Source organism: Vanellus vanellus (assembly GCF_965231255.1).
Source record: "Vanellus vanellus genome assembly, chromosome: 23".
Taxonomy (NCBI): Eukaryota; Metazoa; Chordata; class Aves; order Charadriiformes; family Charadriidae; genus Vanellus; species Vanellus vanellus.
The window spans coordinates 1,339,251-1,411,339 of NC_138928.1; the positions used below are offsets into that span (position 1 = coordinate 1,339,251).

General features: G+C 46.2%; 1 protein-coding gene across 2 annotated transcripts; it reads right to left on the reverse strand.

The window, feature by feature from the left end:
- Positions 1 to 4,543: 4,543 nt before the first annotated feature.
- Positions 4,544 to 44,711, reverse strand: IGFN1 (immunoglobulin like and fibronectin type III domain containing 1). Of its 2 annotated transcripts, none has more exons than XM_082494470.1 (25): positions 44,486 to 44,711; positions 39,140 to 39,280; positions 34,403 to 34,470; positions 33,791 to 33,913; positions 31,059 to 31,198; positions 30,722 to 30,821; positions 29,815 to 29,862; positions 29,201 to 29,246; positions 28,243 to 28,417; positions 27,539 to 27,652; positions 26,375 to 26,546; positions 25,454 to 25,726; positions 18,042 to 24,002; positions 16,635 to 16,759; positions 15,703 to 15,844; positions 14,885 to 15,181; positions 13,953 to 14,252; positions 12,872 to 13,045; positions 11,830 to 11,958; positions 11,046 to 11,348; positions 9,645 to 9,733; positions 8,524 to 8,719; positions 7,601 to 7,900; positions 6,782 to 7,108; positions 4,544 to 5,738 (listed from the first exon to the last, which is right to left on the reverse strand). In XM_082494470.1, exons 3-25 carry the CDS (start codon positions 34,419 to 34,421, stop codon positions 5,725 to 5,727), a joined length of 9,567 nt encoding a protein of 3,188 aa, XP_082350596.1. In that variant the 5' UTR covers positions 34,422 to 34,470; positions 39,140 to 39,280; positions 44,486 to 44,711; the 3' UTR covers positions 4,544 to 5,724. The 2 variants fall into 2 exon arrangements, with proteins under 2 accessions (XP_082350596.1, XP_082350597.1); XM_082494471.1 differs by lacking the exon at positions 44,486 to 44,711 and adding an exon at positions 39,369 to 39,438.
- Positions 44,712 to 72,089: the final 27,378 nt, after the last annotated feature.

Sequence of the window (72,089 nt, forward strand, 5' to 3'; positions counted from 1 at the left end):
CTGCAGAGGAACACGAAGAGGCCTTCTGGCCCTTCGAGCTTTGGTCACTGACTGTGATGGATGGAGAAAAGCCTTCACCAGCAGGGACTAAGAAGGGATAATCAAGAAGGAAGGTCCAGAGAGCCCTGATGTAAGCTCTCAGAAAACAGCATGGACAAGCACTGTGGATTTAGGAGCAGACCCAATCGCCTTCTTCAAGTCACCAAAGACCACAGAAGTTGGAGAGATTTTTAATGAGAGATTTTTTTTTTTATGCTGCAAATCAGCCAAATACACCACCACACCTACTGCCGAGGACGGCTCCTGTGTGAGGACCTGCTTTCTGCCCTAACAGGATCCATCATCGCCTGCTCAGGGACTAAGAGGGGATTTTGCTCTTACGCTGTTGAAACCTGCTCTCCAGCTTGTTCACGCCAGGCTGGCACTGCCGCTCACCCTCAGCAGTGACACATATGTCAAAATTAGAGAGGGGAAAAAATCCAAGCGCTGGCAGAGGCAGTGTATGCCTTCGCACATTTACCCACACGCCCTGTGTCCTCCACCTGGGGCGGGAGTTAGCAGAGAAGCTCGTCTGTCCTTCCCAGCTCAGAAGCATTGTTCTCCTCGGTGCTCACCACCCGATTTTAGAGATAAACTCCACTAATCTGGTACTGCTACTCCCTCGTGGTTGGGAATTTGGGGGAGCGGCTCCGAGGGACCGCGAGGCAAGTGCCAACAGAGGCTGAGCGCGCTGCAGCAGTGCCACACACCAGCAGCCCTACTGCACCCGTGGTGGCACGAAGCCACAGGCTGGGGGTACCCATACGACATCCTTTGATTGTTACAAGTGGTTCCTGGAAGGAAGAGCCATCAGACTTACCCCGGCTGCCCAGTTACCATCTTCCACAGTCAAACAGTGACTGCGAAGAGTGATAGTGAACCTGAAAGAGAGGTGTAGAACAAGTTGTAGGCAATGGTTTCTCCAAACGCCACCAAGCTGGAGTGTGAGTTCGGCCACCCACAGGGTGCCGGGAGCCCACAGGGCGCATGGCATGGGATAGAATCATAGAATCATAGAATTGTTGAGGTTGGAAGGAATCTTTAAGATCATCAAGTCCAACCATTAACCTACCCCGACAAAACCACTTCTAAACCACGTCCCCAAGTAGCACATCTACCCTTTTTTTAAACACCTCCAGGGATGCGAATCCACCCCCTCCCTGGGCAGCCTATTCCAATGTTTGATAACCTTTTCAGTGAAAAAAACGTTCCTAATATCCAATCTAAAACTCGCCTGGCATAACTTGAACCCATTTGCTCTCGTCCTGTCACTTGTGACCAGGGAGAAGAGGTCAGCCCCCACCTCTCTACACTCTCCTTTCAGGGAGCTGTAGAGAGCGATAAAGTCTCCCCCCAGGCTCCTCTTCTCCAGGCTGAACACCCCCAGTTCCCCCAGCCGCTCCTCATAAGACTTGTCCTCCAGACCCCTCACCAGCTTCGTTGCCCTTCTCTGGACACGCTCCAACACCTCAATGTCCTTCTTGTAGTGAGGGGCCCAAAACCAAACACAGCACTTGAGGTGGGATCTCACCAGTGCCGAGTACAGGGGATGATTGCTGCCGCAGTCCTGCTGGCCACACTGCTCCTGATACAGGCCAGGATGCCATTGGCCTTCTTCTGAGCCAGTGGCAAATGAGCCGCACCAGGGATGCAAGAGGGATTTATCAGCACTGCATGAGCAGCACGATTCCTCCCTCTCGGCTGTGCCAGCAACTGGGTAATCGCTGCCAGTGCCAGCATCCAGAGAGCCGGTTTGGGACCACCTAGACAAGAAGATTTTAACTGCTAGAAATGAGGGACATCTCTGAAGATCCCAAGGCTGTTGTAGCCTGCTCTCCTGTCGGTGACTCTGGGGAGGCCGCTCACCGTCAGACCAGGACAGTTTGCCCGGCAGCTCTCTCCCGCGCTGCTGCAGCTCTCTCCAGGCCATGCTCTCTCCCTTTGCCCTCCCCCTGCGGCAACCGCCGCTCTCCCGCTTGGGAGGGCGATTCCTGGGAGCGGGAGCACCGCTTTGCTGTAATCAAAGTGCACGGGATAAACGAGCAGCGAGCGCTGCTGACTCCGAAACGCTCACTCACCTGCTTCTGCTGACGGGCCATTTCGAGCGCACTCATCTTACCTGCACACGCAGCCCGTTCCCCGCTGAGTTACTGACACCATTAGTCGGGCTCTCAGTCTCGCAGCCCTGCTTGACATGTCTGGCTCGGCCCTGCTCCCCAGGTGTTAAGTACCAGTGCTTTAAGCACGGGGGGCTGGAATATAAAATATTCAAGAGAATAACAGCAGAAGACAAGCTGGAATTGATGCTGACATCTGTGCACAGGGATAAGTGTGCAACTCTCAGCAAGACTTGCAAGAGCCCCCTGCTCCTGGTGTGCCAGGTCCTTCCAGAGATCACTCAGGCTTCGATCTCAAATGTTCAGGCCCTTCTCTTAGGGAGGTGATTCTTCTCCTCTACTCTGCTCTGGTGAGACCCAACCCGCAGTGCTGCCTCCACCTCTGGAGCCCCCAACATAGGAAAGACATGGACCTGGTGGAGCGGGGCCAGAGGAGGCCCCGGAGATGCTGGGAGGGCTGGAGCCCCTCTGCTGGGAGGACAGGCTGGGAGAGTTGGGGGGGTTCAGCCTGGAGAAGAGAAGGCTCCAGGGAGACTTCAGAGCCCCTTCCAGTCCCTAAAGGGACTCCAGGAGAGCTGGGGAGGGACTTTTTACAAGGGTATGTAGTGATAGGACAAGGGGTAGTGGCTTCAAACTGGAAAACGGTAGATTTAGATTAGATATTAGGAAGAAATTTTTCACTTTGAGGGTGCTGAGACAGTGGCCCAGGTTGCCCAGAGAAGCTGTGGCTGTCCCATCCCTGGAGGTGTTCAAGGCCAGGTTGGACGGGGCTCTGAGCAACCTGGGCTGGTGGGAGGTGTTCCTGCCCAGGGCAGGGGAGTGGAACTTGATGACCTTCAAGGTCCCTTCCAACCCAAACCATTCTACGACTCTATGATTCCAACATTGTTGGCCCTTATGTTTATCAGTCAAGAAGAAAACAGCAAAAGTAACCCAACCACTGCACACTCACTACACAGAAACTACCGCACATTCCAACAGTATCTCACCAGCAAAAGCCAATCTGAAGCTAGTGCGAACCTGGTGTCTGTCACTCACCCTTGCAAGAAAGCATCTCTCCCCTCTATTCAGAGTACAAACAGCAGCATATGAACACAGTACAAACAGTCCAGGTACGAACCGAATTCAAGCCCACTGGGATCCACAAACATGCAGATTACAGGGAAGATAGTCAGGTCATCACCAGTAGGGTAGCAGAAACTGAGATGGTCCTCCTCCAAGGGAAAGGAGCAGCATGTCCCACTCCTAGGAATTAATTTTCCCTCTTTGCATGGAGCAACAGGCCACCTCAAAAGAAACATCTAAATCCCGATGGACCCTCCTCCAGGTGCAGCACTGCAGTTCCTGGCTGAACATGAAGGAGTCATTTAGCAGTGTGAACAGGCATTTGCTTTCTTGACCGTGGTCCCACGCTTCTGGCTCAGCACATACACCCATTTCACCCACCAAACCATGGCAGATGGCTCAGTGGACACTTTGCTGTCTACGCTTGGTCTCCATGCTCTTTCAAAGGACAGACAAGTAGCAGGTTAAGAGATTCGACTGACCTGGCTACCAAAACTGCTCAAGGTGTCAGCATATCAGGGACCAGTGGCCTCAGCACAGCAAAGAGCACAGGCCCAGCACTGGCACTGCCCTACCCATTTTGTAGGACAGTACATGCTGCAAGGCTGGAGCCAGGCAGGTCCATGCTGGAAGTCCTGGAAGCCCCACACTCCTGGGAGATGGTTTCTGTAACCAGATTTGGGGGTGGTTTGGCAGCCCATAGCCTGGGAGCACTAACCAGAGGTGCCCACACATGGTGGGAAAGCGAAGAGAGCTGTGCCCCTGATGGAAGGAGACATTTAGGAGGGAGCAGCCCTGTATTTCTCCTGCATATAACAGGTGGAATGTACATAGGCTTCATCTGGTGGATCAAGGAGGGACTGAGACGGGGGTCACGATACAGTGGTGAAGGTTATCATGGTATAAGTAAAACGATCCTTGCTAAGATTAGCATGCAACATAACTGTTCCCGGTAGCAGCTGGTATCAATAGCTTCAAGGAAGGAGGTGTGAGGTCACTTGCCGTGGGTACAATCTGATCAGTAAGTGACTGGCTTATGCTGCCATGCACATCATTATATTTTGTTGATCCTAAATTGCATGATTAGAGACTGCACTACTCCACTCCATCAGCATGCTCAGATATTAGAGAGAAATAAACTTATAAAAGCCTTATATCTGTTGTTCTTCTGTTCTTCCAAGATTAAACAGGAACCTACATATGCCATACAGGGTGTGGAGGGAACTTACATAGCCATTACATCTGAAAACTGCCACAGACTTGGACTGGCACTCAGGAACCGGCTGGGCTTCTTCCTCCAAAATAAACACTTACTCACGGTAGACTTTACTGAATTACAGTTTAATTTCATAATCTACTGTTGCTATGTCTGTACAACATTGTACAAAATATAATCAAAAAGAACATTTTAGCCCCACGTAAATGTTTGACTGGCTGTCTGAGGATCCAGTGGCTTTGAGTCTTTGATCTACACTCTCCTGTCTTCTAGATGCTGTCCCTTTGGTGCTAAGGCTACAATGTCCGTACAGTCACCGTAACAGTCTTGCTTTCCAGTCTCCCTCTCCACTCAGTGATGGACTCCCCCAGCCATGGCAGAGGATCTCTGGTGGTACCTCATATTTCTGGTCAAACATGAAAGACTTTTAACCTCTTTTTGCATTAGGCAAAAACATTCTAGCAATGGCAGAAGGTAGGGGCAGTTCTGTTTCAAAGGTGATACTAATGTGGTAGTTTAGGACTGAAACATCCTTTTTTACAGCACTTGCTGTAAAAAAACAGTAGGTTTTTTAAGCACAGCATTGATCTGCTCACTCTAACATGACTGGTTCTAGATTTCCATTCATTCCCATCAATGCATTTTCACCGTGAGTAGCACTACCCCACATTAGCCTAGTCTGAGAGTTTATCTCTTGCCCAGATAAAACTAGCAGGCAGATGCTCTTTTCAACTTAGAGGTTAAGGGAAATGATATACTTAGCTGCTGCTGGTAGTGGAATACATGCAGAACTGCTTCTACCAGAATTAGGAAACCTGCTGAGAATTACATGGAATCTAAAATGATCGTTTCAGATTAGAAAACCACACGCTAAAAGGCCAGCTTCATAGATCTCTGGTGTTAAGAAATATTCTTGTCACAGCCTGACAGCAGGTGAGCGGTGTGGCAGAATGAACTCACGCCTTTGTTCTCCAGGGAAAGTTTCATTTTGGCCAATTATTTTTCCTCTCATCTTCTGTGTTCCTGAAGCTTCTCATCAGTGTTTTAAAGGTCTAGTGGAAAGCCATGATCATTACAAAAAGATACAATTCTCTTAAAGCTTTTTTTTTTCCCCTTTTTGACTACAATGCAGCATCATGTTCAAAATGCAACTACTGGATCTGAAAAAATAAAACACTCAGGCTATAGTGCACATCTGAAAATAAATACATAGCCTTCGTATGAGCCAGTTCTGTGACAACCTCCTCATTTGCATAGCAGTGCAGGGGTGTTCTCAGGAAGGTCATGCTACAGGGTGGAGTCTGAAAATAAGAGAAAGAGAGAAGTAGCTCAATATTGTAATGAAGGAGATAGTCTATAAGGTCCAATGGAAGGGGGATCTGAAATGTTACAGGGCCAAAAAAAGACCAATGTCTGCAAAAGGATGGCAGGGATTTAGATTCCCCATTTCTCCACTCATAATTCCAACGAGGTATTCTGAATTGTATTAAAAGGAAAATATTTGACTCAAAGTAAAGGATATGGGTTTTCCACAGGGAAAAGATGAGAGGTAATGGGTACAAGTCACTCCAGGGGACATTCCAATTGGACACAAGATGAAAATTTTTCACAATGAGAACAATCAGCCATTGGAATCATCTCCCCAGGGAAGCGGTGGATTCCCCAACATTGGGCAGTTAAGATTCGGCTGGACAGGGTGCTGGGTCATCTTGTCTAGACTATGTTTTTGCAAAGAGGTTGGACCAGGTGATCCTTGAGGCTCCTTCCAACTTGGGATTCTACAATTCTGTGATATTTCATAATGAATGGAGTAAAATTGCCAATGATTTTTACCCATAAGTATACCCACCATGCGTCTATCCTCAGTCAACTACACTGATTCTCTATTCACATCAGGATCCCCAATGACCCCATTTAACTCGTACCCCTTTCCTCTCTTCCCTCCCTTCTCACTGCCTTTGGCCACCTAACACCAGCTTCACTGCTTCACCTAACCTTGCACATCTTGCAGAATCTTCTGTTCTGCAGCTCCTGCACTGCAGAAAAACCTAACCTAGCTATTACCTTATTAAATGAAGATGGGGTATTTCTTTCTAAAAGATTTGCTTTTAAAAGGTCAACACAAACCTCTGGCTCACGTATAAATCAAGTGTTTTGCTCACATCCGCCTTTCCATTCCTATTTCTGTTTCATGCTTTATCACTAGGAGGTTAATTAAAAATTCAATAAAGCCATCCAAATACACACTGCCTTATAGGAGATTGCTCTTGTCACTACCATCTTGACAGCAATGACATATCTTGACATCACACAAGGAAGGAAGAGAAGTATTAAAGATTGTTACCTTTAATAGTGAGGAAGGCTCTGCTGTACGCACGGCCCAATTCGTTGGTGGCTTCTACCACATATTCTCCTTCATCATGTTTTGTGACACCCAGCACCACCAGGGAGCAGACACCAAAGTCGTTTGTGCAAAAATAGGATGGATCATTGGAGAGGTCTCTACTGTCCTTGTACCATGTGATCTTTGGTGGTGGATGGCCTCCAACTGCACAGCTCATACGGCACTCACTCCCAGTGGTCACCACATGAGGCTTCAATGGGACGAGGAATCTCGGGGGCTGGTTTTGATTAACTCCCTTGTATTTCTGTGGTTTGACTTGGCATTCAGCTGTAAAAAAAAACCAGCGAGATACACACACTCAGATACTGCTCCACAGCAATAGAAGTCAGGGTTTAAAGGACTGGGTTTCCACCATGACACATGGTTGTGCAGAATGTCTGTCATTCTGCACTGCAAATTGCCAAAGACCCCATGCACCTATGGATTGTAATCTGTGTTTCTTCTCAAATTAGCCAGAATTTAACTTTGAAGTCAGAACTTTGGTTTCTGCAAAGCTTAAGCCTTAGATTTTGCTGGGAATTAATTTTGTGATTAATTACATGACATAACGACCGGAAATAATGAATCTATCTGCACAATGTCCATGCAGGGATTCCTTCCCTGCCACACTGGAATTTCTTAGGGTATCTTTATGCATTCTTGTTCTGAGGAACTGAATGTTCCCAGGAGGACAGAACCATTTCAGGATGGTGTGTTAGAAACAATAAAAGAAACAAAGCATGCCAACATACAGATAAATATTTGTAAAACCTGTTTTACCCTTTTGTTTTTGAATTCTCCAAGGCTGCACAGTTTCAGATGGACCACTGGCTCCCAAGTTATTTTTTGCCACAACCCTAAAGTAGTAGTCCCGGCCTGGGATCAGTTTGGTGAATGTGAACTTGTTGGTGTAGATCAGGTCACCCACCACGCACCACAAGCCCTTCTGTGATTCGCGTTTCAGGACTGTGTAGTAGAGATTATTTTCCCATTTCTCAGATGCTGATGGCTCCCAGGTGACCGTCACTGTATTTGGAACATTCTCTTGCAATTGAATAGGTCCAGGCGATTGCGGGATATCTGTCAGATGAAGACAAGTAATATCAAAGACATAGGGAAAGTGGCACAGTACAGAACCCTAAAAACTTTGAGTCCGTTCTGTGTCTGGGGGGTGAGTAAACATCCTGGTCATTAGAAGGGGCAAAATTTGATTCCTTCTCTGGGCACACAAACTCATTTGGTATTAATTGAACTTCTGCTGCGTTACATCTGCATTGCTGTGCCTCCTTCCCTTCTTACAGGGAGGAGATGAGGGCTGATACAGCTAAACATTGTCACCTCTCAGGGACACAGCAAATAGGGTTGCTGCAGCTATGACTAAATGTCCTACAGCCTGCTGCTGACTAACCTTAGACTGTTACGAAGAGCACAAACTGCTCTCCTGTGGTTTGCACTGTCCATCTTTGTAAGCAGAGTCACTCTGGAAGCCGGGTGTAAGTTTAATCAGTAGATTGCTCTGTCCGGCAGACACGGCCAAGTAATATCACAAAGTGGCCAGACTGAATCTCATGGAACTGTACTCCGGTTCTCCCTGTGCCTGCATGGCTTAACTGCATCACAGCTCACCGTGCTGAACTCAATTCGTTGCCTACTGCCTTTTCACAGTAAATCTGTACATATATATATGGTAGTGAATTAGATACCTGTAACTTGAACTTGGAAGCTGAATGTTTCTCTTTTCCCTAACCCATTCTGGAGCTCAACAGTGTAGGTGCCGGTGTCAGTGAACTCGGCTGCTCCAATTAGCAGCTGGGTGGTATCATCTTTGGTGTTTATCGTAGCTCGGTCTGGAAGAGGAAGCCCATCCTTATACCAGGTCACCACTGGATCTGGAGATGCCTGTAAGGAACACAAGTTATAGACCCTTTGTTTTGCCTCCAGATTGTGTCTTTACATCTTTATTTGCATTATCCTGTCCCAAATGTGTACCTACATGACACAGTAAACTAACATTTAGAAATATGGATCCAAGATGGATCTAACAGCCCTGAATAAAGGGCTGCTCTAAAGTTTCTTTGTAACTTTTCTCTTCCTCTATGTCTTAAGAATGTTACTGCAGTAAGGTGTACGGGTTAACTACATCAAACAAGGTGCACTAGATCAAGAACAACAGATGAGGTCAGTAGTTAATATTTTCTACTTTTAAAAAGATCTGCTGGTTGTGAAAGGAAAAAGCATCCTCAAAGTCTTTATTTCCATTGTGCCATATTTGGTCTCTATTCTCCAAGAGATTAGGAGAAAGGCCAGCAAAGACACGCACTCTGCCTTCATCAACCTCTTGTTCATAAGCTTACATCAAAGCACACAGGGTTCCAGTGCATGCCTGTTTCTGAAATCATACAGTTTAAGTCCTGCTGCTTAGTAAGACAAACACAGTCAAGAGGATGTTGCTAGAAATGCTACTCCAAAGCCTTCCGAAGGAGACAGAGGGCAATCAACTGACCTTTAAACTCTAAGTATGACAGATTAGTACCAGATAACAACCCTATTGATATGGTTGGATGGACAGCATTGTGCCTTGTTTGCAGAGGTTAACTAATGACCTTAACCTCATAAAACACTAATGCCAAGAGTGACAGCTGAATTCTTGTTCGTGTTTTCCTCATGTTGAAAGTACACACAGCACAGGCAGGCTACAGGACTTGCCCAGTGTCTTGTAAACAAAATTTCATGCCAAGAAAATAGTAGCTCAGTTTTCATGTCTGCTATTGACTACAACGTAAAAACAGATGGGGAATTCTTACAAACGCATTTGAATACTTACTTCAAAGGGAATATTCACTCGGATGGTGTTTCCTGCTTTTATAACCAGGAAGCTTTTCACTGTGTCATCTATTAGAAACCTGGGAGAAACTGGAAAACAGTGATTACAATAAAAAGCTGTCCATGTCACTGGCTGACAAACTCATACACCTGTGTTCAATACCCTTATCGCCTTTCCAACAGGTAGTCTGTAGGTGTTGATAAACTCTGAATGGTACTGCGGAAAAAGGGCTCCTTGCTTCAGAATCAGAGTTTACACCTTTCAAATGTCATTACTATTTATTTATCACTATGACTAAACAAGGGGAAATGATGTAAAAATACATTCACAACAATGTTTGTATACAGGTGATGTCTCAATCACAGAGAAATTGGCTCTTTGTCACACTTTACCCCATCACGTGGATGATCTTTTGTGTAAAACGACATTTTGGGAAAAGGAAATTGCAATGGACACTTATGAAATATACGTGCAATGCAGAGTACAGAACATCCTCAGGAAACTGGCCTGAGTTTATTAAAATACATTTTTTTTAGCATTTAAAATACTTTTTCCTTCTTTTCCCTTTTCATCAATATAATATACTATTGTATTTGGCATTTTTCTAAAAATGCCAAATACAATAGTGCTAAAACGTATTTAGCATTTCCAGTTTAAAACTGAAAAAACTGCTTCCCAGATGGACCTCTATTTATCTGTTTACTAACTGATTATAAAAGGAGTCTCCAGGCACAGGCCAAAAGTAGACATTTTCACTTAGGACCCAAGTTAAAGAAGATGAATCCCTCACAGAATTATCTCTTACTTCTGTATTTCTGCAACGTTCCCAAACAGGATGAAAAAAACCCCAGAGCTACAGATTGCAAATAAAGATGAAAAAGTGAAAATGGTGAAAACGTTCAAACTAGAAAATGAAAAAGGAAAATAAAGTTTACAAAACCCAACATAACAACTGTGATTTAAGAGGATGAAATAAAATGTTTAATTCCACAAGATTGCATAAAAATAGACTGAAAACTCTATTTTTCCCTTAAAAGAACATGGGTAGGCATAAGGTATGTGTGGTTCCTGCCTGGTGATCATGATTGCAGTATAGCTCCACACAGGGGGCAAAATGTAAATCCAAGGAGAAAATACAGTTTTGGAGTTTCTTGTATCACAATATGTCTTTACCATGAGCTGAACACTGTGCATTGCACATTTATTATCAGTTAAATCTTGAGAATTTCCTCATGAGGTGACCAAATAAGAGCACACTGTAGAGGAGCAATGTAGTACTTGTCGTTCTGCCCCAGTGTGAGACTTGAAAGAAGCTCCTCACAGTGACCTACAGACCTTACCTGCATCCTGGTACCTATAGAATGACCTCATTCCTTCCAAAAGCAGCCCACTTTCACCTACCTACAGGGGGAGCAGCTTCAATGAAAGCTTCCAGCTCTGTGGCTTCTCCTGGGCCACTGTCATTGAGGGCTCTCACACGTAGGAAGTACCTCTCCTTGGCTTGGAGGCCTTTAACTGTGTAAGTGGTCGCCTCGATGGGAAGAGCATTGCATTTGGTCCAATTGAGGTTGCTAGAAGACCGCATCTCCACCTCATAACCTTTCACATCACCCCCATTTTTTGCTTCAGGTCTCTTCCATGTCAAGGTGACACTGGTGCTGTTGCTGCTGCTCACTTTAAGGTCCTGCACTAGACCTGGAGATTCTGAAAAGAGAAATTTTATTTAAACTATTTTTCTAGGACTTCTGTCCCCTCTTTTCAGTCACTTCCTGAGATTCCCTAAGATTCTTGAATGGCACTGGATATCCACCCTGCTGTCTTGTCTCCCCCTTGTCACAGTTCTTCAAGGCTGGATCCAGGTGCCTGCTCCTGCCAGCCATGCAGCACAATCTGCAACACTCTTGAAACGGTTTGTAGCCCGTCCTGAATATTTCTCCACACTGCACGTAACTCCCACAACAGGGAATCTGCCACATCTTGACTTAGACATCACACAAAAATCCTTCCATTCCTTCCTCATGCTGATAGCGGATTCTCAGCCATGAAACATCCCCCAATTATTTGATCTTTGTCTTCACATATTTTTATAAAGCATTTAAAAACATGTCCTCTCCACTAAAACGGCCAGTCTACATCGCAAGCTTTATGTATCCCCAAGCCAGAAGGATGGGGGCAGTACACTTACTCGTGGAATCCCGTGCAAAGACAGGCTGTGATGGTTCACTGGCATCTCCTATGCCAGCAGCATTGACAGCTGCCACACGGAATTCATACTGCAGACCTTTCTTGAGATTGGTCATTTTCAGCTTCTTGTCTGCAGAAAGAAAAGGCGCGTGTTGGCTCAGGTGAGCTTTCCCCAAGCAGGAAAGGGTGAGACAACAATGTTGTACTTCACTCCATGTAGAACTGTGGACTGAATAATTCTCAGGAGCTGTCACCGATTCCCCTGCCCTCCCCTATCCTACTGCGTGTGTATTTCTGGGATGTGCTCATTGTATTTCCTTTCAAATCAAACAGTATTTGAGAGTTATTAAGTTAGAGAAAGGATAAGCACTGCTTTAGCTCATGAGATAATCCTAAACTCTTCTGTACCAGACAAGCAGTCCTAGCTTGCAACTGATAGATAATTGATAGCTAGAGTCAAAACACATTTTGGAGCTCACACACACCAATTGGGTTCCTTTATCTTCCTTGCATTTATAAATTCTTGTCTGCCAAGTTCCTAGCATGAGGACTAAGGACAGTAGCTCTGCATGTGAAATGAATACTTCAGTTCCAGAAATTGAAGACATCAGTTTATCTATAGAAGAGCTATGTCCCAGGATGCAGCAGTGAGCTTCCGTGCACTCTTATCCAGCCATACGCTTGCACACAATCTAGAAAAAAATCATAATCCTCCTCCCAGGCATTCAGCTGTACATAAACCCAAGACCTGGCTTTGCTACGGCCCAGCTGTGTAACCTTACTTGTGAAGAAACCCGTACACTAGAGCTGTGAAAGAAAAGAAGGTAAAACTTCAGACAGGGGTAATATGGTTGTGATGGGGACAGTCAGCAGCTCAAGAATCCAAGAGGAAAAACACTGATGAGAAAAGGTATAAGATCCGAAGCAGAAAGCAAGGAGTTAGGCAGCAAATCCACAAAGATCAGCGTGTTACCTGCTGAACCCCACTGAGCCTTTTGTCTTTTGCAAGACCTCCAGTTTGTTCCAGGATTTAAGCTACCTACCTGCTATAGGCACGTTGTTGACTGGCAGCCAGGTCGTGGTACCCTTCTTGCGTTTTTGAACGACGTATCCCACAATTCGGGAACTGCCAGTTTTCCGAGGTGCTTTCCAGGATATTGTGATGGTGTCTCTGCTGGCACTGACAATCTCAGGGGGATCTGGGGCACCAGGTGAGGCTAGAAAGAGATTAGGGTTTCATTATTAGCAGGTATCATTTTATTGCAAGAGAATAAAGTGTTCTCTGGCATTTCTTCTTCCAGTTTCCACAGGGTATGTGTTTTGAAAACCTGAGATCTGAAGCTGTGTATCCTATTCCCCACACAGATAGGATCCACCACGGACCTCTGTTCCTGAATTTTGTTTTCATGACTGACCTGCTGTCATCATGACTGACAATTCCACTGTCAGCCTATGGAGTGAGGCATGTTATTCTTACATGGTAGGAAAAGTCAGCATTATTCTTGCTTTTATTGACAGAAACTGGAAACAGAATGGATTTTCTTAACCCTCTGCTCTCAAAATACGGGGCTTCTCATAGTCATGAGAAGGAGAATGTAGTAAGAAGAAAATTAGTAATAGAATAGAGCATTGCTTTCTCTCTAGTACTACATTCACACTCATGGCAAAACTGTTCTACTATTTAAATTCATTGAGGGACAAAGAATAGAATTAGTTGTTTGGACATCAGGGGAATGAAGGGGCCATACTGAAGTGCTGCACATGCAGAGATACTCCTTTGCCTATGGAGTTAAGAAAAGGCCTCACGTGTTCCCTTTGTAGCCACCCCGGGAAAATTTTTCTCTGATCTTGATGCATACTGCATTTCCCCCATGAAACTCGCTTTCCAATTCAGAATGGAGCACAACTGAGAACGTAACGCCATCTCACTCAGCATCACCAAAGCCTACAATAATCTTCTAGTCTCTACGTGCAATCTCCAGATTTCTGTGAAGACTTCACAGCCATGATTCAAGTTTAGATCTGAAGTAACATCCAAAAGACAGTGAGTTTTCTTTGATGTCAGCTTTGTTAATGAATTTCCCAGACAGTTGTCAAATGCAATTATGAAAAGTTCTCCCTTACCTTTACTGACAGCCTTCACTTCATCCGATTCCAGCGCGTCACTAGTTCCCTCGGCGTTCACAGCTCTCACCCTGAAGTAGTAGCTCATGTCTTGTTCCACTTTGTTAGTGGTGAAGGTAGTACAGCTCCTGGGGGTTTCTCCCAAAGTCACCCACTCACTCTTGCCTACCTGCTGTCTCTCAACAATGTACCTTTGCACCGGTTTGCCCCCATCGTCCTTTGGGGGATTCCACTGAATGGTGATGTCGCTTGCAGAGCTTTCAACAATTTTGATTGGTCCTGCAGGTGGCTGTGGCTTGTCTGAAAAGACAAACACAGAGAGACTGTGAGTTGGCTCCAGACCCATATGTGCTCCTGGGTTTGGAGCAGATGCTGTCTCTTGCTCACCAGCCAGGGGACTCAGTCTCTGACGGAATACAAGCACAGTTGCAGAATGAGGGCTGGGCACTTGCATTGCCCCTTCAAAACGTACACTCTTCTAACTTTTGGTGAGGAAGGGGGGGAGGGTGGAAGCTAGGCCCTTGCTCCATGGGCTAATTGTTCTCATAAGCACTGCGCTAATTCAGCTTGTGTATAAGGAAGAACACCATTTCAGGTCCACCAAAAGAGCACAGACATTTACGGTAGGGCTGAATTTGTCCCTGATAATCCATTTTAGATTTGCCTGTTTCACATAGTCCCATCTCCCATAGTCACCCAACATTCAAAATTCAGCTGCTGAGGCCACACAAACCCAAAACAGATTTGTATCACTTTGTACTAAAGGGCAAGAAACATGTCAGCAATCTTTGCTCGTACCCTGATTTAGTGGAAAATGTCATAGTCTTGTTCATCTTGGAACACCCAGTAGCTCTAAATAAGATTGTCACCAGTGTTAATGGGTTCCTTGCCTAAGCTTCACAATGAAAGCCACAATGTTATGGGGCTCTTACCTAATACCACAAGCTTTAAGTTGATCTCCAGGACCCCACTGTCATTCTTTAGCCTGACTTTGTAGTCCCCACAGTCCTTTCTCTCACTGCTGGAGATGGAGAGCATGGTAAAGGTGTCTGTTTTATCAACACGGGTCCTCGTGTCATCTGCTAGCTCCATTCTGTCCTTTAGCCACGTTGCTCTGACTGGCAGCCGGCCCTCGAAAGGGATCTTGATCTTTACTTGTTGCCCTGCCTTGGCCACAGTAGGAACACTTGATAAGTTTTTGAGGAGAACTTTGTCAACCTGTGGAGGATCTAAGCAGATGATACAAGGTCATTAAAAACTGCGATTCAAAGAGGATAAGGCTCACCATGGAGGGAAGGGCTTCCCTCATATTGCTGCCAATAACACTTAGAAGCTCCCCACATCTGGCTCTTCACCTTTAGCTGCATGCTCAGTGCTTCACATACATATATGTACTTTGCTACAGGATAATTATCACAAAGCATTTGTGGGATCATACTGTCCTCTTCACTGGAGCAAATTTCGCACAGGGAATACACTAAACACAAAAATGAAGAATCCGGTCTGTTAAAGTGTTATGTGCACCCCAAAAATCTTTGAGTTAACAATAGAAGCTATTCAGGAAGGTTCCTTAGTTCAACTTGTAAATACAAAATGCACCAACCTGTACAAAAAAAAAAATCTCCCATTTACGTGGTAACTGTTTATAATACAGTCGTCTCAATAACCAACTATAGATTTCTGAGAAAACACATTACGTTTAAAGCACACCAAGGCTGGCATGCTGCATTGCTAGTTTGAATAGACTCACCTTCAACAAAAATTGAAGCTTCAGTTTTTATATCTCCACCTTCAAACCTGTATTTCCCAGCATGAATATCTTCCACTTTGTTAATAATTAGTTTGTGGACTAGACCTTCCTTTTCAAAACAGACTCCATCCATGCTTGTTAACTACAAGATAAAGCACAGACACCCATTCTCAAAAAGCAGAAGAAAAGGGCAATGCAATCTTAAACTGGACAGGCAAAAATTTGGAATGTAGTTGAAAAGACTTATAAATGACATGCATGTTTAATTAAAATAATATTCTGGGATTACTCATCTGGTAACGTTGCATATAAGCATTATCAACATCCTCCCCACAAAGACTTGGTTCAAAGTCCATTAAATTAAATTTCAGCAAAATCTCCAAGCTCTCCTTTCTGTTCTTAATGACAAAAACTTGGGCCCAGGCTCGAGTATGCCACCTCAGAACTCCTACATTTTTCCCTGGATCCCACAACTGGAATTACTCTTCAGTGTTGTTTTGGACCACAGAATATGATGTCTATGCCTGACCTCAAGCAGCAATTTGAAAGAATAGTCTTCGTGTTATGCCTGCCAGAAGGATCCTTTGAAGACTTTCCCTCACTTTTTGCATATTTCCCTCATTCACCAAGGAACAGCAAAAGGATTGCATTGCAGGGAAGAGGCCCCCACCATCTCCACCCATGAAAAAGAATGGAAAACACAAAGCCTCCTGTTGTCAGCAAGAAGGGAAATGTCTTGTAGGAGGAAAGGGGAGAAATCTTGCTGGGTTTCTATCAAGAATTTTATTATCAACAGACTCCTGCCTGGGCCACACTCAGACTACATTAAGACTGGCAGAGGGAAGGACACCTTGACACAACATTTAATAAGAGGTAGAGCCAGAGAGCAGAGCATGGCTAACCCAAGAAAACCATAGTTAGAGGACACCTACCTTTAATCCATCTTTAAACCAGGTTCCTGTCACTTCATCTTTACTGACAGCACAAGACAGCTCAGCCGGTTCACCTTTCACGACTCTGACATCAATTAATTGTTTGTTGAGACGACAGCGTGGTGCTGAACAGTCAAAAAAGAAAATGTTGGAAAGATGCTAACTGTGTTATACCGACAGAGAGAAACACATAGATGAAAATGCACGTGCATGTGAGGAGAAGAGAGAGCTTTTGGAAAAACATATACGTAGTCACAAGAGGCTTTTGCACCACAACACCGCGGGCCAGCTGGCATAACCCCATTGCACCGAAGGGCCGCACCCGCTGCCCTGCGTACAATATAGTCCTAACATCAACCTAAGGGGCAATGGATTCATCATAAATCACATTATCCATCTACAGATTTGCTATTTTAAGTCTATGTTCATTGTCTTGGCTCCCTCTACAGCCTGTGGGAAAAAAAAGGCTGCTCCAGGATATGGATACACTACTTCATGGTTCGTTTTCCTCCACAGTGACCCGACACAGGGCTGCCCAACCACTCCCCCAGGAATAGCCCCAACTCACACTGTTCTCTGTCCCCTTTATTCCTCTTTCCCTTCCCAAGTTCTTCTCCATTAACATCCTCATTCCCCTCTCTGATAAATACCCCACCTCCTTCCCTATGAACTCCAATTTTTTTTATTTAACTTCCTTATTTATGTTTGTGGTTTGGTTGCCTTGATAATTTTTAACTTGCCAGCAACTCCATCAGACGAGTATTCCCCTTGGGTTATACATGTGAAGTTTCTCATTTCTCCAGTTTTCACATTATCCTCTTACTATCCACTGGGCTTAGTCAAGTGGCTGCACACACGTTATTCTCCTTTTACTATATGTAACGCTTTATTATTTCTCATGTTACAAGAGAAAACAGCTCTTCACATTAGACCCAATGTGCATATTAATCCAATAGAATCGGGCACAGATTTGTTCCCACAACTCGGAAAACCACAGATATTTGCACTAGTTGTTAGAAGAAATAAAGTGAAACAATAAGATCTAAATTGGAACAATATCAAAGAAACATGGCCATATTCCTTGAAACTACCTGGGAACTGGTATGTTTGTGAATCGAAATTTGTTCCATGTGGATCTGAGTAATTTATTTGAATGAAAAGATGATACTTGTTTTAGGTATTTTAAACAAAGATCATTTAGACTTTTAAGGCAGTTTGATCTGAGCGGATTGTGTAAGGTCAAACAGCAAATTAGTGGTAGAATTAGGAACGGGTTTCAGTATAACCAAATTTCTACATATAGCTACATTTGTCTATAACCTAAGATTCAATTTCTCTCCAGCATTAGGAATGTGAGTATCAAAATGCAAAGACCAGCAACACAGAAGTCATCAATTAAACACATACCTTTCAGATCATCTAGGCAATAACGTCTTCTTTTTCCAGTACTTTCCGTATTCTTCAAGAAATCATTTGCTTTAATTTCAAGGCTGGGTTCCTGTTTTCTCTGGTTTATCAAAAGAGGTCCACCATAAAGGTCTGACATCTGACCATAATCCAATGAACCTTGACTAAAACCACCTGAATTCTTCCCATCAACAGATCTGTTATGGAATTTAGTCCCTGCCCCTCCAAAGGCAGAATTTTTGCCATAAAGGGAGCCTAACTGTCCTAAATCTCTGCCCTTACCTCTGGCATCTCCTTGACCTGAAATTGAATCTCTGTCATCAGATGAACCTTTGTGCCCTGATCCTCTGAAATCACTGGCAATGCTCTTTCCAGTTTCACCTCGCATAGAAGATTTGCCAGGATGTGAATCCAGCCCACGTTCACCACCACGTCCACCTACTGCACCTTCTTGACCACCTCCCAACCTTCCAACACCATCCGCACCAGCCCTGGATCCATCTGACCCACTGTCCTTGCCATAGGGAGACCGAGCACCCCTTATTACAGAGCCACCAATTCCACCGCCTTCGGAGGAAAAGCCATCTCCTCCTGCTCCACCTGTATATCCTGGAGCTCTGCTCAGCATAGCGTCCCTGCCATGACGAGATCCCATTACTTCTTCACCTCCAAAAGGAAAATGAGCAGCTCCTGCCACAGCCCCAATTGGGACACCATCCTTTCCAGGGAAAGAACCAACTCCCCTTACACCAGTTACACCATCAAAAGCCCCAACTGGCAGACTATCCTTTCCATATAGAGAGCCGTAACCAGCTACATCCGTACCAGTACCAGATCCCATTCCCACTGGAAGACCATCTTTTCCATAGGGAAAACCAACTCCTCCTGCACCAGCTACACCAGCCCCACCAATGCCTGCTCCAACTGGGAGACCATCCTTTCCATAGGGAGCCCCAACTCCCCCTGCACTACCTACACCAGCAACACCAACACCGGCTCCAGCAGGAAGACCATCCTTTCCGTAAGGAGACCCAACACCCCCTGCACCAGCTACACCAGCACGACCAATGCCAGCCCCAGCTGGGAGACCATCCTTTCCATAGGGAGCCCCAACTCCTCCTGCACCAGCTACACCAGCACCACCAATGCCAGCCCCAGCTGGGAGACCATCCTTTCCATAGGGAGCCCCAACTCCTCCTGCACCAGCTACACCAGCACCACTAATTCCAGCCCCAGCTGGGAGACCATCCTTTCCATAGGGAGCCCCAACTCCCCCTGCACTACCTACACCAGCAACACCAACACCGGCTCCAGCAGGAAGACCATCCTTTCCGTAAGGAGACCCAACACCCCCTGCACCAGCTACACCAGCACGACCAATGCCAGCCCCAGCTGGGAGACCATCCTTTCCATAGGGAGCCCCAACTCCTCCTGCACCAGCTACACCAGCACCACCAATGCCAGCCCCAGCTGGGAGACCATCCTTTCCATAGGGAGCCCCAACTCCTCCTGCACCAGCTACACCAGCACCACTAATTCCAGCCCCAGCTGGGAGACCATCCTTTCCATAGGGAGCCCCAACTCCCCCTGCACTACCTACACCAGCAACACCAACACCGGCTCCAGCAGGAAGACCATCCTTTCCGTAAGGAGACCCAACACCCCCTGCACCAGCTACACCAGCACGACCAATGCCAGCCCCAGCTGGGAGACCATCCTTTCCATAGGGAGCCCCAACTCCTCCTGCACCAGCTACACCAGCATCACCAATGCCAGCCCCAGCTGGGAGACCATCCTTTCCGTAGGGAGCCCCAACCCCTCCTGCACTACCTACAGCAGCACCACCAGCCCCAACTGGGAGACCATCCTTTCCGTAGGGAGCCCCAACTCCTCCTGCACCAGCTACACCAGCACCACCAATGCCTGCTCCAACTGGGAGACCATCCTTTCCGTAGGGAGCCCCAACTCCTCCTGCACCAGCTGCACCAGCATCAGCAATGTCTGCTCCAACTGGGAGACCATCCTTTCCATAGGGAGTCCCAACTCCTCCTGCACCACCTACATCAGCCCCACCAATGCCAGCCCCAGCTGGGAGACCATCCTTTCCATAGGGAGACCCAATTCCTCCTGCACCAGCTACACCAGCACCACCAAATCCTGCTCCAGCTGGAAGACCATCCTTTCCATAAGGAGACCCAACTCCCCCTACACCAACTACACCAGCACCACCAATGCCAGCCCCAGCTGAGAAACCATCCTGTCCATAAGGAGAACCAAATGCACCTGCACCAGCTACAGCAGCAACACCAGTGCCAGCCCCAGCTGGGAGACCATCCTTTCCATAAGGAGACCCAACTCCACCTGCACCAGCTACACCAGCACCACCAATGCCAGCCCCAGCTGGAAGACCATCCTTTCCGTAGAGTGCCCCAACTCCCCCTGCTCCAGGTACACCAGCTACACCAGCACTACCAAAGCCTGCTCCAGCTGCGAGACCATCCTTTCCATAGGGAGACCCAACCCCTCCTGCACCAGCTATACCAGCACCACCAATGCCAGCCCCAGCTGAGAAACCATCCTTTCCGTAAGGAGATCCAACTACACCTGAACCAGCTACACCAGCACCACCAACACCAGCCCCAGGTGGGAGACCATCCTTTCCATAAGGAGACCCAACTCCACCTGCACCAGCTACACCAGCACGACCAATACCAACCCCAGCTGGGAGACCATCCTTTCCATAAGGAGACCCAACTCCTCCTGCGCCAGGTACACCAGCACCACCAACACCGGCCCCAGCTGGGAGACCATCCTTTCCATAGAGAGCCCCAACTCCTCCTGCGCCAGGTACACCAGCACCACCAACACCAGCCCCAGCTGGGAGACCATCCTTTCCATAGGGAGCCCCAACTCCCCCTGCACTACCTACACCAGCAACACCAACACCAGCCCCAGCTGGGAGACCATCCTTTCCGTAGGGAGCCCCAACTCCTCCTGCACCAGCTACAACAGCACCACCAATGCCAGCCCCAGCTGGGAGACCATCCTTTCCGTAGGGAGCCCCAACTCCTCCTGCACCAGCTACACCAGCACCACCAATGCCAGCCCCAGCTGGGAGACCATCCTTTCTGTAGGGAGCCCCAACTCCTCCTGCACCAGCTACACCAGCACCACCAATGCCAGCCCCTGCTGGGAGACCATCCTTTCCATAGAGTGCCCCAACTCCCCCTGCACCAGGTACACCAGCTACACCAGCACTACCCAAGCCTGCTCCAGCTGGGAGACCATCCTTTCCGTAGGGACTCCCAACTCCTCCTGCACCAGCTACACCAGCACCACTAATTCCAGCCCCAGCTGGGAGACCATCCTTTCCATAGGGAGCCCCAACTCCTCCTGCACCAGCTACACCAGCACCACCAATGCCGGCTCCAACTGGGAGACCATCCCTTCCATAGGGAGATCCAACACCTCCAAAACCACCTACTGCAGCCCCACCAATGCCCGCTCCAACTGGGAGACCATCCTTTCCATAGGGAGCCCCAACCCCTCCTGCACCAGCTACACCAGCACCAGCAATGCCTGCTCCAACTGGAAGACCATCCTTTCCATATGGAGACCCAACACCCCCTGCACCAGCACCACCAAAGCCTGCTCCAGCTGGAAGACCATCCTGCCCATAGGGAGATCCAACACCTCCAAAACCACCTACTGCAGCCCCACCAATACCTGCTCCAACCGGGACACCATCCTTTCCATAAGGAGAGCCAACTCCTGCACCAGCTACACCAGCACCACCAATGCCAGCCCCAGCTGGGAGACCATCCTTTCCATAGGGAGACCCAACTCCTCCTGCACCAGCTACACCAGCGCCACCAAAGCCTGCTCCAGCTGGAAGACCATCCTTTCCATAGGGAGACCCAATTCCTCCTGCACCAGCCGCACAAACACCACCAACAGCTGCTCCAGCAGGGAGTCCATCCTTTCCATGGGGAGATCCAACACCTCCAAAACCACCAATTGCAGCCCCACCAATGCCTGCTCCAGCAGGGACACCATCTTTTCCATAGGGAGCCCCAACTCCTCCTGCACTTGCACCAGCAGCAGCCATGCCAGCCCCAGCTGGGAAACCATCCTTTCCATAAGGACTCCCAAATGCCTCTGCACCGGCTATACCAGCAGCACCAACAACTGCTCCAGCTGGAAGACCATCCTTTCCATAGGGATATCCAACTCCCCCTGCACCAGCTGGGACACCATCCTTTCCATAGGGATATCCAACTCCCCCTGCACCAGCTGGGACACCATCCTTTCCATAGGGATATCCAACTCCCCCTGCACCAGCTGGGACACCATCCTTTCCATAGGGATATCCAACTCCCCCTGCACCAGCTGGGACACCATCCTTTCCATAGGGATATCCAACTCCCCCTGCACCAGCTGGGACACCATCCTTTCCATAGGGATATCCAACTCCCTCTGCACCAGCTACACCAGCACCAACAACACCAGTCCCAGCTGGGAGACCATCCTTTCCATACAGATACCCAACGCCCCCTGCACCAGCTGTGGCACCATCCTTTCCATAAGGAGACCCTAATCCCCCTGCACCAGCTACAACAGCACCAGCAAAGCCTGCTCCAACTGGAAGACCGTCTTTTCCATATGGAGACCCAACTTCCCCTGCACCAGCTACACCAGCTAAACCAGCAACACCAAAGCCTGCTCCAGCTGAGAGACCATCCTTTCCGTAGGGAGTCCCAACTCCTCCTGCACCCTCTCTAGCAGCACCACCAACACCTGCTCCAGCAGGGAGACCATTCTTGCCATAGGGAGACCCAACTTCCCCTGCACCAGCACCACCAAAGCCTGCTCCAGCTGGGAGACCATCCTTTCCGTAGGGAGCCCCAAATCCCCCTGCACCAGCTATACCAGCAGCACCAACACCTGCTCCAGCTGGGAGACCATCCTTTCCATGGGCAGACCCAAATCCCCCTACACCAGCCACACCAGCACTACTAACACCTGCTCCAACTTGCAGACCATTTGGACCATAGTAAGCCTCCATTTCCCCTATCAAACTGCCACCTGCACCAGACATATCCCCATCTCCAGCTGGAAGACCACCCGAGCCATACAGCAAGCCAGACCTTCCTGCCTGATCTAAGTGACTGCTTGCATGACGTGTCAGGCCATCCTTGCCATAGGGGGACCTCCTTCCTCCTGCAATCTCTGTACCTGCAGCATTCTTTCCAGCTCCAGTCCCTGGACTTGTCCTGCTGAGTAGATCACCCTTACCACCTTTACCATGTCCCACTCCAGTTGAATCTGGATCGAGTCCATCTAACAGAGAACTTCCATCCATACCACCTAATCTTCCAACACCACCAAAGCCAGCTCTGTAACTAGCATCACCTAATTTACCATCCTTGTCATGCTGAGAGCCCACACCTTCTCCATCATCCATGTCTGTGCTAACAGCATCCAGCATACCATCCCCTCTGCCATCCACAGAATACCATTCATCTGCTCCTTGTAATTCATCACCAGTCTCTGCTCTGCCTGTCATAGAATCCTTGCCTCGGACAGGCCTTAATCCACCTTTTCCTCCGAAGCCCTTTAATCCAAAGACAGTAGCAGCATTTTCTACCAAGTCTACATCTGGGTCTGCTTCAGGAGACTGCCCAAACCCTGTCTTTTCATTTCTGTCGACTCTGCGTAGCCTGTCTTTTCCCAAAAAACTATGGCTTCCATCGACATCAGTGGAGTGGCCTTGACTACTGCCTTGACCATTTCTGTACCAGCCATCATTTTCCATGTCAGTGTCCATAAGATGATCTTCATCACCAAGATATTCTCTGCATCGAAGTTTCTTAGCCCCATCTTTATCTGGCAATGTTTCTTTCTGCCACTCAGGTTTCTCTCTTTCACCTACTTCATCCTGTCTCCTCTTTCCTTTGGCATCTGTGTTGAAGGTGCATTGTTTGATTGGAGGAGATATAATTTACAGGAAGAGAGAAAAAAAATACAGACAATCAATAGGTCATGTATTGCATCAACAACCAAAGAAAATGCATTAGCATTTGTTAGAATTTCATTCTAGGACACAGAAACATAATACATTTAAATAAATTTAAATTCAGTTCAAATCCTGAATTTTGTCAATGTCACATGCAGACATAATTTTACATTTCTTAGTTAAAAAGACAATTATTTTTAGTGGAAACATGCTGATTAAAAAACTAACCAAACAAACAAAACAAAAAAAGCAGAAAAGCAAGGCTAATTTCCAGCATAATGGGTCTAATTTAGAGGGGCTTAGATTGCATTTGGGACTCATTAGTTCCTTCTGCCTTCTCCCCACAGCCCTGGAGGAGTTACAGAATATCCCATATCATTTCTGTGGAGCATTAAGAGCTCAATGAACTCAGTGGGCAGTTTCATTGTATGTCATACTCAACCTGCACTGAGTGGTCATCAAAAAGCCTTTATGAGAGACCACCTATTATGCAGCAGGATCTCAAAAGAAACCAAAGCAACTACCTTTCAGAAGCAAAGAAAAAAAATTTGCCAGCTAACTATTAATCTGCTTGCACTGAAACGTGTGTTTCCCAGCTTCCCAGCTTCCTTTGAGCTTTTTCTAACAATGTTTAACTTCGAATTTGGGAAGAAAAAGACTATCTAGCAAGATAGTATTGATAGTATAGAATTGATAGTATTGAAAGCTCCATGATTCCTACAGGGGGCCTACATGAAAGCTGGAGAGGGACTTTTTACAAGGGCATGGAGTGATAAGATGAGGGGTAATGGCTTCAAACTGGAAGAGGGGAGATTTAGATGAGATATGAGGAAGAAATTTTTCACTCTGAGGGTGGTGAGGCACTGGTACAGGTTGCCCAGAGAAGCTGTGGCTGCCCCATCCCTGGAGGTGTTCAAGGCCAGGTTGGACGGGGCTTGGAGCAACCTGGTCTAGTGGGAGGTGTCCCTGGCCATGGCAGGGGGGTTGGAACGAGATGATCTTCAAGGTCCCTTCCAACCCAAACCACTCTGTGATTCTGTGATTCCCTATGTACTGTAGTGTGTACACACAGTGACAGCTTCATCAAAAACACATGTTGAGATATGGAGTATTTTTCGATAACTGATGGAGAACATGCTACTTCATATTAGCTGTAGAGTAAATAAACCAATAGAATTTGTCAGGGCTAATAAAAAAGGGAAAAAACTGCCTCATCTGAAGAGGAAAGAGAGTCTAACCAGACCTTCATCTTTCCAACTATTATTTAGGAACTAGAGGCTCTGCAATCCATTTCTCAGTATAGAATCATCTCAATGAGCAATCAGGCAGCGAGAGAAATATTATTTTGTTAACACACCTCAAGCTAACACCATGGGAATAATACAGTGTCACTTACACTCTACAATAAGCCAGGCATTTGAGGAGCAGAGTCCAGTGTCGAGCGTGTACATGCCGTTGTCAGAGGGCACAACGTTTTTGATAAGCAGCTGGTGGGTCAGACCGTCGGGTGTTACGGAGATCTGGTGCTTCTCACTTGGCTTAAGGAGGTGGGTTTTGTGTAGCCACACAGCATCGTGGCAGGGAGTGCGTAGGATACACTCAAAGACAGCATCTTCTTCCTCAGGACAACGCACATCACTGAGTCGCTGCTCAAATCTCACAGGGATGGCTGCAACGGAAAAATCAAAAGTTATAGAAAGGAAACAGAGAGCTATTTCTGTCTTCCAATAAAAACTTGTTGCAGCTGAAGGAAGAAAGACAGACAGGAACTTGCCATTCCCCTGAGCATTGGTTTAAGCAGAAAAAGGTAAAACTTCTCAGTTTTAAACATGTCTGTTTAAAACACCTTTTAAAACACCTCTTTTAAAACATCTCTGTGCTCCTGTGCCAAATTCTACAGGACAGAAAAGCAGAAAAGTAGATTTTTGTCTTTATTATCTTCCCAGACGTGTGGTAATACACCATTGTGATGTGCTGATAATTTGTAGTGATTAATGTATTTCAGCAGCATGATACTTGTATCAAGTTGGCAGTTATTATTCTGAGCTTACAAAAGGAAACTATAGCATCAGAGCCAAAGTGGTATTTGAATCTAGTCTTGTGGAATACAAATGCAACACCCATATCACCTAATCACCCTCCTGCTCTTTTTCACCTGTGTCATATAAGGAGCCTTTACTTGGCAACACCAAAAGAGTCTTCTGTAGTTATCAGATGTAACTGCTGAGCTTTGCATATGTTCCCAGATAAAGTTTTCCAGCAAAAAATAATTTCTTGTTACAGTTGCACATCACATACATCTAACTGAATTCCTTACATTCAGCTTCCAGTTCAGTTGAGAAAACAGGTACATTCTCCACTCTGACTTGATACAAGCCTGCATCTTCTGGCTGCACGTCGTTGATAATGAAGTTATACCTTTTGCCAATTCGCCTCAGGCTGTGCTTTCTGTATTCATCCCCTGTTCCATATCTGAGCCTTTCACCATCCTTGGAAGAGAAAGTATATACTCTTAAAGGCAATGCACAACTACTGCAAGGTATTTCAAATAAATCAGGCCAAATTTGTGCTGTGATCACCTTATTGATATAAACGAGTAAGAACAGAGAAGTCTACACTCTTACTACTTACAGCGGAGAGGGCTCACTGCTTATGTGACACACAGGCAATAATGCTGTGTAGCAAGTCTTGCACAGAACAGAGCATCAGACTCTCAAACGAGGCAAAACAACAGTATTTTGCTGGCTCACATAAGGCTTTGAAGCTTAACTAATACACAGTCACTGTAACTTTGAAGACAAAGTACTTCCTTTTCCTAGGTTTTAGCAACCTCATAGATGGATAAGCAGGCAAGTTCACCACTTTCCTGTCTGTGATACACTTGGGTTACCTTCTCCACGTGGTGGCTGCACAGACTTCATGTCATGCATTTGATTCAGAAGTTCATAGAGTTAGTCTGACCTCCTCTTTAATGAATTCTGATTTCCCCTGTATTAAAGCCACAAACTGCACTTTGACTGAAACATATCTTCCAGAAAAACATCCACAGCACTGATCACCTGGGGATCACATCAGAATTAGACACAGGACTAGATGGGATGTTTTACTTCCTTGAGTTTTTCTTTCACAAAAGTGAATTATAGTGGAATAACACACTCAAGTAAGTGAATAAAATCAGTCTGTTTTTCTTACAAGATAGCAGAATTTCTGCAGCTTCAAACACACTGATAGAATTTCCTCTTACTGGAAGAGCTCTTGAAGTCAAAAGGATGTCAGTAACTGACCATTTCCCCTGTACTTGGATCCACAAATCCCAACCTGGACCACACCAACACTTCTCCCTAACCAGTCAAGGATTCTGCAATGGACAGACAACCTTAAGAAGCTTATTTGTACTCAGCCACCACCCAGCAGATCAAGCATTTTATGTAGGAGCCTTCAGTGGCTCCTATGAGCTACCCAACTTATCTCACCCCCTCACCTTAAGCAGATAAACTTTGCTGTTACTGTTTTTCAGGTGCATCTCCAGAGAGAACGTAGCTTTACCCTCCTTGTTGACTTTGATGTGTTCAAAGTTTTTGATACTGTTTATTAACTGCAGAGAAAGATAGAAGAAACTAGTAAATGATAAGGCTGCCATGACAGAAGTTCTCAAGCTGTTGAACTGATGTGGAATCTACTTTTTATCTGCATAGAAAAGAGTTACTTCTAATTTTATGCATCTAGAAGAAGCATCTGTAAGGTTCCACAGTTTCCTCCTGTAGGCAAATTACATTTTACATACTACTTCCTGGTCATTCACACATTACACAACCACTATCTGTCCGGGTTGCTACACGCCCCTGTTATGAGAAGGCCAATTTTGACTCTCAGGCATACAACTTTTCAATTTGGGGTCCCAGTTCTCATCAGAGGCAACTGAATACAGAATTTAGCCATGTGGTTTGATGAAAGGGTTACAAATTTATGAGGTGAACTTCAAAAAAGTCAATAGCATTTTCATTTGCATGAGTATAGAAGTAGGAGTTCTTTAAAACATTGTCATAAAGCATTCTGTCATGCAATACATTTTCATCTACAAAGCAATTTAGGAAGGTTTAGCCTGTTTTCAGAGGCTACTGAGGAACTGTAAGACTTCGCAGTTTGCTAAAAATCAGTGCTTTGAGTGGTTTCAGTTTATTTTACCTCTCCTTGTTCACTCTCTGTGTCCCTCCTAATCTCCTGCAGCTTTCTCAGCATCCCACGGAAGTCAACAATTCCATATTTCATACAGATTTTCTCATAATCTTTCCTGTCTGCATGCAGCAACAGTTGCCAGACTGCTTCTTTGTCCAAGGGTTTTGGTTTTTGTACTGGGGCCCTTAGAACCAGGAGAAAAAAAACAAAACAAACTAGACATTTTGACAGACAACGAGTTGTCTTGTTTTTCTATACTTAATCTTCTCATCTCTCCATCATTTCTGTAGTTCACTTGGCCCTGTAGATGTAGACAAGAATCAGACTCTTCCACAGAACAGGTTTTCTGCATCTATACTACAAATTAAATGCTGCCAGAGAACAGTCTTGCTCCGGGCCATATAGGGCAAGACTGTAATGCAGTTGTCCACGCTGTTAAATTATCAGCAGAGTCACTGGCACAGTTTGGCCCAGGCCAACTTGCACTGTCCCAAGTAATTTCTCAGCACAGTTCAGGATTTTGCACAGGCCAGAGATCATTCCCATTAGGCAATGTTTGGAGGTTCCCACCTGGGAAGTGAAGAGATTTCTGCAATGTGCACATGGCAGTTTGTGCAGTTGGCCTGGGAGCCAGGGCTCAGTCCCTGATTAGCCAGAAAGATCGTTACGTGAAGACTTGTCACTTAGCCAGGAAATTACTAGTGAGCTAAAAACAGGAAAGCAGAGAAACAGATCTATTAAGTCAAAATCTTGTGGTGCAAGGAACTTACACCTCATAATGAGTTTGGTACCTGGTCATTATCTCAGCCTCACAAACAATGGCAAACCATTCTGTTACATCTCTCCATACTGAGTCTCACAACAACTTTGGAAACAAGAAGTGTTGCCTTGAAGGTCTATGAAGCTGTCTCCTATCATCAAGAAACAGCTGGGAAGCGTAACAGTGGCCTTCATTACGGAGCCTTACCTCTTCCTCAGCAGCTTCCTGGAGTCCTGAAGCTTCTTCTTTAACTCTGTTAAGGGGGTGGGGGAAACAACAAACATTCAGACACCCAACACTGTAAAATATATCCCCCAAAATAAGATAATGCGAAATACCCACTGACGATAGGCGATTCCACTATGCTGTTTACCTCTGGTGATTTTTTCATACTTTACAAAACAACTGTCATGAAACTTAGTGACAGTTTTCTTCTCCACACTCATGTCCTTTGAGTGCTATTAAAGTTCATCGCCTCCCCGGGGGCTTTCATGTCTTTCTAGAGAGGACACTCTAGAAACATGCTCTTTTCCAGCCGTGTTAACATGTTTGATCCAGCTATATTTGACATCACAAAATCCTTTTCTAGCTCAAACGCTTCCAGAATCATTAATTAGAACAGCTCAAAGCCATGTCTAAGAGTGTCCCTTTACCCAAAAGTAAATAGCAAGCAGAAAGAGACAACGGAACGTTAGACATTCACTAACCCTTCTCTTACTTTATTCTTTACAAGTTTGGGGTAGTAATAATGGGGTAGATAGAGGAGTATTAACTATGCCTCACAAAAAAATAAAATAAATATATATAAAACTCTAACTTACCATCAGCAGCATGAACAGGAACATATTTCGCTTTCCTCTTAAAGCCAACTGATCATTTATAAGAGAAAACAGAGAAAAACAAGCCATAAGGTGAATGAGAGAACAGTCAGACTAACACCAGTAAACCAATGAACTATAAAACCTCTGCATCTGTTACCAATGCAAGAGGAAATCCTAATTTGGATTTCTTTGTCAATCTGACATTGACTCCTAGTAATCTCCATCTATAAATGCAGTATTTCTATTGCAATTGACTCTGTGCTTACTGGATACTCTACACAGTGGAGGTTTCTGCCCTATGAAGCTTTATGGTTTAAGGAATGGTAGGAAGCATTAACATCGTGGTTTAGAGATGGGGAGCCAAGGTACAAGGATCAGCTGGCCAAAGGCAGGTAGTTGCCTTCTAAACTTACTTTACAGGCACACAGGTGAAACGGATGCTTCCAACAGTCCATCACCTGCTCACGTAGATTCCAATAACAGGTCAGTTATATTTTACCCACAAAGTCCCCATTTTTCTCCACTGACTATAAAGGGAAGAAGGGGACTAGGTCAGGTGGACACCATAGACATCTGAAGTGAAGTGGGATGGACCCCTCCCAAAAGACTGATTTGTTCAATATCATAAGGAAAGGATTGAGCCAATTCAACACTAAATCCAAAGCATCTGATTATGGTCCTGTGCAGTGACCACAATACCACTTTCTTCTCTCTTGCCTTAAAGCTCATACTGTCATGCAGCCACCAAAGTGGGGGCAGTCACAGAAGACCTCCAGTCCTCAGTGAGTGGAAAAATAGACCTTCACACCAAGGATACTTAATGCTCTCGGTACCCACCCCCAGAGGACAGCAAAGCCAACTACTTGGGACCACAGGACCTTCGTAACACAGAAACAGTCAATCCTACCTTGGATGATCCTGAGGCCAGCAGAGCAGGAAGCTTCTCCGTATTCATTCACAGCAAAGCAGCGATACAAATCACTGTCACCTGTAGTGAGTTTGTTTATCTTAAAAAGAAGAACATAGTAAGAGCTCCGAGTGATGTCCTGGGGTTCAGTTCACAGCTACTCAAAGACACCTCAGATCTTTCTTCTGTTCCCAGAATGACTCTAAAAGCTTTGTCTGCTTAACTTTGGGCTATCTCAGATCTGGTGACATCTATACATCTACCTGCCCACTGCAGGTTTTTCCTTTCTACTGCTCTCTCTGTTCCAGGACTTCTGACTGAAATATTTTATCTTTACCTGCAGAATGAACTCATTTGTAGCATTATTGAAGAACATTTCATATTTGGCAGGATCATCCATTTCTCCTTGTGTACGTGCCCATTTCACGTCAGGGGTTGGGACGCCTTTGACCACAGCTCTGAAAATGGCATTTTTACCTTTGAAAAGAGGCAAGAAATTAGTTTTTTTAGACAGGCTTGAACATGAGGACTCTTATGTCAGGCTCCCTGCGTTATCAATTCAGTGATCCCTACACTAAGCCCTCTCTGTTGTTTTAGGCAGAAGCATTCTTTGAAAATAATTATATCTTTTTGTTTTCTCTGTAAAAGATGCATAAATTCCCAATTTAAGATGCATTAAATCACCAAATCCCTGCAAGACATTTGCTATATTCTCTACTCTAACTCGTTGGCTTTCAAAGAGATCACTTGAAAAGTAACTTTACAATTCACCACTGACACATTTGGTCTCTGCCCATGTTTCTACTACACAGCCATGTGAATGGAGAAATTGCGTACCAAGAGAGACATTTTCTGGTATCTTGGTCTGATTTTGAACTCCCTCAATATTTGAGCAGGGCCAAAGAGCAAGCAGTTATTAGCTCAAGTCCAGGCTGGGCTACCTTTCCCCACATCAATAATGTCAGGTTTTGCCTGTACTCAGTGATAAAAGGCCTTTAAAGTGTGGCGCTAGCCTGCCAGATGTGACTGCCAACATCCTCTGATCATCTCTGAAATCAGCGGCTCTATAGCGAGTTCAGCCTAGACTGGCTCCTGGCAACTTGTATGCACTACTTGTACCACAGCCATGAAATGCCCAAATCCATTCTCATCACACACATATTCCCCTGCAAGTTCCCATTGCTTCTCCATTCTTTCAGACTATTCCCTTTGCTGCGTCCAGGCTGGGCAGGATGTAAAATGACAATAGGACTCACTGGGCTGAAGTCTGCTCTCTCTTGACATCAGTAAAGTTCATCTGTGAACCATCTGTTCATCCAGCAGCTCCTGGTCTCTTTTTCATTCAGATAAATTTGGATTCATTAGGAGGTGGGAATAAGAAGATACCTCCTCTGCACACTTAAGAAAACACGTTCTTAACAGATAACACTAGCACAACATGTAGGACCCATGCAGGGCAGGGTGTTTCCCCATGTACTCCCTACATGTCATCTTTCTGCAACATCGTCCTTGCCTGCTAGCCCGGCAGCACCTTACACCAAACACACTGGGATAGGGTTTACCTGTGGTCTCCCTTCTTCATCTCTGCTCCCATAAGAACCTGAGTATACTGCAGCTGCCCACAGACATCTCCAACAGCTTTACCACTGCCTACTAGAAACCTTTCCTTTCTCTTCCAAAAGGTTTCAAAGACATAGGAAATACTATGAAACAACACATCAGGGAAGTGACTCATGTGTAGGTAAGTGGGAGTGTTACAGGGGAGTAAAATTGGAGATGAGTTATCCATGGATGTAGCTCAGGGCAGAAATGATTACTATCTTTCTTTTGCAATAGTTTTGGTCTTCAGGTGACCAACACTGTTAAAAATTCTCCCCAGAAAGTCTTGCAGTATTTCCCACGCCCTTCTGCAGTCACCACCAAAAATCTTACTTGATGCAGCAAGCTCCTGCCATGTAGCCAACAGATTCTTACCAAAGGGCATCTTCCAACTTTTTCTGATTGCAGTACTATCTATTATTAAAGACTGTTTCCAATTGATTATACCTTTGTCAAATTTTAGCCATTCTTGCTGCAATTTCCCATGCTTGCCGTCTATCCCGGGACACAACTCCACAGCTTAGGAGTATCAGCTAATCCATGCACTGAATGCAATGGAGCGACGATGACATAGTTAGAGACACCCACAGGGCATCTGCATAGACACTGAGTTCAGTTTACACAGTGACCGACCAGAATGCCCTGGCACTTTGTATATGAACTATGAGGAACCTACTGCAAATGAAATAACTTGGAAAATAAAGACAGGGTGACCAACCACCGCTTGGTTCATGCCCAAAACTTGCAGGTGGAAGGCGGAGGTGGAGGAGGGATGTACCACTAGAGGCCACTGTGCTGCTTCAGAAAAATCTCCGTGAAAGTCAACAGATGGGTGTGACAACACTGAAATCCAGGGTGCTAGAAACGGTTCAGCCTTGCGAGGGAAGAGGAGCTGCACAGTCTGCCCAGGCTATCCCACTCCAAAAAAATATGTGACTCTCTGCAAGGGCAGAGAGATTACTGGAAGGCTTCCAATAGTTTTTCGGTCTTGGCTCATTAGTTGCCTTCTCTGTACTCTAGGCAAGATCCATATTGCTTCTTGAGAGAGAAGTACAGCCTAAATAGCATCAGCAGTGAATATATCTTACTTTAAAAACCAGTTAATTTTATGTGCTGAATGCTCATAATACAAATTAGTTCAACAGAAAAAAAAATATCTTTTTCAACCAGCTTAATCTTTTGCTGCAAAATACTTATGTTGAGAGCTTCCTGCAGAATTCTCAGGTTTTGTTGTATGTATTAGGAGCCAGATTTTGATCTCACATACACTAGTGAAAACTCAGGAGACCACCATCAGCACTGATAGAATTTTCACCAGTACAACAAAGATTTTGGCCACACAACTCTTTTTTATGGTCTATTCAAATCTCTTTAGAAACAAGCTTGATTTAATGACGATAATTGTTTCATATAGGTTAGATGTAGAGTCAAGCCTCCAGGTCTATGTCTTTAACTTTTCAAGAATCTCACCTTCCTGCAACATCAGAGAAACAGGTTTCCGCTCAAAGTCAGGTGTACTACATCCTTTTGGAATATCATCCACAAACTGGGTGATAATAACTCCTGGGATAGAAGATTTCTTGAAGGATTTTACTAGAAAGGCAAGGAAAAATTCGATTAAGATAAAGTTTGTCCTTTAGAAACAATCTCTCAATCTGCATCGCCTCGCTGTAGAACAGTAACTGTTCCTGCTCAGTGCCTCTTGACTATAAAGTACCCACCCGTTCCAGTACTACAGGCTGTAAGTGTCTCCAAAGGCTGGAGCATTAAGGGCTGTGATTTTGTGCTGACTTAATGCAAAGGTAGTGCCAAAGTGGGAAAATCTGCAGTCAAGATCACAATCCAGGGCCACATTGTCTTACAGGTCTAGCGATGATTTGGATAGAGAATGCTGTACATCAGTTATTGTTCCAAATAAAACTTCAAAGTCTGGCATGAGAAAGACCTGATGGGCCAGTTCGTGGTGTCGTTCCTTGTGGTGGTGAGAGGCAGATACCCAATTGCCAAACAATAAGAAAAGCAAGTTGGGTTTATTCTCAGGGATACCTCAGATAGTTTTCACGGCTGTGTCTGTTCTCTCACCTGTCCGATGACTTGTCATGATGCTTTGTTCAGCTGCCTCTGTTCAGCACAAATGACTACAGGTTCTCCTGTGAAAAATACAAATCATTTCATTATTTACAGTTCACAAGGGAAATGACAGACCTTAATACTGCTCACTTTTGGGACGCAGTTTGCCCTTCCTCACTTGCCACATCCTAGCAGCAAAATTGCAAAAGGTGGGCCAATCAACACATGACATGTCTTTCCAAAACACATCATGACACGGTTTTGAACCAACACAAACCAGGTATGAAAATGGCCAGCAGGGTTAAATGGAAAATGTACACATCTAACAGCATCCCTCTGTCACCTCTTCCATTTCCATGTCATCTGGCTTTCCTCCAAAGACCTCCTCTCGTGTTTCAGGCAAATATTACACCACATGGCGCTCACGTGGTGAGTTCTGATGGATGGCAAGAGCAGTTGCTGAGAAGAAAGCCACGGAGATGGATGTCTAAACTGAGGCATGAAGCAGAAGCACATCCTGATCTAAATTAGCTTGTCTAAATTAGCAACAGGCCTGAGAGCAGACTATAAGCTACCGCTTACTTTAGAAGGAAATGGTGAAGTGTGAACTTGGCATTAACTAGTTATTGTTACAGATCACTCATGTGACCTCCTGCCAAAGGTGTCTCTTTCTCCGTATTTATAAATTGGCCAACATGTAATGTAACACATCACTATTTTGCAAGCAAACTGTGAAGGCAGATTCCGTTGTCATATGAGAGATGCTCAGAAACTATAGAGTTACTGAAGCTCTGAAAGAGCAATTAGATTAGATTCCCATGTGGGATTAATGCTGTGTCTCTGTTTACCCTCTGCACTCCTTCAGTCAACACAGAGTCACACAAGAACATGCAACTTTTAACAGTTTTAAAGGCAGATGGACTTTGTCAGCACGCCTATGATCTTAATTCTGTTCCCTAAATCAGATGTTTATCCATGCTAGTATTGTCACACCTGATGAAAACTCTGGGTGGGATCGCAACATTCCCTTGTTATACATTTAGCTCGGAGTTGCATTATCTGTGTGATACTTGGTTTCAGCCACAGGTAAAAGACAACTCGGCTAACAAAAATCATCTGTGCTGTACGTCCCATAGATTGGCCAAAGAAAGTGTAACTCACAGTACTTATGGGTCAAATTCTGAACCAAAAGGGTAAATTTTGTTTTTCCATTAATCGGTGGTTTCAAATAGGAACACAGACATCTCTCCACAACTAACCACTGGCTGCACTGTTGTCCTTAACACAAGTCTTATTTTAGGGTTCTGCACACTATACAAATCTCATAAATAACTACCAGATCACGACTGTTTACTTGGAAAATCATGCTGTGAGCCTCACTGACTTTAGTGGAAGTGCACGTGAAACAACAGAAATGGGAAATGACTGTGCAATCAACAGCCGAGTCCTCTTTCCCTATCACCTCCCCAGTATGGTGTGGGTGACTTTTGCTGCTATCCACCAAAACATGAGTTTTACATTTCAGTGTTCCAGCTTTTGTGCATTGATATTTTGGCATATGACATAGTTACTTCTGTAAACCACTGGTAAATGTTTTAAAAATTGCAAATGAAGGGAATGAACAGCTTGTGGGAGGGGAAAAACATAAAAATGAAAAGAAAATAAGATGATTCCAGGGCACCCTGCCCTGTACTGGGCAAGGCATTGCACAGCAAATAGCAGAGATTTTCAGAGACTCTTGATCACCCTCTTCTGATGGACTTAATTTGTCCTGCAAAGTACTGAACTGTATTAATAGCAAACATTATAATCCCCTATTGCCTTTTGCAGTCTTGTATCTTCTTAAACATGTCACCACTCCTGGAGCTGAAATGTCTAATGCTTACAACTTTCAACAAACATGATTACTTGACAGTAGCTTGCAACAGTAATCCCCTGAGCTCTTTTTACATTATGCTCGCATTTATTGTTTGCTACTCCCAACTTCTTCCCTCCACACTACGCAGTATTGACGGGCATATGCACTGAACCATGAACACGGTCCAAATTCTCAGGTCCACAGCCATCAAGAAACTTATTATTTTCTTATGTTATCAAATGCACCATGGCATACAGTTGTTCTCAATCCGTGACAGTGAATATACGTTACCATAATTATAACCTATTGAGAGAGCTATGTTCAAATGTAGTTCAAAAAAACCCCAAATATTGACAATATTTGCATAGGTAGTAACAGGCACCATGTATGCATCCTCTCAATGTACAATACGCACTATGTGCACTATGCGTAAACTCCTGGCCTTAAATATTTCAGAAATTCTCTTGGATTAAAGATAAGCTGCTGTGAGTCCTTCAACTCCTGTGAATTCTTGCCTTCTGGAGAGTGAGACAGAAGCATCTTAATGCCACACACTGATTGCACAGTTAAAATAACAGTGCCAGGATATGCAAGAGAACATTCCTTCAGCGTAATTAATACAACCACATCACATTTTCTAGTGTCTTCTGCATTAAATGTGGACCTGAAAATAACATATCAGCTGACACAGAGTCATTCAGACCCTGCCCTGCTTACTTTTAAAATTTCTACTCCCTTGTTACATGAATAACCGTCTTTTTGCTTTGACTTCAGTTCAATCCTGGGAAAAGAAATCAGATTTTTTTAAAAGAAATGAAAGACAGCAAAAGCCTTCCAAAAATTGTCATAGTGTAATTCATATCTCCACTCACAGCTGCTTGAAACATAGGTGTCCACATTAAGATGATCACCGAGGTTGCTATTTATTCAACAGAAGCAGACAAATACTTCCAAAAGGCAATCTACCCCTTCCTAGATGAAATGCTGTTGACCAGCACCCCCAGCACACCAGGGCTAACACTGGAATTAGCTCAACACTCTCACTCCTCTGAAAAACACATCAATGTCACGCATCAGCCTTGTTCAGGTAACCAAGTCTTGGCTATTTCTCATCCCAGGCAGAAGTCTGTCTGCTTTTCAACTGTGAAGACATCCCCTTTGGAGACAGTGGCAAAGCTTCCACGGCTTTGGTTGCAGAGCAGGAGCAAGCCCTTGACTACGTACAATATTTTTAATCTACCAAAATAAACCAGCTAGCCTGATGGGATAAGAGGACTGCCCTTCATCTTGTCTATCCATCAATCTGTCTCGATGAGACAGACCAAGAGCCCATTCCCTTTTGCAGTCTGACTGGACACTAGCGGTAGGGCCATAAATCAGGTAAGTGAATAAGCAAAACATTTGGGACTCACAGGATTTGGAGGTACTAGTGGTGTCACAAGTAGTTATTTATGAGGTTCAGACAGTGAAACACACAGACGAGATGTGATATAATTGTTGGCAGAGACTGGTGAGCAAAATTAGCCAAACTTGTAGAGAAGTGACAGGCGGTAAGCAGTTCATACAGAGGTGATGGGTCCAGAGGCATGGGATGTACCACAGACATTGGCACACGGACAGTAAATGTGGGATACAAAGCAATTAGCATAGACCACAGTAGAAGACTTGAATCATCATTATAATAAATCAATCAGCAACAGATGCAGCATTCTATTTCTTTTTGTAATTCATGAAAATCAGGACAGATGCAGCACAGCAAATGTTCTAAACAAAATACCAAATTGTTCTGCGGTCAGTCTCAAATTCTAGGTGTGCTCTACACCAGAGGACCCAGATACTCACTGAGAAGAAGGATCTCCCACCTAAAATTTTCTCTTTTAGCTTTCGGTAGTCTTTCTTCGTTTATTTTTTAACTTTAAGTAATATTTTGAACTTGAGTCTTCCCATTTCAGATGATTTTTAAAGGAAAATCTCAAAAACTTTGGTTAGAACCCCAGAATTGAAGTCCAGCAACTGCAGAAGTACAACTTCATAAAAACTTCTGAGCAGGTCACAGAGGGGGAACGTCACAAGCACTCCAGTGATGAATGGAGGTCTTGTGTAGAGTAGGGAGGAATGCCCAAGGATCAGATTTTGTGTGACTTATCCCTTTGGTAAATCTATACTTGACTTGATCTTCTCTTCTGCCTCAGGGATTATGAATATAACATAAGTGATTGCTCATGCTGTCCACAATCTACATATGCATACACCAGATATTCTATAGCTATTTACTTATGAAAGTGGCATTGATATAAAACGCCAAAAGGAGACACACACCATCTATATTTTCTAAGTGAACGAGAGCAATTAAGTCCTAACAGCGGTGAACAGGACATTGAATTCACATCAGTTTGGTGAAGCAGGTATGGGATGACAACGCAAGAACCAGTCAGTCTGTTCCTTTCAATGTCCGTAACATAGCCATGAATTCTTTCATAAAATAGACACGCATTTTCATATAGTCATTAAGTTTACAGCAAATATCACAGAGCAAATACAACAGAACTTTACTAAATGTCCAGAAGAAAAAATAATATATCCCTACTTACTGTCCCAAGAAACAATGCATCCAAGATAAAAAAAAACATTAGAAACCATAACATACCTGTGCCACAAGTCCCATGTTAGCTCCATGGGACAGTTACAGCAGATCTTCAACAGCCTCCCATCTTACCAGGGAAATCAGTGTATGCTACAGGACACCACTCCTCCCAGAACATTTACACGAGTTTTCAGACCTACTGCAACACAGACCAATGTCTGCCGCAGCAGGGAAGGTGACACTTCATACTCCCAGATCTGCACCAACCCCATACAAATCTCAGTGGTGACATGACAAAACTCACTACCTTGTGGGCTGAGCTTCTGAGATGATCCTGCTTGAAGTCAATACTGTGTCTCCCGGGACCACGGTGGCTTCGTCTGTTGACTCAGACCACAGAGCTCTTCATTGCTGTTCAACAGGTCTCTTGGGCGCAGATTTTAGTGATCTGTATGAAAGAAGCCATGCCCTTTATTAGTCTGTTGTAAATGTGACTAAGTGGCAAAAGAAATGACAAATTCTTGTCCCCCTCACACCTCTCCACTCTCCCAGAAGCTAAGTCTGTGCTCAGTAGCCGCCTAGCCAGGATGTCTCTATACTGTGGTGCATGCGGTTGCAGGGGGCTCATTATACACCCATGCTTCCCACAGCACCAAGGGAGGTGGAATTGAACCCGGTGCCTTTGGCAAGCCTCAAACAAGGCAGTGGGCCAACTTGGTCAGATGCGACCATCAGTCAAGGCAACGCTGGATTTCCAAGTGCAAGCTGGGTCAAGACTTTGTGCCTCAAAGAAGGACAAACATTTGTGCAGATCAATGGCTTTTCCAAGGAAGGGACAAGCTGTACATCCAAGTTTTGTAGGACACACCAGTAGACTGGTTCTCAGAGGCCCTTAGGAGATCTCATAATCCCTTAGCAGAGACGTAAAAACAGTGGATTATTGCATTTTTGTACGGGGCAACCATGCCTGGGCTTGGCCTTCATAAGTAGAGTCTTTCAGTCTGTGCTATTCTGAGAGGTCTGAAAGAAATCCAGTTTCTCCTAGAACAGCTTCACTGCTACAGCCAGAACAGACATCTCAGTTTGCAGTCTTTCCTTCCAGCACAGCCACAGGTTGACCCCTATTCCCACAAGCAGCAACAAGGCCACTTGTTTCCATGGACAGGTTTACCCTTGGGGTGCAAGTGCAGCATATTGTGCTCAAAAATCTTTTGCTTCCAGTCTGCCCTTGCAACTTGTAAACCTTCCTTCCTCTATCCAGAAAGCTCAAATGGACACAGCTCACTTGGAAGCAAAGGTACCTCTATCTAATTCCCGACGTTCACAAAGATGGCCAATCTGGGAGCAAATGCTATCTTCTCACAGGAGCACGACACGCAGACAGTCCAGCCTGCTCAGCCCGGCCATCTACTTTCATTCACTTCTGGCTGAGATGGCTGAGACCATGCAATCTTTTTTTTTTTTTTTTTTTTTTTTTCCCATTGCATTGGGTGCCATATAATCATATTAAATCCTCATGTTCAACTCTGAGATGAAGGGCTGGCTCCACAAGTATTTTTATCATGGTGGCCATGGTTCACATGATGTCTCGGCTAACAGAACCAGAACAAGGTTTTCCTCTGATTTCCCTTTAGATTAGAGTTCTAAAATCTGTGGTCAATGGAGAAGGGAACATACAGCAAAAACTATTGCTAAGTTATAGTTAAGACTCATGTTAGATAAAGAAGGAAGAAGCATGAAGAGCACACATTTCCACTAGTCTTAGAAAGATGATCTTACAGCGGAAAAGACACTGGTACAGCACTACGATCTGTCAGTTGTTCTGATCCAGATATCAAAAACTTCTCCTTTGTACGGCTGGGGATCACCATTTTAATCAACAAGTAAAAGATAAATGTGGAAATTAAATTCGGGAGTAATTTTCTTCATTCCTCCTTTCCTTTTGACAGTTATTGCTGGTGAGAGCATTTATACCTTCCCAGTCCCTAAGAAAACAACATCAACAGAGGAAAATGTGATTGTTCAAACTGATGCCTGGGCTAAGATCATTCAGTTTTACATCCCGTGTTACATTTGCAGTAATATAAAAGTAGAAGCAATTCCAAAGTCAAATGTAAACAATTTGAAAGTTAGCAAGCCAAGGAAATAAGACAACAAGGATTTTCCATCTGCTGCTGGAAAATCCTCTCACTCAGTAGCAGAAACTCTTTTCTAGCATTGTACTTTGTGGGTTTCTCACAGTCCCTTCCTCCACCTGCTTTGGCCAATGATCATCCCAAGGATCCTTCCTTAGACAGTAGTCTAACTAGTCCAGGGCAGCAGTTACGGTGCTTTTTTGATCGGATGCTGTTGCCTTAACGTTAAGTAGATTAAGAGAACCAGCTGATACACAAGTCTCCAAAGACAATAACACTTCATGTAAGCCACGGGAATTCTCCCAGAGGAGCATTTATCAGCCTCTACTGAACCCTGGATTCAGCTCTCATCAAGTGCAGCAAGAGCCTTCCACTTAGCAGAGTCAGCCCAACCACAGGACCTGAGCTATCCAGAGCCATCAGGCTTACTGCTTGTCCCCTTCCCCTGTACGCTCCCTTTCCAGTCATTCCCCACTGAAAAGTGCACGGCCGATCATATTCAGTCTCAAATCACATTTAGCTGTTGGGGTCTGCTTGAACAGCTGAGGAACTCCTAATTAGATAACTCCTAATTAGACAGATAGTTGGGTCTAGCAAGTACAAGGAGAGCCACAATCCTGCCTGGTCTACTCAATCCGGACTTGAGAGGGCTTTGCCTTATTTCCAGCCCTGGTTTTACAGTTTTCTTGGGGGGAAAGAAATGGAGACCTCTCCCACAGATGGACTGATAACTTAAAACCATCTGTGACAGAGCAAACTCCTCCAAGAGATTGACCTTCTTCCATTTCACAGCTTGTTTTCCACCCGCCCACCCAAAAATCCTGTTAACCCCTGCATGCCAGTGGATAAGCTATCACATACCACTGAAAATTGCAAAATGTCATAATGAAGCCTGGTACATTCAGCAGCGGTCACTGCTTTCACTGCAAAGGGAGCACATTTTTCCCTGGAAGGGAGTTCATTCCTCTAATGAAGGGCAGTGAAGAAGTGTCAAGAGGCAACAGCTGCAGGACAGTTATTTCAGGACTGAATTTAAAAGTACATTTTATCTGGAAACGAGACTCTTCCGATTTTCTGTTTTCCCTGTAGTTCCCTTCTTCTTCCATATACCAGTATGAAGTCTACCCGTTCCGACCAGTGACAACTGGCACAACTCTTCCTGTGGACTGATGGGGCCCACCACGTGGCTCAGATAGAGCAAGAAGTGAAGAAACCAAGACCTGGTAGGTCCAAAAAGCTCACTGGATTTTCCAGTTCATGAACAGAAGACCAAGGTCAAAAGCTAGTCTCATACTCGAGTCACTTGGCCAAGCTGCACCATTCCCCTGCACAGCATGGGTGTCTGGTCAGTCACCGAGCTGAAGGTCAAGGTGATGTCAGGGAGGCTTTTGGGCAGAAATATTTAGTTCGGTAGTCAGATTCAAAGTCTACTTTGACATAACAGCAATGAGAACCGCGTAAACACTACACAAAAAAAAGTTGCGTTCATTTAAGGATGGGCAAGGGCATGGAAAATGGAATAAAGGTCCAAATTCAGTGAAGACTACCAGTTCCCTGCAGCCCTACAACCACCCAACATACTACATCGCATCTGGCGATTCTGACAGTACTGGTCTTGCTGGTCATTTAAAGGGACATTCTTTTGGTCAGATCAGGCTATGGACCAGGTGGGTCACAGAACGGCATTTTGGTTTTACCAGGAGAATGCCCTGCTCCAGGATGAGGAACAGTCACACCATGCATGCAGGTGCCCCAGATGAGTCTCACGGACTCATAATATTTGATTTTAAATAAATGTGATGCACCAAGTATTGAGTACTTGCTGCTCCCTCTGACTTCAGTGGAAGATGCCCATGCTCAGCCCAGTCCCTCAACACCACATCATCCACATTGTACAATCCAGAAGAAATTTAAGGGACTATTTTAAGGCTCGAAGCCTCGGTTATTTTACCTCCCACACCCAAGATGCCAGTCTGTCCCTTTGTCACCAGCAAGCTGAGGTCTGTCATCACTGTTCACACACAGCCATGATTAGACCCACGGCAGTTAGCTGGACTTTCACACACTGAGATGCAACTGAACATAAGGAAAAGATTAGAACCACGGTAACAAATTCAAGAAGCAGCAGTGCTCTGCTTTCGCACTGCAGATTAGCTCCCTCCTTCCCATGGCATACAGTCTCCCTTCTATTCCCCTGTTCAGCACTGATTTAAATCTGTTTGCATCCATGACTGACTGGAGGGTATTGCTAGTGCAATCCATGATTTAGATGGAGCACGGCTGCCTATAAACCCAACGTTCCTACCTTGTGCTAGCTGCCCTCATGACTAACTTTCCTGCATGTTCCACCGCCTGGGCTGGCCAGTGTTGGAGTTTACTTATCCTCTTCCTTTTGAGGAAAGAAAAAAAAAAAAAGGCTGCAACAGATGTTTAATAAAGACTCACCAAAGATGCAATTAAACATCAACATACTACCAGAAATATCACCCCATCAGTACCTTTCATCCCTCCTTGAGACACTGAAGAAAACATTTTAACCCACCGTGTACTTTAATGAATGTAGAGACTAAGGCATACCTGCACTGCTTTCATTTGACCCTATATGACCATTGGACTTTGCTCAATGTCTTCTTTTCCAGCTAAAATTAACTATGTATGTTCGAACCACTTCGCATGCACCACCCCTTGGTCATGCTGAAGGTTAATAAAACTCATTGCATGCAGTAAAAGAAAAAAAAAAAAACAGTGCTTTTAGATGCCACAAGGGATTCAAGTTATAAGTTTTTTTTCTCACTTTTCCCTCCCTTCGAACTACAGCACACAACAAATACCCCAGTTCTGATTTATTTATTTGTTTCCCCAACCTGCCAGTGGCAACAGAAGAAAAAAAGCCCAGTCCTCGCATGACGAGCTATTTTAATATTTCATGCCCTAATGTGCCAGGAAGTTTGACACTGAAACAAATGCTAAGAAAATCTCTCTGAAACTTCAGGAGGCCACAGTATGCGTCACCTTCCCACTTTCTTTGCAGGACACCTGAACTTTATTTTCCAACACTGTTCTAGCACTGCCCTGCCTGACCTGTGCCTGCACAAGTTCATGTCTGGCACCTACAAAGGTGCCAGAGGACTCCCGTTGCTGGGAATGCTGTCCCGCTCCTTCTGAAGGTTGTCCTCTGTCAAACTCTCCCCTTACCCAGCACTGTAATATCAGAATAAAATAAGTGTCATCCAGAGCCAGAAAATTATGCCAGCATCCAATGGAGAAATAACTGAAATAGAAATAACCACAGCGGAAAGCGAGGGCATCTCTCCCCTTTCACCCCTATTTGCTCCAGGAATCCTGCAGTTTCCCAAAAGTGTGGCAGGGTTCCCCTTCGTGCAAGCATGAAACTAGCAGGGTCTGTCACTCCCCGTCGTCATCTTTTCTGCCTTGTGAAGGTGATCACAAGGAGCTCAAACACACTTTAGCTCACAGCAAACACAGCTACTTATCTGAAACAGGTACACAGCACTCACCTGCGTGTGCCACCCCAGAGGTCCTCTTCTACCCCGACTGCTGTCAAAGCTGCAGCTCACCCGTGTCCTTCCTGCAGTCAGTGCTCAGCTGTGGGATCAGTACTGGGTCCCTGGGATCCTTCTCAGCTGCTCCCTCTGTCTCGCCTTCTGCCTCTCCTTCTCTCACACTTAATCTCTCTCGCGCCCTCTCCCTCTGGTAGGTGAAGCCTGTCACAGAGCTGTTAGCCTGCGAGACATCCAGATGATTTTTTTTTATGTGAACCCGATGCACCTGCCTCCTATTCGTTATTATTTTAGTCCATACCAGTAATGGTGCTGGACAAATTTGAGATTAACATAATTCTTCAACATTTCACAAGTCAATTGGAGTGGTGCTTTTTTTTGCAGATTGTGTTTCCTCTTCACAGCAGCTCATTAAAAAATTTCATACAACTGAATGGCTCTGGATGCTTTAAGGGAAACTGCAGCTTAATTGTCTTGAAACCAATCTCAAGAACAACTAGGGTTACTAACTGATCAGATAAATTGAACTTCAGTTAAAAGTGAGTGGCCAAGCACATTTAAAGATGAGGCTTCTCTGTATAATCTCCTTTTTTAAATAACTCTTTGAAGAGTTAGCATTATGAATATAAGAGACGGACAGAGCACTTCATGGCACCAGCTCACCGTGCTAATGTGAATTTATTAGGATGAGTTGAAAAGCACGAGCCTGCACTCCAGTTACATAGCTGAGAGCAGCTTCTCTTACCTACATAGCTTTGTACACCCCTTGGAATAAAAGGCACCTCAGCAGCATTAACAAGGGATTAGGAAACATGAGGTCAGGCTGGAAATGGAGATCAGATGCACGTGCAGACTAGGTTCTGCGTACCGGTAAAGGCTTCCTCTGCTACGAGACATTTATCCAGAGTCACAGGGAGCTGACCTAGATAAATCTTGAGAGAAACAAGACAGAATCCCAGAATAAAAGAGCCCAGGGCAGGGGATGAAGAGGCTTATGGACGCAGCTTCCTCAGCTTGCAGAGGGTAGTGGGCACCCATGGACCACCCAAAGCTCTCCTGGCTCCCACCCCTTCCCTGGTCTGCAAGTTGCAGACATTTCGTTACCTGGTCTAGTGGGAGGTGTACCTGCCTATAGCAGGGGGGTTGGAACTTGATGATCTTCAAGGTCCCTTCCAGCCTAAACCATTCTATGATTCTAGTATTTCATTGCCCAAGTTGCTCACCACAGGGATAGTCACACCTTGGGTGACCATGTCAGTCATATTCAGTAATTTCAAAGGCAACCCCACACAATACTGTGAGGGAAGGCAGAGATGAGCACATCAATGCTTCTAAAAAAGCAGATGAAGAATGTCCAGCAGCTCTTCCTCTTCAAGGAAGAAAATGTGCCTGTGGGATAGGCTGTACACGAAGCACTTCAAGGTGGGCAAAGTCCACAGCCCCAACGATGCGACCTGGCCTGGAATCACACCAGCACTACCCAAAAGGAGAGGCAAGAATCTAAAGCAAACACCATTTTCAAAGGTTTTGCTTCTAACCACTTGAAAGTGATCACACACACACCAGGCAATGGGTCTATTGCCTCCGTGCATAAAACTATACCTCCAACGCACCGAGCTTTGGTAAGCAATTAGTTTAAGGTGGCACAGCAAGAGGTACGAAGATGAGCTACCAGGAGGACAGCAAGTTTGCCTGTACATTTATGTACTTTCCAAGAAATCAGATAACCCAAATGGGGTTATCGTTCCCCAACTCTTTTACTTTAGATTAACTGGTTTTTTGAGTTTGGATTCTCAGTCTCTTGATATCACAGTGGCCAACGAAAATCTACTGAGGATCTCCTACCTTGCTCCTCAATAGCTAAGCATCCTTCCTGCTGATGAGAGAGCTTGAGCTGTCGCACAATCTGCTGAGGTTATACTGTAAAAGATTTAAGCCATAAAGTGCAGGTGACACAGCCCAAAGAATCATATTTACACACCTTTGCGCACATTTACAGTCAGCAGAACATAGAAGGTCCCATTTAATGTTGTAGAAGAGCAAAACCATTTTCTGCCTCAAAAAGCAGAGAAGTGCTAACAACCCAGGAGATGCTAAAATCAGTCTGATTGACTTGAAAATACGTCCCAGTTACCAGACCTCAGAAACCCAAAGGGCAGCCTTATGTAATGTGCTTTACTTAGCAATCCTCTGACACATCCCTTTCCAATAACCCACTTCAGTGATTTGCAAGCCTGGGTATTCCCTTCCCTTTGACAGCCCTCATAAAGATTATTTCCTATCAGACATGTGAGAGGACTCTACTGGAAACCCACCAAATACTACGTCTGAACTGATCCGAGGATGTCATATTCCAATTCTAATTTCATCCCAAATTAGCAAGTGGTTATTGGTTGTCTCCAAATTGCATTTGTCAGGAATGAAAATTCTTTGCCAAAATAAGCCATTCAGATTTATTTACGACATGGACAGATTTTGTTACTCTCCCACAGAGTATTATCCTAAAACACTGTCAGCTCAGCCAGCCCTGGCCCTCTCCCCTTTCATGTTTGTGACTCAGTCATTAAATTGTCTGTTAGCAGTTGTACGAGGGCACAAAACCTTTTCACTTCTACATCAAATGAGGATAAAACACAGAAATTAACTACTAGTTCATGAAGTCTGAGAACCCTGAACCCTTATTGTGACAGACTAAGAATACAATCCACTTTGTGCTCGCTCTTCTCAAGCTTTCTGCTCAAGAAACATGGAGTCTCAAGGAAGTAGACATGGACAGCAGAGACAGTTGTATAAATTGTCACATCTCAGCCAGGTATTAGACTCCCATCATGTAGTCTTAACAAGAGTGTCCTACAGTAAGGCACTACAACACTGCTTCAGATCCAAAGCACAGGCTCCATAGCAAACCAGGATGCAGTCTGGTGGCAGAGCATTTCTCTGAGAGGCCAAACATCTATTTTCAGCATGTTTGCCATCTCTCAAGCGTCCAGCCAGAATGAGATGTCACCGTCCCTTTGGGCACCTGGACCTGTACAATTCACCACTCCCTTCAAAGGCCTTACTACTTCAGTAATCACTGGAAGTCCTCCCTGTGGTGAGGCTCATGCTAGATTCTGCAGAAAACCAACTCGTTAGCTGAATGACCTACCCGATAGACAGGAGCTCAGTGTATGCACCCAGACGTGAAGTGGAAGGTATGGTTCAAAGACAGTAACTCTACCAGGTGAAGTGATGGGGCTCCTCTCCATTACCCACGCCCAGGGAGTAAAGCCAAACTTAGTTGTCCTGCAGCCTTCTGCCAAAGGGGCAGCGAGCACCTGTGAGGCAGAGAAGACAAGTTACTAAAGCATCCTAAAGCACTCAAAGCCTTCCAGGGGTTCAGCTACAAGAAAAACTAAGGGCCATTGCCACCAGAGCTTCTTTTCCAACTATTGCATGTCCCTTTCCCCGACACCTCAGCCACCCACATCCACCGGATCCATAATTACATCTTCAGAATAGCAACTGGAGGACATGAGAATGCTCCAAGTATTCAGTCACATAAAAACAAGATGATCCAAAACCTAAGCAGCAAGGATAACCAAACTGGGTTTCTGATTCACCTTTCTGGCCTCCTTCAAATGGAATTAGTGTGTGCCAAAGGACATTCAGTGGAACTCACCTGACCCAGTACCACTAAGAGAGAGAAGCCTGCCCTTGTAAGTGGTGATTGCTATCTGAGTAACCTGACCTCCCCTCCCGCCTGTGAGCACAAAACAGGCCAGATGACACTAAGCGAGACAGTAAGTGCCCAGCCTACAAATGCCTTCTTGGGTCCAGGCCCAAAGCAGGTCTGATATCACCCTGTCCGCTCTGTTTCGGCTGACAGTTGCAGGGTTCTTGATGGTCTTGTGAGGGCTTTTACTGCATCATGAAGGCAGCTGAGCATTTTGCCCTCAAACACCCCATGGCAATCAGTTCCCTCACTCGTTCTCCCATGTGATAGTGACCCAATGTGTGACAGACACGGGCCTTTACTGCTCACTACCAGTCACAGGGACAGGCCAGGAACCTTAGCAGGGAAATGCCTGTAAGAGCTGGACGTTGGGGAGCAGTAAGAGCTGGGCTGTTCCCCGATGGAAAGGGCAGCCTGTTGCAGATGGAGCGATGTACTAGAGAGAAGCAGAGAGTGCACTGTGAGATGCACAGAGAGAAGCAGCAATACATTTATAGATAAAAAACAAGGATTTAACAAAGTTTGATAGTAAATGCGACAGTTTTAACAAGATTCGATGGCAAGGCACAATTGGTTTTTTACTGCATGGAGGACAGGGTCAGACAGAGCTGTCAGGGAGACCCTCCCGTTGAGCTGAGGTTCAGAAAGGACCCACTTACTTTCTAAACTCCTTCGCAGAGAGGAGTGTGGGTGCGGTTGGATCCAATCCTAGTCCCAGATTTGGTCAATGGTTTATGCCTAAAGGATATACGTGCAATCAATCCTTTATATCACTTAGGTAAGGTTTCAAAGTTTATCATGCTATTAGTCACTTACCGAGGATCTGTTGCGGCAAGGAATCTCTGAATCTCGAGAAGTAACCTTGAGAGGCCTCCCTGCCCAGGGGAGATCCTGGTGTGCAGCCCACTGCCGTACAGGAGACCTCAAAGTGCTCTTGGGCTGTTCACTATATATGGGGGTGAGATGATTGACCTGTAGTCATATTTGCATATTGACCACAGTTCCAGCACCTGATGTGGGTGAGCAGAGAGGTGATGGTAACAAGGTCCATCAACTGTCCCATGATCATCAAAGGCAAGGTATCAAGTCAGGTCCAAGGTCAACCTGTGAAATCCAAGCAACAATTCAGGAACCAGCCTGAAAATACATGAAACTACAGCAAAGTGCAGGAAGGGGATGAAAGCCCAGGCCTGAGTGGTGGAGGGTGTGGGAAGAGGGTGTGGGAAGGGGTCCCACCTGAGGTTGCTCAAGGCAATGAAGCCCTATTAATGCCCTCACAGCCCTGTCCCTGGATTTCAGGAGGACTTCATTTCTGTGACACACCAGCTCACCCAAGCCTTGCACCCAAGCAGGGCTCTTAACATCATGCTGCAAATTCAGCTCCCCCTCCCACCACACCTTCCCTAAATCCTCCTGCCTCTATGGATGGTTCTGCTCTCCTGCTGATTTCCAGGCCCAGATGACCTCTCTATCCCCCATGCATGTCCGTGCCCTCAGCAGCACTCATCTGCCCCACATGCCTTCTCAGCTCACGACTGAAGGGAATGGTGGGAGCGGAGCTATGGGAAGAGGCAGGTAGCAAGCAGAGAAGGCACTGAGAAATGGCTAGGCAGACGGTCAAGCACAGAGAGGTTTACATCTCTCTCCTCTCACTCCCCAGCACATGACAGGAAAAACTGTACCATTTTATCAACGTACCATTCACTACTTTGGAACTAAAGAGGAAAGTCCATTTTTGTTGGGAGTTTCTGTTGTTCTGAGATTTCCAAATTGAGATGTTGGTCCCTTCCACACCCTCTCAGTCTCTAGAATGAATCTATGCAATCCCACTCTCTTATCCTTTAAAAAACATTGCAAGACTTTTCACAAGGAATTTAATTTGATCCCTGAGCCTTTTCCTCCCTTGAGCATATGCAGTGGATTGATCAATGCTGTCCAGCACAGCAGTCTTCATCCAGGCTCGTCCCTGGAGATGCAACTAGTGCCTTGCTTTTCACGCTAATGTCAACTTTCTAAAAACCATCACAGACCGTAATCTTTCTGTTTAGGATCAAAACTGCAACTATCTCTTGTGGGAAGATCTCAGCAGTCTTCAGCAAAGTAGTTCCTTGCTAGGGCATACTCAATTCATTGTGCTGTGAAGCTGTACCAGCCGGGAACCCAATCACAGGGGTCTCCTTTTCCAGTTATTTCCCTGCCCCAGGGATGAGACAGGCGCAGAATGTCGGTCAGACTGCCATGCGGCCTTACCCTGGCAGTGTTAAATGATGAAGTCACTGCCAGTACTTCAAGGCTACTGAAGAGACAAAGCTTCATTTTTCAAGCCATCTCAGTTTGAAGTGTACAGACCTGACTAATGGGTACTGAGTACCTGGAGCCTTCCCTGACCCCACTGGGATCACATGGATGTCTTGGTGCCTACATGCTGTGAAGACCACCACGATATAAGCATCTTGGTTCTTGTGGGTACGTGAATATTTGAGTCTGAATGAAAACATTTTGTCTTAAAATAAAATCACTTTTCCCTCCTTTAACATCTCACACTGAGTTCTGTCACCTCGCTGCAATGTCATTCCCTACAACACAGCTAAGTTTGCAACCGCCTGGAAAGGCAGAGCCTCTGAATAGGAACTGGATGATGATACTGTATCTTGCAGTCCAGTTTACAACTTGGTCTCTGACAATCTCCAGGAGCTACTTTTTATGTATTGCCTCTGGTGACATACAGTCACACGCACTCTATGTTTTCCACCACCAAGCACGTTCTGCCTGCTCGTGGTCAGGCAGACAGGCAGGCTCCTGCCTGATTGAAGGGTGGAGGCACATAGTGAGCAGGTCAATTTTCAAGGCAGACGGATGGATAGATGCATCACTGAAATGGGCAGGATAATGTCAGGGGTGCTGATACGTCACGGCCAGACTAGGAGAAGGGCGGAAAGGAGGAGTGGGTGTCAGAGACGGATCCTGTGTCAGAAGGGGTGATGGACGAGGGAGGACCGTCTTCTGGGAAGAGCGGCTGAGGCAGACAATACCAGTGCCAGGAGCTGAGCAGGAGGAAACAAGACCCACGCAAAGGCTCTGATTAGCCCTGCATTTAGATGGAACCGGTCTGTTGCTCTGAGGCAAACTGAACAGCAAGAAAATTGCTTGCAGTTTGGGCCTTTACAAAGTCCAGCATGTCCTTGTCAATCTCTTTGACTGACAGATTGAGAGTCCCAGATGATTCAGAGCTGTCTACGACCATGACAGTGAATGGGTCATCCTCTCAGCCATTCATGTGCTGGAAAGCTTCATTCAGCTTATTTTTCAGGCATACCTCATTTTACACTCACCACCTACTCCTCTCTTTTCATCCAGCGAGTGTGTCTGCTTTGAAGAGGCTGGAACCAGAGCAAAGGTATTATTTCTCCCACAGTGACCATACAGGGGCAGAGCTGTCTACACAGCCCACGGTAGAGGAGAGAAGGGGAGAAACCTCATAAGTTTAACATCTGAGACGGATGGCCTGTATTCCTTAGTGCCACTACAATTTTGGACTCCCTCTGGCTCCTCAGGGCCAGCTGGGTCACGCTGACAATTTCCCAGTCTTCACTGGGAGGAGGAATGCAGTAGTGAGATGCTCCTCTTGGCCATCCTTACCATTCCTTTCATGGCAATATTAAGGAACTTGGGTCCCACCCCAAACTGGCAGCAGCAGCAGAGTGGGAGGATGCTGATGCAGGAGGGTCAATCTAGCGCAGAGAACAAGACTCCGAGCAGCCCAGGAAGAAACAGAGAAAAACTCTAAAGAGCTCTAAAAAGCAGGGAGCAACCAAGTAAACCATTACTTGTTGCTGCTGACCTTCTGCAAGAATACGAAGACAAAACTTCCGGGCTTTGTGTTTATTAAGACTCCATGCTCATCTTCCAAAGTATAATTTTAGTTCTCTGTCCCATACATCTACCCTAAAATTTCAGCTTTTTCTTCCTGGTGTAGTATTTTCCTATCTATCCATCACCTCTGGCTATCTCATATTCCAGATGCCTTTCTTTTCCCTGTCCTCTGTTTATCCTGTTGGACAATTTGTATCTTCTTTGTAGCTTATGAACTTACATCTCATTGATAAGAACATTGAGATCTGCAATTTGTCTTCTCTGGAAGGGTTTTGGCCGCCTTCCTGACTCTCTAGGTATGCCTGCAAAAATAGAACATGCGCATTGCTGACTTATGACCATATCCTTGAGAAATAAACTTCCTTAAACAACAAGCCACAGCCGTCTGAGGCAGAAGCCAAGATACACTGGCCTTGCCACATGCCACAAAGGTCAACAGACCCGAATTGCCAGATCAGACAGGAGGACAGAATGCCAGAAGCAAAGGACATATAAATCTAATGACTGTCAGCTTAACTATGTCAGCTGATTTCTGAGCTCAACCAGAGAGTGAAGGGAGAAGGATGGTCCCACTTTACCTTTACAAGTCTCAATGAATTGAGGCCTCTTTCAAACACAAGCAGTTATAGCAGTTCCTTAAATGTTTCACCCAGGAAATGCGCTTTATCACTCAGCCATATGGTGTATCAGGCAAGCCATCTATAGGTCCCAGGCAGCCAGTCATGCCGAGCCGGTCAGAAGGTGGCGGGAAAGCTGTGAGAGTCTACAGAGCAGCTGAGGCCTGTAGAGGTCTCTGCTGTATTTATTCAAAAGGATTTATTATTTGCCACATCACATTATCACAATAAGCATTGTTTCCAGAGATGCAAGGTCACAGCACTCATACAGGGCCCGGGTACAAGCAAAGCCCCGTTGAACCCAAAGGGCACCTGACTGTTGAAAGAGAGCTGCAGCTGGGTCACTGAATCACAGAGGTGTCAGTGGTGGGGGGCTCTGGAGGTCCCCAGTCCAAATCTCCTACTCAGGGCTGGACTATCTTGAACACCAGATAGGAGAAGCCATGGCTTTTCCATTGAGTCTTAAAAACCACCCCATACCCCCCCCAAGGACAGAGGTTCCCCCCTCTCTGATGACCTGTCCCAGGCCTGCACCAGCTTCATGCAGAAGTCTTTTCCTAGTGCCCAATCTGAACCTCCTGAGCTGCAACTTGTAGCCATTGCCTGTTATAATCTGGCACCACCAAGAAGCATTTGGCCCTGTCACCTTTGTTCTGCTGGCCACACACCTTCCAATTTAGCCCAGGATGCAGTTAGCTTTGTGATGAGCATGCGTACCTGGTTTACAGTCAACTTGGCATCCACCATAACGCCTGTGTCCTTTCCCAAAGGACCCCAGGTCCTTGTCCAGGCTGCTCGAAGTAGCAGCATGTTGTCTCTGCAGACACTCAACTACACAATTTGAAACAGGTCTGAGGAATGGCAAGCTGGGGACTAGACAGAAAGCCACTCACATGGGAGGACACTGCTTCGGCCCTTTCCTCTTGGAGACATGAGGATTTTCTTGCAGAACAGCCCCACAGAACTCAGGGTCCACTGTATTTGGGATGGAAGCAGAGGTTGGGGGCTGCAATCATGAACCTCTGTTAGAAAGGAGCTGTGACGGTGCTACCAAATGGTAGGTAAGATAGGAAGGAGCAATACAACATTGCAGAGGGTGTGAGAACTGTAAGAGGTCACAGGAAAGGCCTTACAGAGAAAGTCTCATAGTTGTCCTTGGGACAGAGTCTTCAGGATCCAAAAGCAGTGAAAAGAAAGGCATAAGTAAAGGATCAGGCTTTCTAGCCAAAGCCAGATAGCAACTTGGGACACTGAGTTCAGATCTTGACAGCAGCTGTGGGAAGTGCAAGTTGAGTGTAGTGACACAAATCTATGTGGGGACATTCTCCTGTCCTTCCTTCTCACATCCTAAACTCAAAATCCAGGGAGGGTACAGTCAATATGCTGAAGAGCAGGGTATCCTGTTAGGGACGTGGACAGGCTGAAGAAATGGGCTGAGAGAAACCTTCTGAAGTCCACTGAAGGCAAATACAAAGTCCTGAACCTGGGCCAGAATAAGCCCATGGAGTGGACAGGCTGAGGGCCGTCTGGCTGGGACACAGCTTTGAAGAAAAGGACTTTACGGGAGTCAGCAGTGAGCCCTTGCAGCAAAGAAGGCCAACAGCATCCTGGGCTGCATCAGCAAGAGCACAGCCAGCAGCTCAAGGGAGGCGATTCTTCCTCTCCTTTTATGAGGCACATCTGAAGTACTACATACAGTTTTGGCTCTCCAGTTACAAAAAAAAAAAGGCCTGGACATACTGGAGCAAGTCCACTGGAAAGCCAAGAAATCAGAGGTTCAGTAGGGGGTTGGAGCTCAGGATATAGAGGCAGAAGGAGCTGGATTTGTTCAGCCTGAAAGAAAGGATGCGGGGGACTGAATTTCTATCTCCTGCTACCTATGGGGGCTTATAGAGAAGGCAGAGCCAAATTTTCAGCAATGCACAGCAATAGGACAAGAAAGAATGGACACAAGGTGCAACAAGCGCAAGTAGACATTAGGGGAAAAAAAACCCAAAACTGTAAGAGTGGTCAAACACTGGGACAACAGCCCAGAGAGATCCTATCTCCATCCTCAGAGATATTAAAAATTTTACTGGATAAGACCCTAATCAACCTGATCTAGTTTTGAAGAGGAATCTACCCTCAAAATTGTTCATTTTTTGACTCAAGGTTTGACTCAGAACATGGAAAGTCTAGCAAAAAAAAGGACAAAATGAAGGATAAAAGTTATTGGTGGGCAAAAGGATGAAGAAGGATGAAAAATAAAACTGAAGTTAATGAAATTTGTCAAAATAGCAACTATAGCAAGTAGAATGATTGTGCTAATTTTAGTCAGTAAACATGTGATGGTCAAATTAAGTTTCTGTGTACAAGTACTAGGGCAAAACTGAAGGAACTTGCTTTGTTAAAAAACGTGGAAATGGATAAAGGGCTAAAAGGAGGTAGCAATCACAGATACAATGGAGATCAAGACGAAGGTGGAGTGACATTGCACATGAGCAAAGGCATGACCGTGAAGAAAGAATGTCAAGTACTGCAGAAAAGAGAACTTCTGAGAGCCACAAACCACCTTGACAAACCATCCCCCATAAAGCAGGTTGGGGTGGAAGCTTCCAAACCTCAGCATCAGTCAGGGATTTAGGATTCCTGGCAACATTTATCTTCTAATGGTTTTGCTTGCCATGAAGTCTGTCGTTAAGGATCTGTGAATAATTGCTGACCGGCTGCAGTTTGATATCTGTTACTGTTAATAACTGGGAAGCTCTAGCTTATTGAAGGAGTAAATTTTAAGTGTAAGACAGTAGTTTAGCTACTTCATCCCTACATTGAGGCAGGTTTTCATCTATCTGGTCCTTGAAATCTGATGGTTTAATTTCATCTATACAGTCCATAACTTTCTGAGACTTCAGTCTGAGACAGACTCCAGTGGAGACACTCACAAATGAGAGTGTAGGGACCCCCACGCTGAACACAAATGTATGTAAAATACTGGGGGGAGCGGGGGGCAGCATATGCTATGACCTTAATTTCCTGGTGTACTCCTTTCACACCTTTTTCACACCTGCATATTCTGTCAGGTTTTTTGTCCTGATGAGTTTGAAAAAGGACATTTTACTAGTTTTTTCCAACCTGGTATGTTTTCAAAATCAAGATGTGCTGTGATAAACTAAGGACTGACAAATAGCAACCTAAGCAGGATTGTACAAATTCTTTAAAACAAATAGTGAAAAAATCTAGACAAAAAAAAAAGATTAAATGGGTTCACTCTGCACTGTTGAGAGGGTGAAAATGTGGTAAAGCCTTAGTTTTAAATAAATTGGTGATAGTGATGAGGACTAAGCTGACTTGAGAACAGAAGATATAGAAATGGAAATTACTGAGAGCAGTGGAAGGAAAACTCCAAGTGCAATTCCAGCACAAGCTGATAAAGTATAGCTTCTAGAAAAATATCAGTGCCAGCTTTTGATCTCAACTTCTGAGGCCTCCACTAGAATACAGGGAACACCGCTGTTTGTCCATAATCCAGAACGATTTGCTCAAGTAGGAAGATGTATGGACATGGCATCATGAGCTGCTCAAGGTAGTGGAGGGCAAGCTGTATTAAAAAAGAGTGAATAAGGTTAGTTTGTGCAGCCCAACAAAAGAGACATGGGGGAAAAAACTATTAAATATCTTACAAAGGTAAATATCAAAAGGGAGGACAAGGTGGCAGAAGGACAAATGGAAACAACTGACCAGAAAGAGGAATACCAGGAGATTTTTAACCATCAGATCTGGCTAGTACAGCCTCCTAGCTAGAATAATAAGGCAGAGTATCTGACAGGGTTAGCATAGATTTATTTATTTTATAATGGGAACTCTGTGACACATCTTTCTGCCACTCAAATTCAGACGTCTTTTCTAAGGTCAGGAACGACGTCTGGGAGGACAAATGGCCAGGAGACACTGAACTCAGAAACTCTTGGCTGCAGTAAATGCCAGTGGGGAGTGACTTGCTGTACAGTTATTTTGGCAATTTGTTGTCCCTAACCTTGGGCATTCTCTTTCAATAGCCAAACTATAGTGAACTTTGTGCACTGCATGATAGGGCACCCATGTATCGGGCCAGCAGTAGGGAAATGAAGAAAGCCTTCAGAAAGACAGTGCACTCATTTGAACTAACCAGACAGCATTACACAAGCCTTAAGCACTACCAAACACCCCTGCCAGCGAAGCCCTTAGAACAGGAGGGCCCAATTCTTACCTGCTAGCTAGCTGGGAACTCGCAGGGTAATGTGGGCTTGGCTTGAATCTACATCCTTTAGGTAGAAATCACAGACTGGTATTTCATCCAGAAAGAAATACCACTTTTGTGCATCTGTCTTCTCCTCTGCCAGTCATAGTGATGATTCTTCCATCATTTGGTGTGTGCGTGTGTGTATTTTGTGTACATGTCTGCATGACAGCATTTCATTGGGACCTGCTGAGTGCTTTAGGGCCTAAGAATCACAACAGTTGTCTTAGGGTTCATGACTCTGCTGACTTACGATCAAGAACGCGGAGAGCTGTGACCCAAAGGGTATCCACTCCACCTCCTTCGGCATCCGGCTGACAATTGAGCTGACAGCAGAGCTAATGCTCCAGCATGCTCTGTCTAGTGGGCTGAGTCCCCTGCTGCAGACTATAAATTACATACGGCCAGTTTTAACACCTCTTGACATAGTTATGCATAAAAGCTTTCATTCCTAGTGGCTCTGTAAGTGGTCACCGCATCTGTCTGTCCAAACAGCTGTCAATAATAAGGAAATAACCCCCTGGTGAGAGGAATTTTAGAAGCTGTGAGGAGAGGTCACAGCTGCAGGGAGGACAGTGTGAATGTGGCTGTATGCACCTACTGACACCCCTGGGCACTTGGCTTCAAGGGCAGGAGCTCTCTCTGCAAATAGATCTCCCTGTCAGAGGCCTGTGCCAAACACAACTGCTACAACAACAACAGTACTTGTACTGTGCCTTTTGGTTAAGAACATTTTGCCGGACCACAAATCCTTAGACTGTTCCCTGAGGAGGTGGGAAACACAGAGCTATTGCATTATTATTTTTTTTAACATGAAAAATCAGCATTCCTGATGCAACTACTAGAAAAAAATATCTCTCCAGACTTTAGGACAAAACACACAAGACCTGACACAACCATTCTCCAGTCCACAGTGCCCTTCAGAGCTACAGAGAGCATCCAGAGGCTCTCTGATTCACTTCTCCATGTTTGGTGAGATGTACTGACTAATTTGGTTGTGAATCAAAGGGGTCTCAGTACCACCATTCCAAAAAGAAATTCATCATGGAAACAGTAGCCAGGAAGCAAAACCAAATAAAAGTCTCTTCATACTCATAAATTAGCTTTTCCTCACACTCCAGCATCTCCCAGAGGCTTTGACTAATTTGGATGAAGTGGGAGAAGCAGACACAGGGTGGGGCACTGAGACCAGTGTCCTGCTATGCGGCTCTGTCAGCAGCCTCACGGCCAGCACGCTGCTATAACTTGGCCCTTTGCCGCTGACTCCCTGCGAATATGGGCTGGGCCAAGCCCATGTTACCCCACAAGTTCCCAGCACACACGTTCCTAATGAAATGATCCAGCAGAGCATCTACTTCAGCCAGTGCCAGAATCCGCCTCCCTTGCACGCTGACCGTTGTTCTCTGTGCACTGTACACTGCAGGAAGGTGAACTGGCTCGTGATCAGGGCTGCTGGGTAGCACATGACCTTCAGCATGACCACTAGTAGTCTGGAGAAGATGTCATTCCTGCTTTAGGCTTTTTGTCTCCACTAACAGGGCCATAGCATACTTTCCAGATCACCTATGACAACAGTGTAACACAGTGCAACACCATGTTAAAGCTATTTACTTGGCATCGTAGAGGAAGAACAGGACTGGGGAAGTTGCGATCCCATCACAGCCTTTCAGAACACAGCAGCAAAAGAGGTCTCTGTTACTCTGCCCTACAGTCTCTGTGGTGAATAGCTCCCTTGAACCATCAATTACAACACACAATCAGCTCCACTAAGCGAGAGTGTCACAACACAGTCCTGGCAAACTGCCCTTCCTCCCACTTCTCCCTCATTAGGCTACTCCTCTCTTGCTAGATCTTTAATTAGCTTGTCATCAGCAACTTGGCCTGGATTGAATACCCTGCATTCTCCCAAATGAAACCATATAAGACAGATGGGACACCAAAAGCAGCAAGAGAGTAGGGTGAGGAGACATGCAAAGCAATCAATATGCGTCCACGACTTCAGGGACGGGCTTGCCAGGAGCAGTAGTAAGATTTCAGCTGGCTTGGACAAACTGGAGGTGTTCAAAACATAGGATGGCTGAGACCCAGCAACCTCATTTCAGCAAACCCACCATAGAGCCAGCAGAAGGGAGAGACAAAACCCAGCAAAATCAGTAGCCTTGAGGAATAAAGCTATTTATTGTACCATTAAAGTGAAGAGCCCAGCCATGATCAACCTCCCAATTCAGCTTGGAGCCATTTCACAAGAAAGCTTTGTTTACGCCTCGCCCGACTCCCTTGCTTTCACTAATTCAGAAGCCAACACTCGGCCTCAAATCACCTTTTCCCTGAATTCTGTGGCCGGGCTGTATTCCCCCTGTCTGCCACCCACTGAGCTCATCAGATGCTCCATGGCGCCGCCGCAAAACACTGAGCCAATACATGGAAGGAGGGGAGGGCAGCAAAAATGCTGGATGGGGAGGGCAGCCCATAAAATATACACCTGTTGTCAATCAGAAGCCAAGGCTTATGTCAGCCTGCTGCAAATATTTTGCCTTCCACCTCGGTGACCTTTTCAATCATACTTCATGAGGGAGACTGCTCCCATTAAGTGCTACTTGATCCTCTGCTAATGCAGCAGTTATGAAAGGACCACAGCACTTGTCATTAGGATAAACACCTCTGCAGTGGGAGAAGGCTGCAGAGGAGGGGCACACACCCGCTCTGCCCTCTGCTTCCTCAGGGCCCTTTCGCTCTGTCTGCCCACCACCACCACCATTACGGCCTCATTTGGAGGAAAGCTGAGCCTGGCTGAAGCTCTAACCACCATCTCTGCATCTGCCCTCTTGGCAGGCTCAGCTGCCAGCACCTAAACCAGCACACAGAGAGTCTGATTTCCCGATTAGTGAAATATTCCTCTGCAAGAGAGCAATTCGGGATAAAACGCTAGGTGTACACTGTCCCTTCAACACTCTGGATCACATAGGCTCAATAAACTTTTACGAAGATGGCTTCTGCTGCAGCCACCCACTGTCCAGTCAGGTCTGAGAACCCCTTTGAGCTTTCAGCATTATCACGCTCAGAAAAAAAGCTCTCAGGGGAAGCATGAACCCACCTTCCCTGATGTAGCACTCTTTAGCACTGCCCTCTATCTTCATACATGTGACTGCAGCTTTTTGCAGCCTGTTTGGGCGGCGTACAGAGGGTGAACTGAACAGGATCTCCAAGGGGCTGGGCCTAACGGGTGGATGGGGACTATTGCCCTTGCAGGGCTTGCCCAAAAGAAAGGAAGAGCTTGGAAGTCAGGGCAACTTCTCCTCCAGGAGCATGCAGAACAATGGCCACCACTCTGGCTACTGGGAGAGGTGAGACCCTGGAGAACACGGATCCCTGATTTGATCTGTTGCCATGTTTCTTTGGCCTCTTCAGAGAACAAACTAGTGCTGCCATTAACATCCCGCCAGCTGGCTCCTTCCACCTCCTCGTCACGGTCAGATAAGTGACCAGCACCAAGGTATTTCACCAGCCCTTTGAGGAGGGTGAATAAATGCGTTTCTCTGTCCTAGAACAGGACTGTACACACACAGAATCTGGCTCTTCCGCCCTGCAGAGAGACCTAAGGACCCCCAAAAAGGGACTGACTTTGGAAGCAATGGCACACATAGGCAAATTAATGTGAATTAAAAGGTACTCAGCATCTGCACTGAAATATTTGTCAAAGGAGAAGAAAAAATAATGAAATGAAGTCCCTTTCTTTTCCAGCTTCTTTGTTGCTCCAGCCCTAGCTCTCTAAATTGTGGTAGGTGCTTACTGGGTCTTGAGGAGCAAGAGAAAACCTTCAGCCGGCAGAGGCAGATGGACTATCATCGGCAGCTGTGATGGAGGTGGCCCAGGAAGCAGTGGTAGCACTGTTTGGGACCACCTGGGCTGCGGGTTGCCTGGGTTGCAAGTGTTCAAGGTGTGCGTGCCTGCCTTAACCGCTGTCTGTTTGGTGTGAGGGGTATGAGATTGCTTTTGGGCAAACAGGAGATGAGTCTGCAGAGACACTTAAGTATTAGCTGCTTTGGGTTTGAAATAAATCCCTTCTGAAAAAGACATCTATGGAGTGGTGTTATGCTGGTCACTGGTCCCCGTGCAATGCCTCGAATTATGTTTGTGTCATAAAACATAGAATCACAGAAGGGAAGGGACTTCGGAATTCTCTAGTCCAAGCCTGAACTTTTCTAGAGCTGTAACCGCCAAGGTATTTTTGGCAGGCTAGAGCTCTGTCATGGGAGCAAGCAGAAAAAATGGCAGTGGTTTTACAGGATCTCAGCTCTCTGCACCAGTACAAGCTGGTTTTTACGAATGCAGTGGTAATCCCGGCCAGTGGGACACCCTGCAGACCTGGCCACCACTCCGATGGACTACCTGGCCATCCCTGTATCACCAGTCATGAGTATTCCCCAAAAAGGAAAGAGACATCAAGACTGAGAAGGGACTGTGAAATCTGCTCATCGCAAGATCAGTTTTCGGGAGAATTTTCCCTATTTCTGTTGCGCTTGAGGAAGAAGACCTATTGAGATCTAATGGGGGCTCACAGAAAACTGAGGGCCCTCCTCCAAGAGTATGGAGGAACCCAGCACTGAACAGCAAGCAGCAAAGGTTCCTGCTGAGCAACCGCACGTCACCAGCAGCAGCTTTCTGTACATAAGACAAAAGATGGAACAGGAGCAATAACAGAGACACCCTCCACTGGCTTTAAATCACCAGGGAGAGATTTCAGCTCTTCTCACTTGCAGCTGAGCAGGCTTTCCCTCAGCTTGCACTGTGTGCATAGAGAAGGCAAACGATACTGCTCTGGGAGATCAGGCTGTTGAAATATAAAGGGTGAGATGTTATCTTAGCCCTCAGGAGAAATTTTCTGGCATGTGACTGCCATCCAGGTGGTGATAACTGGGTATAATTTATTCAGGTAGAAATCCCTCTTCCCACTCTAACAATGTTTTGTTTGCTCTCTCCTAAATAACAAGCCCACCAATGCCCTGGAAATGATGATCCACAACACATGTGCAGAGTTCCTAATACTGTGCAATGACAAGAAGTTTCATTAACTCAGATAAATATCCCTGCCTTCTCGGTGACAGTCCCTCATTCTTCACATGTCTCACTTCCCCTACCTGCCAACATTTGAAATCTATAAATAGGGCCAACTGGGAGAGGAAAGGGGGATGTACACTGCCACCCGCTAGATATCTGTTAGGCTAGGGCATACCTTTGGAGTGAGTTAGTGGTAAGTAAACAACACGGCACTAGGCAGCGAGGCCCGACCCTGCAAGGGTGGGACAGTCTGGTGGATCACTAATCAATCCAGAGCTCCCTCCAGAGCAGACTGGCTCTGGGCGTTTCTCCAGCTCTCCTGTCACCTCAGGAGCACAGGTCCCCACTGCACCAACGCCTGCAGCAAAGTCCAGCGGAGACCCCACATCCCTGCAGCAGACTATGCTGAGCTGATGGCAAGGTTCAGGAGGTGATTGGCATGCCCAGTGCAGTGCTCACTGATAGTGCCAGCCTTCCCATCACTGCCAGTGCGTTCTGAAGCAGGATACCACTACCTACCTAGCAGCACCTTCCAGTAACCTACCAGTATCTTCCAGTGTTGCATCAAACACCTGACACAGCAGCTCCCATCCCTGTCTCTCTGCACAAAGGCTGCTCTCAGTGGTTTCCAAGTCCCAGCAATGCAGATCACCCATGTTTCCATAGAAAGGGCAAATACCTCCCTCCACAGACATTCTTTACTCCTATAGCCAGAGGCTGAATCTTGCTCTGCATTACACACTCCTTTTTCACCAGGCGCAAAAAAGCCATGGACAGAAACATGAGTTTTGACTTGCTCCTACTGCTCATGGGACCATCTGTTACATAGAGCCAGAAGGCCAGAACAATCCAGCACAGGTCTCAGTGACATGAGAGCGTTAACTGGTGGTGTGTCACATTTGCACAGGCCACTCCTGTCAAAAAATACCACTTGGAACCTACACTTGGAAAAAAAATCCTGACCAAGCAGAAAGCTACTGCAGCAGTAGTACAGAGCAGCTTCTTTGCCCAGGCCCTCTTTTGTCTTCCCTTCCAAGCAGAAGGCTCCTTGACAAGTACAGAATGGCTCTTTGACAAGTACAAAATAAGCTGCTTTCCAATCAGTGTCTGCATGCTGGTAAAAGCTGTTAATTGCCTCGTATAGTTTTCTGTCAGCAACATTATCCCCTACCATCCTGCTGAGACTGGGACGAGGGATTGTCCTGTTCAGTGGCTGCACTGGGACATGGAGAGGGGGAATGTGAAATATAATATGAGAAATAATATCTACAGCAGCAAGCAAGGCTAACCAAAAAGATGTAAGGGAAGCAGGATTCCAAGGAGAGAGGAATGCTGGGGGAGGAAAAGCATGGAATTCTCTTGACAAAGGTCCAGGATCATTTTAAAAGGGCCCAAGAAATTATTTTTTAAAGTCTATTTTTAATACAACCTACATGTGTGATGAGAGCACTGCCTGCCACACCGCTATCTTATTACCTCCAAGATTAGCAGCAAAAAGATTAATTTAGACAGGATGGAATATTTTCTAACAAAAGCGTCACTGCCTTCTGGAGAGCAAGTCTGACCCGAAAAGATCACGTACAGGGAAATCCCACACCACTAGCAATCCCTCACAGACAGGAGTCCCCCAGCTGGAAATACAACAGTTTGGGTTCATTTCAGCACAGCTGGGGTGACATCATGTGTCTGTAATATGTCACTATAATTGATCATAAATATATGTCCTCCACTACAACTGATAACAAAAGCTGCAGAGACAACAGTGGATTAGGCCTACATTCCTATTCTCCTAGGAAAGATCATCAAGCAGCTATTAAATACTAAAATGAGCCCATGGTCTTTGGTTCAGCAAGTTCCTAAGACACAGACAGATGGACCTGTGAGGCAAATCGGGGAGTGAATCCTTGTACACTAGCACGGCTCTTGTACCCTGCCCTACGCATCGCTACTACACAAAGAGAGAAGCAGGCTATTTGGCTAGATGCTCTGATGTAATGCCATATAGGTGGACTTATGCACTGGTATTAAAGTGATCAGTGTAATATGGGGAGCCTTCAGGAGCTTCCCACCTGCATGGCAGTGCTTGCTTTTCTGGCTTACATTTTAATTCCTCCAAGTAATATAGAAATAAAAGGCTTAGTATCACTCTCTGTACTTTTTCCAAGGAGACAGCACTCTCTGGTGCTGGTCCACACAGAAGATGACAAGCTACTGGAGCTGGAGCCCCTATTGTTCACCTCCTTGAGGCTCAGCCATAAAGTGAGAGGCAAAACTCCCATCCGCATTGATGGATATGTAGGAATGGCCCACCTGGGGACTCCCAAATTAAAAGCTGATGGCACGGTGAAGAAGGCACAGCGTTTAGGTTCTACTGAGGGAACTTGCTCACTTATTAACAGTTTCACATTCTCTTCTTTGCCAGAGAAACTAAGCATACACTTTACTTGCCCTGAAAATTACCTCCTCCAAATGCAACTTCTCCAAGTTGCTACTAACATTTCTGGAGAGCACCCTGCTCCAAGGGAGCCAAATACAGACAGGATCCTATAACCACAGCCTCCTCCCAGTCCCACCAGCCCTTTCACACACTGACAATTCATCCTGCCTGGGGTTCTCCACAGAAATCACTTCACCCTTTCCAAAACAGAGCAGCTGTTCAGCAGTGGCTCAGCATAGCAGGTCAGAAGATAATGAATCCCATATCCAGTTGAGACTTGGGAATTTTTAGGGAAACAAAACCCCAGCTGTGTAAGTTGGAAGAGGGCTGAGACACCTGGTCCAATACTGCTGCTCCCAAAACAGCACCAAGCAACCCTTCCAAACCACAAGGACTTGGCTTTAAACTGTGCCCAAAGCAGTGACGTCCGGCAGGAAAGACTTCCTTGGTCTCGCGTGAAGTATTTTCCCCCGCGCTGAACCTGAAGGACAGATCCCAATAGCTCTTAGCTGACAAAGTTTACAGGAGCAGATGACACCATGAGGTGGGCTGGGATGACTGCAGCCCAGCAGGAGCATGACCTTAGAAGGTAAAACCGAGCCACAGCAGGCCTGATGCCAAGAATACACTTCGGCCTAAATGTTCCAGTGTTTCATGCCATTCCATCAAAAATCTTGGAAGAAACTTATTTTTGGCTGAACCAGGTGTCACAGAAAAGAGTGCCAACTTCAGTCCTTCTCTGCCAAGTCAGAAGGAGACTTACAGGGAAGCCCATGCAGTACAGAGATGGGTGCAAAGCAACCGAACAGCAGAGGACTCTCACCAGAGGCCACAGCCCCTCAATCTCCCAAACATGATCTATCACACCCAGCCTGATTTTACTCCTTGCTTTCTTCCCCCACATCTCACACACACATTAGTGGGAGGATAGCAGGACGGGTGTCACTGATGCTTCACAGATATCTATACACCCAATGTGCTGTAAGCGCTGCCTCTGTAGGCAGTGCTCTACGCTGGTGTCTTAGAAGATGAATAAAACACGTGTCTGGCTCTGCCAAGTCTCTACCTGCCCCAACTCCATAAGAGTGCATTCCCCTGCCCCTTCAGAGGGCAGCTCCAGCAGATGAGGACACTTCTCAAGCTCCTCCGTGGTTCACAGTAGGGCTGCATCACCACACAGCCTCACAGGCTCCAGGAGAGAGCATTGGCTCTTGAAAAATGCTTCTAGCCACAGAGAATTCCCTTGCCCTCTAACAAGGCCTCTGTTATTTGCTTGTTCTTTACTGAACTCAAGCAGAGGGAAGCAATGTGTACCAGTGGCTACAGCACTGCCCTGGAGTGTACCAGCTCTCTCTTCTAGTCTTAGCACTACAAGGGGCTTGGGTGAACTTGGACAAGGCCTCTCTCCTCAGCTGTCCTCTTTGTAAACTGTGAATATTTAGACGGGAAATGGTTTCCAATCTAGGGGCAGAAACAGCTTACAAAACAGTTAAATGCAACTAAGGTGAAGAAGCATGAGTCAAGCCTGCTGGGACATAACCCATGTCTGGGTTGTTTCCTCCTCGACACCCCAGAGACACCCTGCCGCCAATGCTACGAGCTTCCTCACCATCACCCTTCAAGGTGCGATTGAGCAATTGCTGCACAGCTGTGAGCTATAAGATCCACCACCAAATTCTATGGTCCAGATTTATCCTTTCATGGCTGTTACACTAATGGTTGTTCTCTACCCCATTCATCCCATGGGAGGTCATGCTTGACAGAGGGTCCCTCACAACGCCAGCCTGTCTGTGCATGACCAAAGGACACATACTGACACTGTATCTCCTGGGTTATCAGAGTCCAGCATGCTGGGAAAGCCACATCTTCTGTCAACCCCCACGCACACACCAGCTGCTCCTGCCTGTGATTGACAATGTTTGTTCATTAACATATGCTCAGAAATCCCTACGAGGCTTCTACACATCTTTTTAAGATCATCAGGTCTTTCATGCTGAGATCTTAACACAACCTTACAAGCAGTTCTTGTGACCCTCACAGAAACCCTATAGCACTGCCGCGTACCATTTGATTAAGGAAACCGAGGCACATCAACAGAAGCCACTTTCTTGGAGTTGTAAGGGAGCTGACAGCAAAAGAGAGAATTGCTATGCCTTCGTGTAACCAACCATCCTGCACAAGGAAGAGAGAGCCCAAGGAGGCTGGCCCAATGCCCAAGCACCTTTGCATCATCTCTTGCCAGTTTTCAATTCTGAAAGCATTCTGTGAGCAAATTTCATTTCATGCTTAATACAATGACCAGATCATTTTGCTGCAGGTGAAGAATGAAGTGTCTTCTCCCTGAATTATAGGATGCCTTTTATAATGGTAGGATGTATAATGTAGGATCTATTCCCAGGACACTGCCTACGGGAAGCTCCTCTGAGGCACCTCTCTCAGCTGTCTGCTGCCAACAAAGTGAGAGGCAGAAATCAGGAATGAACATCCCCACAAAGCCATTGTTAACCCTGCAGTCTCCAAAGTACAATGAAGCCTCTTGCCAGACCACCGTGCAACTCACAGACCTCTGCAGTCCAGTTTCAGCAACTGACATCAACCCAAATTGCTCAGAATCCAGGACAAGATCTCTGAGGGCTCAGGACCCACTACTGGAGCTGGATTTTTGAAGGGACCTGCGTTCAGAACACCAAGAAATTCAGAAAACATGACCACATCTGTCGGATCCATATAGTGGTGCACTTATGAATGAGGACAAAGATGAGCAACAGGTAGGGAGAAATAAAGCAGCAAATCCTGCTCAATCCAGTCAAACTCTCTTTTTCCACTGCTGCTGCGCTTTAAACACAGCAACAGGGATGACATCCAGAAGATAACTGATCCCAATACGTCTGAGTTACCCGGGACAGACAAAAAAGCTGCTGGGCAGGGGGAAAGTCAGCAAGAAACGGAACAGAAAACAGTCTCCTGGAGGTGTGGTGTGAGATCCCTCCCATCACTATGAAGAAAACTCACACAGAGTTAACCCTCCCTTCCAAGGACTCAGAAACCAGCCTCCTGAAAAAAGGACTTGAAACTGAAACACAACTTTCAATCTTATCTTCCATTCAGTGGGTCTGTCTTAGAGGCACTCACCTAAAAAGCCTGATCCCTGTATTCAGTGTCTCAGCTGCCTGGGCCGCTCCTTCACTTACTCCAAGGGGACTGATTGCTCAGTGTCTTGTCACCAGCTCAGGCTGCTTCCTCCAGGTGTCTAGCCAGCTTACTCCAGCCCCACGAGAAGCAGAGATACGTACCTTTGGGCTGCAAAAGAACACAGAAAAACAGATTGCTGTGACAACAGGCATGTCAGAGGAGATAAAAATACCTCCTCGCCAATCATGCTGGGAAAGTTGGTAACATAAAATACCTGTGGTCATCCGGCTTTCAAACCTGCAAAAACACAGTAATTTCACAACATTGACAGCATCCTGCAGCCAAGCCTAAGGTTCTGCTCTGAAGTGAGAGCAGAGAGTTAGCAGCAAAGAGGTTCTTCCACTTGGCAATACTGGAGTGGGAGGAAGGAATTAGAAGTCCCTTGTGCATCTAATCCCCAGGATTATTCCCATGGAATATTTCCTTGGATCAGCCCAGCTGACCTAGGCCATGGTCCCTTAACAGACTCCAGCTGAGTGTGGGGGGAACGTGGCCGTGGCAGGGTCAGGATTTTACACATTACAGCAATGAAGTGATAAAATACTTTTATATCAGTAATTCCCACACCTGGGTGCATGGAGCAGCATGGGACATTTTAAGGGCTGTCAGTCTCCACAGTTATAGAATCATAGAACAGTTAGAGTTGAAAGTGACCATAAAGACCATCCAGTGCCACCCCCCTGCCATGGGCAGGACACCTCCCACCAGCCCAGGTTGCTCCAAGCCCCATCCAACCTGGCCTTGAACACCTCCAGGGATGGGGCAGCCACAGCTTCTCTAGGCAACCTGGGCCAGGAGCTCACCACCCTCACGGGAGATAATTTCTTCCTAATATGTAATCTAAACCTCCCTCCATTTAAAACAGGACAAGTTTCTCCTTGTCCTATCGCTCCACTCCCTGATCAAGAGTCCCTCCCCAGCTTTTCTGTAAGCCCCTTTAGGGACTGGAAGGGGCTCTAAGGTCTCCTCGGAGCCTTCTCTTCTCCAGGCTGAACACCCCCAACTCTCCCAGCCTGTCCTCCCAGCAGAGGGGCTCCAGCCCTCCCAGCATCTTCGGGGCCTCCTCTGGCCCCGCTCCAACAGCTCCATGTCCTTCTGCTGTGGGGACCCCCCGAGCTGGAGGCAGCACTGCAGGGGGGTCTCCCCAGAGCGCAGCAGAGGGGCAGAATCTCTCCCTCCCCCTGCTGGCCACACTGCTGGGGGTCCAGCCCAGGATGCGGGTGGCTTTCTGGGCTGCCAGCACACATTGCCGGCTCATGTTGAGCTTCTCACCCACCAAGACCCCCCAGTCCCTCTCCTGAGGGCTACCCTCAATCCCTTCTTCTCCAACCAGCACGGGATTGCCCTGGCCCATGTGCAGGACCTTGCACTTGGCCTGGTTGAACTTCATGAGGTTTGCACAGGCCACCTCTCCAGCCTGTCCAGGTCCCTCTGGATGGCATCCCCTCCCTCCAGTGTGTCGACTGCTCCACACAGCTTGGTGTCATCAGCAAACTTACTGAGGACACACTTAATCCCACTGTCCATGTCACCAACAAAGATGTTAAACAGTGCCAGCCCCAGTACCAATCCCTGAGGAATGCCACCATCACTGGTTGCCACTTGGATATTGAGTCGTTGACTGCAACTCTTTGACTTCGACCATCCAGCCAATTCCTTCTCTACTGAGTGCTCCATCCATCAAGTCCACATCTCCAATTTAGAGACCAGGATGTCATGCAGGACAGCGTCAAATGCTTCACGCAAGTGACATCAGTTGCTCTCCCCTTATCCACCAATGCTGTAACCCCATCATAGAAGGCCGTCAGGAACGATTTATCCTTATGAAGCCATGTTGGCTGTCACCAATCACCTCCTTATTTTCCATGTGCCTTAGCAGAGTTTTCAGGAGGATCTGCTCCATCATCTCACTGGGCACAGAGGTGAGACTGACTGGCCTGTAGTTCCCTGGCTCTTCCTTTTTTCCCTTTTTAAAAATGAGTGTTATGTTTCCCCTTTACCAGCCACTGGGGACTTCACCAGACAGCCACAACTTCTTAAATATGACAGATAGTGGCTTAGCAACTTCACCCTCCAATTCCCTCAGGACCTGTGGACGCATCTCATCAGGTCCCATGGACTTGTGCATATTCTGGTTCCTTAGATGGTCTCGAACCTGGTCTTCTCCTACAGTGGGTGTTCCCTCATTATCCCAGTTCCTGCCTTTGCCTTCTGCGACTTGGGTGGCGTGGTTAGAGCCCTTACCAGTGAAGACTGAGGCAAAAAAGTCATTGACTACCTCAGCCTTCTCCATATCCCGGGTGACCAGGTCTCTCACTTCCTTCCAGAGAGGGCCTGCATTTTCCCTAGTCTTTTATCACCGACATACCTACAGAAGTTTTTCTTGTTGCCCTTGACGTCCCTGGTCAGATTTAATTCTATCTGTGCTTTAGCTTTCCTAACCGCATCCCTAGCAGCTCAGAAAATTTCTCTGTATTCCTCCCAGCTTACCTGTCCTTGCTTCCACCCTCTGTAGGCTTCCTTTGTGAGTTTGAGCCTCTCCAGGAGCTCCTTGTTCAGCTATGCAGGGCTCCTGGCGTTTTTGCCCAACTTCCTCTTTGTTGGGATGCATCACTCCTAAGCTTGGAGGAGGTGATCCTTGAATATTAACCAGCTTTCTTGGGCCCCTCTTCCCTCCAGGGCTTTATTGCACAGTACTCTGCCAAGCAGATCCCTGAAGAGGCACAAGTCTGGTCTCTTGAACTCCAGGGTAGCGAGCGTGCTGTGCACCCTCCTTGCCATCCTAAGGATCCTGAACTCCACCATCTCATGGCTGCTGCAGCCAAAGCTGCCCTTGAGCTTCACATTGCCCACCAGCCCCTTCCTGATGGTGAGGACAAGGTCCAGCATGGCACCTCTCCTGATTCACTCCTCTATCACTTGGAGAAGGAAGTTATCAACGCATTCCAGGAACCTCCTGGATTGCTTATGCCTTGCTCTGTTGTTCCTCCAGCAAATACCAGGGCACTTGAAGTGCCCCATGAGAGCCAAGGCTTGTCAACATGAGGTTGCTCCTCTCTGTCTATAGAGGGCCTCATCTGCTCAGGTCACCTGCAGCAGACACCCACTGTAACATCACCTGTCTCTGCCCTCCCTTTAATCCTGACCCATAAGCTCTTGCTTGGCTCCTCATCCATCCCAGGTGGAGTTCCATGTACTCCAGCTGGTCATTGACATACAGGCCAACACCCCCCCCCTTGTCTCCCCTGCCTGTTCTTCCTGAAGAGCCTGTATCCTTCCATTCCAACACTCCAGTCACAGGAGCCTTCCCACCACGTCCCTGTCATGCCAATAAGTCAATACATTCTACAAACTCTAAAACAAGTAGTCTCAATCAATTTACTCCTTTCTAAAAAGTTAAAAACTTTCTATGCCAGACAGACATTTCCCTCTGATTCATACACATTTCTGGCTGAACACATCTCACCTTAGTCTTCCCATTTTTATTTTCACCAAAGAAGGAAACTCTGTCAGGACTGCAAACACCCCTCCCACGATGGGCCATGGCTCCACACAGCGTTGGTTGCAGACGGGTTCCTGCCACCGAGGCAAGAAGGGTCCGCAGTACTGCATGGAGCGGCCTCATCGCCAGACACAGACACGGCCCTGAGAGGCCTCACCCTGCCTGGAGAACACCTTGTGCCCACCAACTGCAACGTTTCAAGAAGTAAAATCAGAAGTTTGGGTCTCTTCCCCCCACCCCCTTCCATCAATGGAAGCTTTTTACCTGAAAGAGAATTAGATCCTGACTTGATCCGGCACCACAGACATAGAGCTGAGGTAAATCAGCAAAACACCGGAGCGAGTGGAGAAGGGATCGACCCATTCGGCCGCCGAGCGGAGCTGCCCCGGGGCACTGCGAGGAGCAGGGCCAAGGCCGAGGTCATTTGCACACCTGAAGTTGAGGGAACGGCCACAGAAACCGGGGCAAAACTGAGACGCTTCTAAAACCAGATCTCAGAAACGTCCTCTTTGGGCAAAAGCAAGACCCCGCAGCCATGGAAAAGCACAACATTCTTGTTGGCACACCGATGAAGCAAAACTGAGTCATTGGTTTCTCATATGAGATTGATTGCAGACCTGTGAGCCTAGAGGATCACAAATATAATTTATAGCCAAAAAAAACATAACCAAGGGCACCGCTGCAGCCCGGGTTTTCCCCTTTGATGGACACAGCAACACTTTTGGTGAGAATGAAGCGAGGCCGACTGAGGGGAGCAGGGCCGGCAAGCAGAACACGCTGCTCTGAGGGAGAATGGGGCTCTCCCGGGGCTCAGCCCCAGGACGGGACAGCCTGGCCTGCCCTAGGCCTGGTCCTCCTAACACCTCCCGGAGACAGGGATACCACCCGAGCACTCCCGGGCCCTCGAGGCCGATCACCGCCAGCTACCGCCCGCCCACCGCCCCGCCACCCT

Coding starts and splice junctions, on each gene's coding strand:
- IGFN1 (XM_082494470.1), bottom strand. Junction 29,863..30,721: donor TGGCCTCAGGATCATCCAAG/GTAGGATTGACT, acceptor ATAAATGATCAG/TTGGCTTTAAGAGGAAAGCG. Junction 7,109..7,600: donor GAGAATTCAAAAACAAAAGG/GTAAAACAGGTT, acceptor TTTTTTTTACAG/CTGAATGCCAAGTCAAACCA.